This window comes from Myxocyprinus asiaticus, chromosome 35, assembly GCF_019703515.2.
Source record: "Myxocyprinus asiaticus isolate MX2 ecotype Aquarium Trade chromosome 35, UBuf_Myxa_2, whole genome shotgun sequence".
NCBI lineage: Eukaryota > Metazoa > Chordata > Actinopteri > Cypriniformes > Catostomidae > Myxocyprinus > Myxocyprinus asiaticus.
Genome location: NC_059378.1, coordinates 23,246,871 through 23,318,959, shown reverse-complemented (window position 1 = coordinate 23,318,959; position 72,089 = coordinate 23,246,871). Strand labels below are relative to the sequence as shown.

The 72,089-nt window shown below is 39.9% G+C and overlaps 3 protein-coding genes across 6 annotated transcripts in view; all 3 read right to left on the bottom strand.

The window, feature by feature from the left end:
* slc1a6 (solute carrier family 1 member 6) overlaps positions 1–5,635 on the bottom strand; it is an 11,399-nt gene extending 5,764 nt beyond the window's left edge. Inside the window, exons 1-6 of the mRNA XM_051672917.1 lie at positions 5,442–5,635; positions 2,479–2,736; positions 2,046–2,183; positions 1,331–1,538; positions 1,203–1,245; positions 791–1,104 (exon numbers count right to left, since the gene is read on the bottom strand). Of these exons, the coding sequence (XP_051528877.1) occupies positions 791–1,104; positions 1,203–1,245; positions 1,331–1,538; positions 2,046–2,183; positions 2,479–2,695 (920 nt within the window). The 5' untranslated portion in view covers positions 2,696–2,736; positions 5,442–5,635. The remainder of the gene's footprint in view (positions 1–790; positions 1,105–1,202; positions 1,246–1,330; positions 1,539–2,045; positions 2,184–2,478; positions 2,737–5,441) is intronic.
* A 19,927-nt stretch (positions 5,636–25,562) lies between these two features.
* Positions 25,563–29,701, bottom strand: LOC127426460 (tax1-binding protein 3-like). Of its 2 annotated transcripts, none has more exons than XM_051673293.1 (4): positions 29,536–29,701; positions 28,568–28,687; positions 28,314–28,391; positions 25,563–26,125 (listed from the first exon to the last, which is right to left on the bottom strand). In XM_051673293.1, exons 1-4 carry the CDS (start codon positions 29,572–29,574, stop codon positions 25,985–25,987), a joined length of 378 nt encoding a protein of 125 aa, XP_051529253.1. In that variant the 5' UTR covers positions 29,575–29,701; the 3' UTR covers positions 25,563–25,984. The 2 variants fall into 2 exon arrangements, with proteins under 2 accessions (XP_051529253.1, XP_051529252.1); XM_051673292.1 differs by lacking the exon at positions 25,563–26,125 and adding an exon at positions 26,137–27,903.
* Positions 29,702–33,483: 3,782 nt separating this feature from the next.
* On the bottom strand, positions 33,484–53,588 carry nr2f6b (nuclear receptor subfamily 2, group F, member 6b). 3 transcript variants are annotated; one of them, XM_051673240.1, is made up of 5 exons: positions 53,366–53,588; positions 51,505–51,855; positions 45,479–45,573; positions 42,910–43,485; positions 33,484–34,756 (listed from the first exon to the last, which is right to left on the bottom strand). In XM_051673240.1, exons 2-5 carry the CDS (start codon positions 51,771–51,773, stop codon positions 34,482–34,484), a joined length of 1,215 nt encoding a protein of 404 aa, XP_051529200.1. In that variant the 5' UTR covers positions 51,774–51,855; positions 53,366–53,588; the 3' UTR covers positions 33,484–34,481. The 3 variants fall into 3 exon arrangements, with proteins under 3 accessions (XP_051529200.1, XP_051529202.1, XP_051529201.1); XM_051673242.1 differs by having other exon boundaries at positions 42,910–43,482; XM_051673241.1 differs by lacking the exon at positions 53,366–53,588 and adding an exon at positions 52,124–52,735.
* Positions 53,589–72,089: the final 18,501 nt, after the last annotated feature.

The following is a 72,089-nucleotide window of genomic DNA, read 5'->3' as shown; positions in this document are numbered from 1 at the left end:
CCCAAAAATGAAAATTCTCTCATCATTTACTCACCCTCATGCCTTCCCATATGTGTATGACTTTCTTTCTTCTGCTGAACACAAACTAAGGTTTTTAGAAAAATATCTCAGCTCTGTAGGCCCATACAATGCAAATGAATGGTGACCAAAAGTTTGAAGCTCCAAAAGCACATAAAAGCAAAATAAAAGTAATCCATACAACTTCAGTAGTTAAATCCATATCTTCAGAAGTGATAATGATAGGTGTGTGTGAGAAAAAGATAAATACTGAAGTCCATTCTCACTATAAATCTCCACTTTTTTTTTGCCAATTTGCATTCTTTGTGCATATCGCCACTTATTGGGCAGGGAGGAGAATTTATAGTAAAAAAAGGACTTAAGTACTGATCTGTTTCTCACACACACCCATCATATCGCTTCTGAAGATACAGATTTAACTACTGGAGTCATATGGATTACTTTTATGCTGCTTTTTATGTGATAATTGAAGCTTCAAAATTTTGGTACCTATTGACTTGCATTGTATTGACCTTCAGTGCTGAAATATTCTTCTAAAAATATTTGTTCGTGTTCAGCAGAAGAAAGTCATACACATATGAGATGGCATGAGGGTGAGTAAATGATGAGTGAATTTTCATTTTTGGGTGAAGTATCCCTTTAAGTATGAATTTGTGTATCTAAGATAAACAGTATGGATAAATGCATAAATGGCTGCCTCACTGTTGTCAAGACAGTGACTAAACAACATCTCAGCAGGAGAGTTATCAGAACAACATAATCAGACACTAACCAGATGATGATGGCTACCAAGCGCATTATGGCCTCATTCAGAGAGTCAAAAAAGTCCCGCAGAGCCTGGCCCTGCTGTTTCATGTTCCCAATCACTAAACCAAAGCACATGGAGAAGACCACCAGTCCCAGGGCATTCACCCCATTAGATGAACCTGAAATGGGGACAACCTCTTCCATGGTCTCCTGGATGGTCTGCAAGATTGTGCTGAAGTTGGACACCTGGCCAATTTCTTTAGAGCTGATGCTGTCTGACGCATTGACCATGATGCTGACATTTTTAGTCAACACAGTCTTCTTATATAGTGTTTTATACTGAAACAAAAGATGGATGATTGGTTATTTCTGTTACTTGATGAGAGATTGTGGTGCATTGTTTGGAAAGATCTAGCAGTAGAACAGGATTTACAAACCTGTTTAAAGCAGGCCTCAACTAAATTAGGTGGAAACATATTTCTGTAAAAACAATGAGAAAAGTCAGACCCTGTAACATCTAAAAAATAAACACTGATTGCACCAGCCAATCTAAACTTTCCCTTACCTTATCAGGTCCAAAAAGGCATCAGCAGCCTGCACTGGCTCAATGCTGCCACTTGAGGCCATGGGTCTGTCCCTGCTCCCTTTACCTGGCCTGATTATAATCACAATAACAATACCGATGAAAACAGCTATAAACGTGGTCACCATATAGTAGATGATGGCCCGGATTCCCATCTTTCCAGATGCCTTGCTGTCTAAGGATGAGATTCCTGCAAAGACAAGTGGCAAAGTCTTGCACCTACAGACCAAATGTCTACGATTAGTTAAAGCAATAGTTCACCCAGAAATTAAAATTCTGTCATAATTTACATAAAGAGACATTTTGAAGAATGCCTGAGTCGCTCTTTTCCATACAATGAAAGCAAGTCCCAGTGACCAAAAAGGACAAAAAAGAAACAAACAAAAAAAAGAAGAAAAAAAAACACACAATAAAATGAGTCCATACAACTAATTTGCTAAATTCCAATACTTTTCTACACCTTTACAGTGCATTTTTGCCTTGACAGCCCCTAGTCACCACATGCTTTCACTGTACTGAAAAAAGCAATGTGAACATTCTTCAAAACATCTTTTTTGTTCCATGGAAGAAAGACAATCATACGTGCATGGAACAACATGAGTAAATCATGTAATTATATAAATGGTGTCTGAATTTTAATTTGTGGGTGAATTATTCCTTCTGAAGGAGCTATATAGAATAATGTTTGCTGGTGTACCTGTGACAAGACTGGAGATGATGAGAGGTAGAACGAGCATCTGAAGCATCCTCATGAGCAGCTCTCCAGGGAAGGAAAAATACTTTACCTCTCTAATGGACAGGTTATAAGGCCTGAGAGTGAAACCCAGCAGCACCCCTGAAGAATGCAGTCAAACACAGTTACAGAGACTATTGTGATAAAATTACCTAACCTTGTCTGTGCTAGTTATATCCAAAAAGTTATATTCAAGATTTAGTCAACTTTAAAGCTCAAATAACACATTTTTGCTTATAATATATAGATTATAAATCAAATAAGTTAAATGTGAAAGTTTAGTTTGCCAATTTGTTGGTTTGTCAGATCTATAAACTTCCCTCACTCTGCCATAATCATAAAAACAACTTTCCAATTAGAACTGTGTGTATTGCTCCCGGCTGATGATCTGCTTTACCTACAACCACTGCAGCCACAGTGAAGATCACAAACATGTTCCTTCGCAGGAAGGTCTTGATGCTGTCTCGCGTGATGCCACCCATCTTTTGCCTGCCTCCAGATATCCGCTTCTGTATAGCTCTGCAGAGATGCTGGAGCCCCTCCTCGGCACGCTGTGGCTTCTCAGAGTCTTCACTCAAAAAAAGACTGGTGCTGTTAGGAGTCTTCTCATTCATAATCAGCTCTAATACATGATCCAGCAGGGTTTCATGGGAAACTGTGGCAGAAAATTGAAAATATTATCAGAACCACTGGCCATTGTGGGGTTTGAACCCACAACATTTCAGTTACCAGCAATTCTTATTAACTGCTACATCCCACCACACCCCAGTTGTAAACTATAAGTGTGGGTGATTGCATTCAACCATACCCATGCTATTTCTGCAGTATATTGTGCATAATAAAGTTATGTACATTTTCTGTATGCATGGAATACCCAGATGGCTTACTACATTTGCCAAAATGTGCATTATACCAGTTATTTCCAGCCATGGGTATGTGTACCTTAGGGAATACTTAGGGAGGTACATAGAGATTTTTTTATTTGGATTTTTAAGTCAATTCTTCCAAGAGATTAAAATAACAACATTAATGTGTGTAAATGGTGTCAATTTGTGTGGATAACATTTATTTAGCTGAACATACAGTAAAAGATGGGCTGGTTTGAGTATTTCTGTAACTGCTGATTTCTTGGGATTTTCACACACAACAGTCTTTAGAATTTACTCCGAATGGTGCCAAAGACAAAAAACATCCAGTGAGTGGCGGTTCTGCAAATGGAAACACCTTGTTAATGAGGGAGGTCAATCAAGGTGGTTTTAATGTTGTGGCTGATCGGTGTATATAGGAACACATTTCTGGTTTGATGTTGCTGAACAGGTACTTAAAGGGATAATTCAACCAAAAATGAAAATTCTCTCATCAGTACTCACCCTCATGCCATCCCAGATGTGTATGACTTGCTTTCTTCAGATAAACACAAATGATTAGATGAATATCTTAGCTCTGTAGGTCCATACAGTGCAAGTGAATGGTGACCAGAACTTTGAAGCTCAAAAAGCACATAAAGGCAACATACTGTAAAAGTAATCCATAAGACTCCAGTGGTTACACCATGTCTTCAGAAGCAATATGATAGGTATAAGTGAGAAACAGATCAACACATAATTCCTTTTTTACTATAAATTCTCCTCCCTGCCCAGTAGATGGTGATATGCACAAAGACTGTGAATCGCCAAAAACAAAAGAATAATGTGAAAGTGAACATTACTAGTAAAAATAAAAAATAAAAAAAGGACTTAAATGTTGATCGGTTACTCACCCACACCTATCATATTGCTTCAGAAGATATGGACTTAACTACTGGAATCATATTGATTACTATTATGCTGTCTTTATATGCTTTTTGGAGCTTCAACATTTTTGGTCACCATTCACTTGCATCGTATGGACCTACAGAGCTGAGATATTCTTCTAAAAATCTTCATTTGTGTTCAGCAGAAGAAAGAATGTCATACATATCTGGGATGGCATGAGGTTGGGTAAATGATGAGAGAATTTTTATTTTTGGGTGAACTATCCCTTTAAGAGAATACAGTACTGCTCCTGTAGGGGACATATATTGCATGTTAGTACACTTCTGTTTGGACATCATTATTGGGCCACAACACCTTTAATTACATTCTGACTCCACAAGTAGAAAAAGCTGCAGTTATGACATCCTCTTATTTATTAAAACTGTAAATGCAAAGTAAATATCATAATGAGGTGCTAATCCTCAAGACAAAAAACACAGATGTTTCAGATGCACAACTGCATGGCATTACAAGTGTGTAAGCTCATGGCTGTTCTGGAGAAAGTTGTGAGTGTGGTGAACCTGCTGAGAGAACAGGTTTACAGCAGACTGGAGCACATAAGGAGAGGTCTAATGTTATTTTATTTTTTTTCTAAACTATCATTTAGAAACATCAATTTTGCCTAGCTTCCAACCACACAGAACACCCTAGCAACCGTATAGCAACACCCTGTCAACTAACCACAACACCCTAGCAAGCACCACTCACTTCTTTAGAAAATATAAACATTTCGTTTTGGATAATAGGCTATTGCATTTTTTAATTCATACATTGCCTAAATGCTTTAATGCATAAAATGCATTACCAAGATTCCATGAACAATATCCAGAAAATCATGAACTGGGCAGTAAAAGTTACTAATTAGTCAGAACACTGAAAATTCTTTTAACATTCCACATTTTAGGATAAATAAACTCCCTGTTATCACAGAGCTATTCCACATCTCTATGCACTTTACTTTAGACTGTTTAAATAAAGCCTTTACATGGGTCACTCACCACTCATGCTTACACAGCGCTGAGGTAGGTCTCTTATAGGAGGAATGTGGGACTGTTCTCTTTACTCCAGCACTGAAAGATTATCTGGTCGCAGGTGAAGCTCTACTCGTGTGCCAAACACACATGAAAAGGTTTGTCATCTGGCCTGACCTTCAAACCTTCTCTCGCCTTACCAGTGACCACATACTGGGCAACACCACAGCCCTTGCAGTCTGATCTAGGGCCAGTCTCCCCTTCATTGATCCCTACTTGATGAACCCATCACTGATCCCAAAGCAGTGTAAATACTCTAACATCTACAAACACCCCAGGTGAAAACTACAAAGCTAACTCAGACCATAATCTTGTCCACTCTCCCAATAGTCAACAAATCCCTAAAAGAGCAGCACCTGATCTCACCTGAACTAGAACATCACACAGGTTGAGCAGGTTGTTTTCTATCTGTAGCTTTATAGATACTGGTTGGATCAGTGCTGCCTGTTAGAGAAAGAATAAACCCATATTCCTGCCTATATAATATTGTATAGACAATATGCATGTTTTAAAACATCAATATAAGATTGACTCACTCGTAACAGTTCTTCTTGTAGTAAATTCCTCCTGTGTTCTGGTAACTGTGCGCGCAGCTGAGGGGCGACTGAAGCGTTATAACTGGAGATTCCGCGATATTACGCACTGACAAACGAAAGAAAGAAAGAAATTAAAATCACCGAGAAACGACTTGAAAATGATTTTTTCGTGTGATGTAAATGTTAAGGGGAGCTTCCTGTGTGAAGAAAAAGCGACCTGACATACTAGTGCAAAGAATCATCAAATAAAGTATAATTGGGGGAGGCGTTTAAAACTGAGTGGACGCAGCGACAACACCCGTTCACACTGATGACTTGATTTCTGACTGTTCAATAAGGAAATCTAAAGGTTATTATATGTTATATATGTGGATATGATATATATGTGTAAATATGTAACAGTGTGCGTATTTTTGGTCTTTATTAGATGATAAATAAAATTGCATTTATGGTTAAAATGCTTTATTGTTTCAAGATATAGGAAAGAGTCAAACATCCTGCGTATCTCATTACCATGACAACGTGCCTGCTTGAACTTGTTGGGGTCCAGCTTTCTGCGGGTTGTTAATGACCTACGCCGATCTACCCACTCACCCACCTACACAGCCAGTTGTGCTGTATAAACTCCTCTTAATCTTTCACTGCAACTTTCCCCAAGGAACCTCAAAAGGTTAAAGGTTTAACTTTGGGCATGTATTTTGTTCATGTATTTTCATGATGATGTGAAAAAAAATAAAAAATGAGGAATATCAAAAATCATCAGAATCCGAATCAGCTTTATTGCCAAGTATGCTAACACATACAAGGAATTTGCCTTGCTGACAGGAGCTTCCAGTGCACAACAATACAATACAGCAACAAGACAGAGATAATAAGAAAAAATAATTAATAAATAAATAAATATTGAATACAAATAAAAATTGAATAGAAAATAAAGTATATATAGAATACACAATAAGACTATATATATATATATATATATATATATATATATATATATATATATAAAATATAGGGTTTCCCCTTTTCTCCCTAATTTGGAATGCCCAATTCCCAATGTGCTTTTAAGTCCTTGTGGTCGCGTAGTGATTCGCCTTAATCCGGGTGGCGGAGGATGAATCACAGTTGCCTGGCTTGTTGAGCGTGTTACCACAGAGACATAGTGTGTGTGGAGGCTTCACACCATCCACTGCGGCATCCACACTCAACTCACCACATGCCCCACTGAGAACGAACCACATTATAGCGACTACGAGGAGGTTACCCAATGTGACTCTACCCTCCCTAGCAACTGGGCCAATTTGATTGCTTAGGAAGCCTGGCTGGAGTCATTCAGCATGCCCTGGGATTTGAACTAGCGAACTAGCAAACTCCAGGGGTGGTAGCCAGTGTCTTTTACCACTGAGCTACCAAGGCCCCCTCAATGGGGCATTTTTAACTGTTCATGAGATGGATAGACTGATGGAAAAAACTGCTCCTGTGCCTGACGGTTCATGTGCTCAGAGCTCTGTAGCGTAGGCCAGAAGGCAACAATTCAAAAATGTAGTGGGCATGGTGAGTGGGGTCCAGAGTGTTTTTTCCAGCCTTTTTCCTCACTCTGGAAGTGTACAGTTCTTGAAGGGAGGGCAGGGGGCAACCAATAATCCTCTCAGCAGACTGAACTGTCCTTTGTAGTCTTCTGATATCCGATTTCATAGCTGCACCAAACCAGACAGATACTGAAGTGCAGAGGACAGACTCAATGACTGCTGAGTAGAACTGTTCCTCAACTGGCGAAGGAAGTACAACCTCTGCTGGGCCTTTTTCACAGTGGAGTCAATGTAGGTCTCCCACTTCAGGTCCTGTGAGATGGTAGTGCCCAGGAACCTGAATGACTCCACTGCTGCCACAGTGCTGTTTAGAATGGTGAGGGGAGTCAATGTTGGGGTGTTCCTCCTATCATCATCACCGTTTTGAGCGTGTTCAGCTCCAGGTTGTTTTGACTGCACCAGACGGCCAGCTGTTCAACTTCTTCACTTATGCAGACTCATCATCATCTCGGATGAGGCCAATGACTGTAGTGTCGTCTGCAAACTTCAGGAGCTTGACAGAGGGGTCCTTGGCAGTGCAGTCGTTTGTATACAGGGAGAAGAGTAGTGAGGAGAGCACACATCCCTGGGGGGCACCTGTGCTGGTTGCACATGTGCTGGAAGTGAATTTCTCATCTCACTAGCTGCTGCCTGTCCGTCAGAAAGCTGGTAATCCACTGACAGATAGACGTGGGAACAGAGAGTAGTGTAGTTTAGTCTGGAGAATAGCTGGGATGATGGTGTTGAAAGTCTGTAGTCATTAAGTCCTGTGATTTTGGGGTTCTTTGGGACAGGAATGATGATTGAGCATTTGAAGCAGCATGGGACTTCACACTGCTCCAGTGATCTATTGAAGATCAGTGTGAAGATGGGGGCCAGCGGGTTAGCACAGGATTTTAGACAAGCGGGTGAAACACTGTCTGGGCCCTGTGCTTTCCTTGTCTTTTGTTTTCTGAATATACGGCACACCTCTTCTTCACAGATCTTAAGTGCAGGTTGAGTAGCTGGAGGGGGAGGAGGGGGATTGCAGGAGGTGTTGGTCTTTGTGTGAAGTGAAGGTCAGAGTGGGTGTGGGGTGTGAAATTGGGACTTTCAAATCTACAGTAGAACACATTCAATTCGTCAGCCAGTTGTTGGTTCCCTACAGTGTTGGGGGCAGGAGTCCTGTAGTTAGTAAATTGTTTCAGGCCACTCCACACTGATGCAGGGTCGTTAGCTGAAAACTTGTTTTCATCAAACATCTTTGATTGTTTTGATGCATTTCTGGCAATGTGTGTGTAAACAAACTAGGAAACTGTGAGATGTGAAGACCAGCATCTCTGCTTTGGCCTGTTAAAGCCAGTTAAAGCACCCAACATCGCCGTGGATTGTATTACGTTTGTGTATTCAGAAGATTTCAGTGTAAATTGCTTGTGAAACAGTCACAATATGATTCTAGCTTTGCAAAGGAACTATTATTAAAATTTAAGTAACCAATTAAATTCATGAATATTTAATATGTTATGACTGTTCGATAGTTTATGCTGCGCTTGAATGAACAGTACGAAATGTGTTTGGTGTAAATTATGTGTTAACCCTGAAATGTAGTTTTAATGTTGTGTTGTGTTGAGTCAGTTCATTTTCTTCAGATTGCATTTCAAATATGCCTGTATTGGAAGGGCTGCATGATGTTAGCCAATCACAACAGTGGCCGTTTACGTTGTAGTCTTAAAGGGCCAGACATCTTAAAACTGAGCGTTTCAGACAGAGGGCCAGAGACAGGGTGGGAAATGATTATATATGACTAAATTATAACTGTTTGGTGCAAAACAACTTTACTAACATTTAAGTGGACCTCAGGGAAGATAATGCAATTATATAAAAAGAGTATGTCGTGACCCCATTAATCTCCACTATGTAGTGCTTCCAACCAGCATTTATTTAGCATGCTAACATTCACTTTCACTAGTAGATACACAAACGCATAAATGTTGGTTTTTTGGCTGTCTGGTTTGTTCCTGGGTCTTTTTGTTTGTGTGTTTTTTTTTGGTTTGTTTACCTCACATGGGTTGTTTTGATTTTGCCTGGACATTTGTATTTTTAGTTTTTCTTAATAAAGCCCCTTTTGTGTTTATAAGGTCTGCATTTGAGTTCTTCTGTTCCAAAACCTGACACATGTTCATTGAAAAACTGTGTATTAAATCAACCATTTTGATGCCTCGATCCTGTTCCCCTAGTGGAAAATTAAATCTCAATTACTATTTTATCATACACCCAACAAATAAATAATTATAAAATCTGTCACGGTTCCCATCACTTTGTCAGTCTGGGTTTTGGTCTGATGGGACCATGGCATTATCCGCCCATGTCTGTCTTTTCTTTGTGCTGCGCCAGGGTCGCGAGCTGTCTTCATGTTGTGCTGATTGGGTGCGTGTGTGGCCGAACTATCACACAAGTGTCCTGTCTCGCGTTGTCACCTGTTGTGTGCATCGCGTGGCGTTTGCCTCGCGATGTACGCTCAGGTTTTGTTTTGTGTGAGAATGCGTGGCATCGCTTTGTTTAGTGTTGCTACGCATTCTCTCGTCTTGTTTGTCGATTGGCATGAGAGTATATCGCCTCACTGTCTTGGCGATATGCGCTCATGTCACTCGTGTGTTTGCTGTCTTGTGAGAACATGGGGCTTGTTATTGTGGAGTGGAGTGGCATAGTGGGCTAAAGGACATAACTTGTAATCAGAAGGTTGCTGGTTCAATCCCCACAGCCATCACCATTGTGTCATTGAGCAAGGCACTTAACTCCAGGTTGCTCCAGGGGGATTGTCCCTGTAATAAGTGCACTGTAAGTCGCTTTGGATAAAAGCGTCTGCCAAATGCATAAATGTAAATGTGTTGTTTCTGTATCTCCGCGTGTTTCTCTGTCTGACGCCATACCCCTCCCTCCTTGTTTGCTCATTATTGTTTCATTAGTCACACTTGTCCTGTCTGTTAACCCACTTGATTTCTCTCCTTATATTAGGCTCCTGGGTAGGGTTGCACCAGCTGTGCGCAAGTTCACACGTAAGTTAGGATGTAAAGTTCACACTAAGGGCTTAGTAACTACTAGTTAGTTTGTAATGATGTGTCTTGTTTGGAAGGCTACATGCTAGGACGCATCCTTTGAAGGCTGCAGTATACCGAGCGTCCTCCTTTAAACAAGTCTCGTTTAAATGAGTGAGGGCCTTCGTAGGACGAATGGAAACGGAATGTAACATGATTGCTATGACATCACGCCACAACAAGATGTCTGTCTTTGTGACTGTCTCTCGTGGCCGCTGAGCATGCTTTGCGCTGCTCGCCCGGGTCGTGAGCGGTCTTCATGTTGTGCTGAGGTTTTGGTCTCTTTGGTATCGGGTGTGTGTGTGGCCGAACTCTCACAAGTGTCCTGTCTTGTTTTGTCACCTGATGCGTGCATCGTGTGGCGTTTGCCTCGCGGTGTACTCCAGTTTTGTGTGAGAATGCGTGGCATCGCTTTTAGTGTTGCTACGCATTCTCTCGTTTTGTTTGTCGATCTGGCTTGAGAGTATATTGCCTCATTGTCTTGGCGATGTGCGCTCATGTCATTCGGGTGTTTGCTGTCTTGTGCGAACACGCGGCTTTGTTATCGTTTCTGTATCGCCGTGCGTTTCTCTGTCTGACGCCATACCCCGCCTCCTTGTTTGCTCATTTCATTAGTCACACCTGCCCTGTCTGTTAACCTGCTTGATTTCTCTCCCTATATTAGGCTCTTGTTTGCTGTCCAGTGTCAGTCCGACTTGTTATCAGTCGTGTTTCATGCATCCTGTCGGTCCTGTCAGCTTTGGTCCTGTTCTTCCCTGCCTGGTCCGGTCGGTCCTGTTCCCAGCCCAGAGTTCCCTTTGTCCCCCTCGTGGGAGTTTGTTGGCCTTGCCTTTTGTTTTTTAAATTTAATAAATTACTTTTGTTTTTGACTCTGCGTTTGGAGTCGTACCTCTGCCCCCACCCCGTGACAAAATCACATAAATAAAAAAACACACAAGTTGGATCCGATCACAATGGAGATTAATTTGTTTATAGAATACTTGAGATGTTATGAAATGCCAAATATGATTGAAATTAACATAAAATGGTTAACCCTTTTCTAAAGTGGTTATTTTGAATAAGTATTATCCTAATTTGTTACTCAAAGCATGTTGCTGTCTCAAAATTAAGTTGTCAAATTTTGCCATATAACTTTTGTCCCTATATTTATGCAATATCACTTTGATGCCCCTTCCCCACCTTTTCTAAAAAAAAATCATTTTAATCAAAACAACCTTCCGTTAATATTTATTTAACCATATTGGTTTTCAAGTGTTTATTAGAACATGGCTTTAACATAAAAGAGTGCATTTCTCGTTTTTGAAATGTGACAGGAACAGATTGCATCACTATGGAAACACAATGGGCCTGCCAGTGTGTGGGTGGTATGTTGCATACATGTTCTACATTCAGCTACTGTCAATGCACATTCAGCTGCTAAAAAACAGGCATGAAATGCAATTAACTACTAATACTAAGTGAATTAGATGCAACTAATGCAATCATTAAATGTTTACTTACTGTTTCATACAGTGAAAGTGTTCTCTTCATAAATTACCTGCTAAGCAGTGACAAATGTCATGTCATGTATGTATCATGCAGTGTATTTATTCTATTCAAATAGGTTCCCTTACCACTCAGTCCACTTGACATTGTGTATTTACGCATATGGGGAATGCTTTCATACACGACCTATTTGAAACCTCTCTACAATAACGCCAATATTCTAATATTGGCTATGGTGTTTGAGTCCCGTCTGTTTTGGCGCGAAACTGACCGCTATAAAAACAGGTACACAGACACCATTTCCACAGAATTTCTTCCTTCAAGACAGCGATTCATCTCTAGTCTAGAAGTCCTCTACCCTTCGCCGACGATACTCATGTGTCAGCGGACGGAATCTTCAGAGCAGCGAGAAGACTCTCCGCTCCCCTGCAGTGCTCCGGCAAACACCTCTTCGCCTCGCCACTTGACGCTTCGCTGGTGAACACGCCTCAGCATCCTGATTCTCCGCAGCGCGTTGGCAGGTGTAGAGTATCCTTTTAAAGCAATTATAAATTATGTGATATAAATATAAATTATATATATATATATATATATATATATATATATATATATATATATATATATATATATATATATATACACTTATATATATTTATATATATATCTAAAAGAGCCACTTACGTGTTTGCGTCTTTTTCAAGATGTCGTTCCGTAAGTGTATATTATATGAGAGACACATCCCACCGTCAGACAAGCACAAGAGCTGCATTTTCTGTCTGGGCAGCACCCACGCAGAATCAGCTCTCATGGAGACAGACTGTCCTCACTGTGATGACATGAGTCTCAAGACGCTTCGCTCACGAATCGCCCTCGTTCTGAGGAACAATTCAGCCTCTCGTGCCCTCCCACCCGCCTCTTCTGTGATACCCGAGGATTCACATGAGGAGGCACGGCGGGGCCGCGAGGTCGAGCAGGATGAATTTGAGGTGGATTTCCTGCCGGCACACGCCCCACAAGCCCCTCAATCTCCACGAAGCGCAGGTTTCCCAATACGCTATATGCAAGACGAGCTCCGGCCCTCTAAAGGAGCGTGCACCCTTGTCTTGTTTGGCAGTTCTGATGCTGGGGATGATAATGACGATGTCATGTCTCTCGCTTCATCAGGCGAGTGGTCAGTGGATGATGCTACCGCCCCTCCCCCCAGCGAGGGCGTGGACCGTGTACGCACAACTGACAGGGAGATGCTTCACGTCCTTGCGAGGGCGGTGGAAGAACTCAACCTCGAGTGGTCTCCCCCAGAAGAACTTGGGCAGTCTTGACTTGATGAGTGGTTCTTGCAGTCCGGACACTGTCAAACGGCCGCGTCCCGCAGATCTGCCCTGTTTTTCCCCGTAGTTCAAAGCGAACTATCTAAATCCTGGCACACGCCCCTCTCGGCACGCACAGTGACGCCGTTCTCATGAACATGGGCCACGGGGAAAAGAATGGCTATGCACAACTACCCCCTGTGGAGGAGGCGGTAGCGGCACATCTCTGCCCTACGAGTAACAGGGCGTGGAAATCACACCCCATACATCCTTCTAAGCTGTGTAGACAGACATCCACATTGGCGGGAAAAGCCTACTCGGTGGCAGGACAAGCTGGATCAGCACTCCATGCAATGGCAGTGCTCCAGGTATTCCAAGCAAAGCTCCTCAGACAAATGGACGAGCAAGGCTTTGATCCGGAGACCTTCAAAGAGCTACGGACCACTACAGACTTAGTGCTGCGCGCAACAAAAGTCACGGCGCAGGCCATCGGCATGTCAATGAGCAACCTGGTCGTTCTGGACCGGCATATATGGCTGACCCTCATGGAGATGAGTGACAGGGAGAAAACATCTCTGTTGGATGCTCCAGTGTCCCCAGCCGGCCTCTTTGGCGGCGCAGTAAGTTTGCTGAGTGTTACGTCGTGAATCAGCAGCAACCACAAGCTATAAGACACTTTATGCCCAAACGGAGCATAGCGCAGACGGCTCGCTCTGTCTCAAGCCAGCGCCCGGCTAAAAGACCCATGCCCGCTAACTCAGCGCCAGCACCTCCCCCCGTTGAGCCACTGGTGAAGATACGCAAGCCGTGGCCCAGACAGAAGCAGCCGTACCAGCGCCCACCTCGCGCCAACGGGAGGAACTCCCCCGCGCAGCAGAATCGCTCCTGACGGGCGCAACGCTTTGAAGTGGAAAACGGAGCCCGTGGTTCCCTCCGGTGCTCAGAAGAAGGCTCGATTGGAGACACAGAACACTGTTCCCCATCTCCCCACTGCTGTTCATCGGGAGAGGAATATTGTTGTTCACAATGTTTTGCAAAATGTTGTTTCTGTGTCCTATGCAATAAAAAATGCAAAAAAGAATACAGCACTTGTTGCAAATGCACAAGATGCTCATACATTCTCAATAAAGAGCCCTTTTCCTCTTCAAAGCACACACATTATGCGCAACTGCTTCCCTATGGTAAGCTACGCATTATATCATATGGTGAGCAAACCAAATTGCCCTCTGTCCCATTACGCGGACGTGTGGCGAGCCCTAACGGGCATTTCAGAATGGGTGCAAAAAACAATCGAACATGGTTATACAATCCAGTTTGCACGCTGGCCACCCCGTTTCAACGGCGTTCTGTCTTTCACGGTTTCGTCTGAAGACATGCCAGTGTTACGAGCCGAAATACACAGTCTCATTGTGAAAAACGCGATAGAGATTGTACCAAATTGTCAAGCACAAAAGGGGCTTTACAGCCGTTATTTTCTTGTTCCAAAGAAAGATGGCGGACTTCGGCCAATCCTGGATCTGAGACATTTAAATCGCGCACTTATAAAGCAACCGTTCAAAATGATTACTCAGAAACGGATCTTATCGCATGTACGCCAAGACAATTGGTTTGCGTTGATAGATCTGAAGGATGCGTACTTTCATATCCAAATTGTACGACATCACAGATTTTTTTGAGATTCGCGTTCGAGGGAACAGCGTACCAATTCAAAGTCCTGCCCTTTAGACTGTCTATGGCTCCTCGCACATTCACAAAATGCATCGATGCGGTTCTCACCCCTCTGAGACTGAGCGGCGTAAGCATCTTGAACTACCTCGACGATTGGCTGTTACTGGCGCAATCAGAGGTCCTGTTATGCCAGCACAGAGACTTACTGCTTCAGCATCTAAACAGCTTGGGCCTCAATGTAAACTGGGCGAAGAGTGCACTCTCCCCCAGCCAAAAAAATCTCCTTTTTGGAAGTCCGGCTCGACTCCACGAGCGGGCGCGCGCACCTCACGAGCGTGCGCATTCAGGCCATTCTACAGTGTCTGTCTCAGTTCAAACTGGGGAGAACACTTCCTCTGAAGCTGTTTCAGAAAGCATTAGGACTTATGGCGGCGGCATCAGCCGTCATCCCATTAGGTCTCTTACACATGAGGCCTCTTCAGTGCTGGCTGAAGCGCCGTGTACCACAACATGCTTGGCGCCAAGGGCACATTCGTATCACTATATCCCGCCACTGTATAGTTGCTTTAGTACCATGGACAGCTCCTGCGTTTTACCAGCGAGGTGTCACGCTGGAGCAAGTTGTCAGGCGGAAAGTGGTGACTACGGATGCTTCCAACACAGGTTGGGGGGCAGTGTGTGATGGACACCCCACTTTCGGCACCTGGACAGGTGCGAGAAGGGAGTGGCATATCAACCGCCTAGAGCTGTCGGCTGTAATTCTAGCCTTAAAGGCTTTTCAGTCAGAAAAGGCGGACTGTCATGTCCTGGTTCGCACAGACAACATGACAGTTGTGGCATATATAAACCGCCAAGGTGGAATTCATTCACCGCCACTATTGAGACTGACGCGTCGCCTCATCCTTTGGAGCGAGCATCATCTCCTCTCCCTGAGAGCAACATATATGCCAGGCCGCCTAAATTACAGCGCAGACCTACTGTCACGCCACGGGGTGATACCGGGCGAATGGATACTTCATCCTCAAACTGTGTTGAGGATTTGGGAAATATTCGGCAAAGCAGAAATCGATCTATTTGCCTCAGTGGAGAGTAACCACTGTCCCCTCTGGTATTCGAAGTCCCGAGCCCCGCTGGGAATGGATGCAATGGCACACAAATGGCCGGCGAAACGCAAATTTGTGTTTCCCCTGGTATGCCTTATTCACTCTGTCATATGCAAAGTCCGAGAGGACAAGGAATTGGTTCTATTAGTTGCGCCGAAATGGCCCAACCAGCCATGGTTTCCGGAAATAATGGAGATGCTGTACAGCTCACCATGGAAAATACCGCTGTGGAGGGATCTCCTCTCTCAGGCGCAAGGCACAATCTGGCATCCCCAGCCCCAACTATGGAACCTGCATGTGTGGCCCCTGAATGGGGCGCACTACACGTCCCAGAACTGACACGTTCAGTCATGAACACCATTTTACAGGCCAGAGCACCGTCCACGAGACGCCTCTATGCACTAAAATGGAAGGTGTTCACTGATTGGTGTCTCTCACATAGCAAGGATCCAGTAAACTGCCCCATACATGAAATTCTAATATTTCTTCAAGAGCGATTAGACGCAGGACTCACTCCATCAACGCTCAAAGTGTATGTGGCAACTATATCTGCGTATCACGCACATGAAGCCGGTGACTCTATAGGCAAGCATGATTTAATCATATAGTTCCTTAAAGGAGCAAGACGATTAAACCCACCTCGGCCGGTACAGTCCCAACTTGGGACTTAACTTTTCGCAGGGCCCCCCTTCGAGCCTTTGGACTCTGTCGATTTGCGCATGCTCTCTGTTAAGACGCACTACTGCTGGCTCTGGCCTCAGTAAAGCGGGTCGGTGACCTGCAAACACTATCAGTCGACAATTCATGTCTGGAGTTTGGCCCCGGTCTTTCAAGAGCCACTGTCAAACCCAGGAAAGGCTATGTGCCCAAGGTCCTGACCACACCTTTCAAAGCGCAAGTGGTTCACCTTCAGGCCTTCTTCCCTCCTCCATTTAATTCGGATGAGGAACAATCATTGCACTTTTTATGCCCTGTGAGGGCGCTACAAGCATACGTTGAGCGTATCCGCCAGTTCAGACTGTCTGATCAGCACTTTATATGCTATGGAGGATGCACAAAAGGAATGTCCGTCTCCAAGCAAAGACTTTCTCACTGGATTGTCGATGCAGTTACCCTGGCTTATGAGTCGCAGGGTCAGACTTGCCCAGTTGGTGTTAAAGCACACTCAACAAGAGGCATGGCCTCCTCATGGGCATGGACGAATGGTGGTCCTCTCAAAACACATTCGCAAGGTTTTACAACCTAGACGTAACGTCTCTTTCTTCACAAGTCCTCTCTGTTTAGAGCACTTGCCATTCATTGGCCATATATATACACTATATTGCCAAAAGTATTCGCTCACCCATCCAAATAATTGAATTCAGGTGTTCCAATCACTTTCATGGCCACAGGTGTATAAAATGAAGCACCTAGGCATGCAGACTGCTTCTACAAATATTTGTGAAAGAATGGGCCGCTCTCAGGAGCTCAGTGAATTCCAGCGTGGTACTGTGATAGGTTGCCACCTGTGCAACAAGTCCAGTCGTGAAATTTCCTTGCTACTAAATATTCCACAGTCAACTGTCAGTGGTATTATAACAAAGTGGAAGTGATTGGGAATGACAGCAAATCAGCCATGAAGTGGTAGGCCACGTAAAATGACAGAGCAGGGTCAGCGGATGCTGAGGCGCATAGTGCGCAGAGGTCGCCAACTTTCTGCAGAGTCAATCGCTACAGACCTCCAAAGTTCATGTGGCCTTCAGATTAGCTCAAGAACAGTGCGTAGAGAGCTTCATGGAATGGGTTTCCATGGCCGATCAGCTGCATCCAAGCCATACATCACCAAGTGCAATGCAAAGCGTCAGATGCAGTGGTGTAAAGCACACTGCCACTGGACTCTAGAGCAGTGGAGACGCGTTCTCTGGAGTGACGAATCACGCTTCTCCATCTGGCAATCTGATGGACGAGTCTGGGTTTGGCGGTTGCCAGGAGAACGGTACTTGTCTGACTGCATTGTGCCAACTGTGAAGTTTGGTGGAGGGGGGATTATGGTGTGGGTTTGTTTTTCAGGAGCTGGGCTTGGCCCCTTAGTTCCAGTAAAAGGAACTCTGAATGCTTCAGCATACCAAGAGATTTTGGACAGTTCCATGCTCCCAACTTTGTGGGAACAGTTTGGGGATGGCCCCTTCCTGTTCCAACATGACTGTGCACCAGTGCACAAAGCAAGGTCCATAAAGACATGGATGAGCGAGTTTGGTGTGGAAGAACTTGACTGGCCTGCACAGAGTCCTGACCTCAACCCGATAGAGCACCTTTGGGATGAATTAGAGCGAAGACTGCGAGCCAGGCCTTCTCATCCAACATCAGTGTCTGACCTCACAAATGCGCTTCTGGAAGAATGGTCAAAAATTCCCATAAACACACTCCTAAACCTTGTGGAAAGCCTTCCCAGAAGAGTTGAAGCTGTTATAGCTGCAAAGGGTGGGCCGACGTCATATTAAACCCTATGGATTAAGAATGGGATGTCACTTAAGTTCATATGCGTCTAAAGGCAGATGAGCGAATACTTTTGGCAATATAGTGTATATGTATATATGTATATATATATATATATATATATATATATATATATATATATATATATATATATATATATATACTGTATGTATATATATTATATATATATATATATACTTATGCCCTTCCCTTTAAGTACGGGCTCCCATCATTTACACAACCGCCTGCATTCAGGCTGTTATAATTTACCATAGGTCACAAGCACTTTCATTATAAATAAACTCCCTTCCCGGCTGGGTTCATAAGGAGTTAATTCATACTATATGACTATAGTTTGTATATTTGTTATGAGTGCTCTCCTCCTGACCATCACGAGGATCACTCACTGCAGCATGCTCATGTCGGTTGCCGTCCCACAAGACTGCGGCGCCATGTTTGCTCTCTGGGAGGTTATGTCGTGTAGTGCGGCGTGATGGGATTCTGTTCCCCATATGCGTAACTACGCAATGTCAAGTGTACTGAGTCATAAGGAAACATCTTGGTTATGTTCGTAACCTCGGTTCCCTGAGATGAAGGGAACGAGACATTTCGAACGCTAGCCGCACTACAGGACTCAGAGTTCTTGAGGCACGAGTGATGCGCTCCTTGTTCTCAGTCAGAAATTCGGAGTAAATGGTGTCTGTGCACCTGTTTTTATAGCGGTCAGTTTCGCGCCAAAACAGGCAGGGCTCAAACACCATAGCCAATATTGCCGTTATTGTAGAGGTTTCAAATAGGTCATATATGAAGGCATTCCCCATATGCGTAACTACGCAATGTCAAGTGGACTGAGTCTCAGGGAACCGAGGTTACGTACGTTACCAAGACGATCTTGGGCCTTTTAGGATCTTTTTGGTCAATTCATCTATTAATGTACATTTTGGATATGTGATGGATATTTTATCTTCTGTTTGATGCTGATGCAAAACAACCTAGGAAATGAGGATCAAAGCTCAGACTTGCGGCAATTTCTCATCTCGTATTTTACAATGATAAGCACACACAGAGATAAATTATTATAAATTGTACAATGTTAAACTCAAAGAAAGTAACAAAGTTACAATATAAAAAGGTTATACTCCTTCAGATTGCTTGCATAGACATTTTGCCTTCCGCTGCATTTGAACCCTTAAATGCATGGGTGTTTCACCAAACATTATTACATACTTGGGTCTTTAGTGACCTGGCATGTATATCTATCCCAAATGAATCTACAAAATGCCTAGATATAGAGTCAAATTTTCAAAACAATTAGAAAATAATAGAATAGAATACATTTTGATGCTTTATTTTTCATATATCAAAGAGATGATGCAACAAACATAGAACAGGGTTCATTACTTCCACATTGAAATTTCATGAGATGCTATTGGCTGTCAAAAACATATTGAGCTACACATAGCACATAATCTACACATAAGCTATACATACAGTATATATTTTCTTAGGCACTTTTTGAGTCTAAAAAGACACACAACTTTAATAATTTCAGTAGTAGACCCAAATGACAATCATCATATCATGCTCTTCATGTGTTACACTTGCTATAGTTTACTTTGTTTTTCATCAAATAGCAATGTAAAATGAAAATCAAGATAATCACTGACACATCAGTGCCACATTGAGTAAAAAATAGCATGTATAATATGGATGTGCTCACACATATGGAATATTGATAATTCACCATTTTTGCACAGAAAATCAATGTGATACAGGAGTCATTTATATGAATACAGTACTCATTTGTCTTGTCATAAACAAATAAATATACACTGGTGGCCAAAAGTTTGGAATAATGTACAGATTTTGCTCTTAAATTGTAACTTTTATTCACCAAAGTGGCATTCAACTGATCACAATGTATAGTCAGGACATTAATAATGTGAAAAATTACTATTACAATTTGAAAAAAATGTTCAGAACTTCTTAAACTTCAAGGAGTTCTCATCAAAAAATCCTTCATGTGCAGCAATGACAGCTTTGCAGATCCTTGGATTCTAGCTGTCAGTTTGTCCAGATACTCAGGTGACATTTCACCCCACACTTCCTGTAGCACTTGCCATAGATGTGGATGTCTTGTCGGGCACTTCTCACGCACCTTACAGTCTAGCTGATCCCACAAAAGCTCAATGGGGTTAAGATCCATAACACTCTTTTCCAATTATCTGTTGTCCTTTGCCCACTCTAACCTTTTCTTTTTGTTTTTCTGTTTCAAAAGTGGCTTTTTCTTTGCAATTCTTCCCATAAGGCCTGCACCCCTGAGTCTTCTCTTTACTGTTGTACATGAAAGTGGTGTTGAGCGGGTAGAATTCAATGAAGCGGTCAGCTGAGTACATGTGAGGTGTCTATTTCTCAAACTAGAGACTGATATACTTATCCTCTTGTTTAGCTGTACATCTGGCCTTCTACATCTCTTTCTGTCCTTGTCAGAGCCAGTTGTCCTTAGTCTTCAAAGACAGTACTGTACACATTTGTAGGAAACCATTTTTGACCTAATATTGACCTTAAGACATGCCAGTCTATTGCATACTGTGGCAACTCAAAAACCAACACAAAGACAATGTTAAGCTTCATTTAATGAACCAAATATCTTTGAACTGTGTTTGATATAATGGCAAGTGATAAGTTGAATGCCACTTTGGTGAATTAAAGTACCAATTTCCTTCCGAAACAATGTACAGCTTTTACTATTCCAAACTTTTGGCCGCCAGTGTATATCCTGTGATAAACTTTAGATAATCATAAAAATATGATTTATAGAAGTGCAAAAAAAAAAAAAAATTTTTTTTTTACATTTCTAAGGTCTTCAATGACCACTGCACAATGTTTTTAATTAAGAAAAAAAAATAATTTTTTTTTTTGCAATTTTGCCACTTTTTGTTACACTATTCAGAAGTAAAAGGTTGAATACTAAAAAGGGTGTGGGCATAACTCCAAAAAATTATGAAGAAAAACAGACTGTGGACTAATGAAGGCCCAATTCATTACAAATCTTTTTCTAGCCCTTCCCATTTCAAAAACTCTTCTTCTGATGTCCTCTGATATGTTATTGCTCCAGCCCATTTTGAACTGGAGTAGACTTCTGTTGTAGTTCAAGTTTTCATATGGCAGTACAAAAACTCAAAACTGAACTGGGCAGCGTTTCCCAAAACCATCGCACGCTTAAGTTGATCGTAGAGACCAATGGCGCAAATGGTTTCTACGATCTACTTAGGCTTACAATGCTTTTGGGAAATGCAGCCCTGATTGGAACACCTGTTTCCTTTTACATTCTTTTTAACAGCTATTTTCCCTTACAGATTTACATTGCAACAATCTTTGTTCAAACCATGTTTGTATTGAATATGTTGGTGGTTCAGTAAAACTATTTATTTTGTTATTGTGACTTAAAGGTGCACTCAGTTTTTTTTTAAATGCATGTCGTTTTGAACTTACACCGACACCGGGGCGTAGATCCAGCATCAGTCAAATGTAATAGTTTTCAGCTACCGATGCCATTGTAAAAAATTAATTATTCACAGTTAGCCCTGATTAATTTAATTTATCAGTTAAAGTGTCCAGTCATGATCATACGGGATGTTGGCATGTTGTCGGAGACTTCCAATACCCTAGGATCGGCCACATTATGCCAACACACTGACAAGCACCATCTCCTATCAGACATTACTGCACCAGCTCCAGCCTGTTTACCTTACCTTGTTGCTTGACAAGAAGCATGTTGCATCAGCAGCATGGGGGTTTAAATTCTGCATTGAAACCAGGAAGTAATCGTGTTCGCATAATCAGTGACTAGCAATGCATTTTTCCCCGCTAACATTACATTTTTACTCCTCTGATGGTTAGGGTTAGGTTTGGGAGTTGGAGTGGGGGGTTCAGTTTATAGAATATACATTCCTCTTCACTGTATTGCAGCCTGAAAACAACTCGACATAATTCTCCCTCCATGGACATTATAACCACACCCAACAACACTTACCGCTTTGGCCACTGGGGGCAGGGTTTCGAATTTCGGTAAGCTCAGACCGATTTTAGCAAAAGTTAACCTACTGTTTCTGATTTCACTGCAAGTAAAATTCGGCTAATCATGTGATCACAACATGTGGTGGACCAAGGTACATGAGGGGACCCTCTCCATTTAGAATAAAACAGCTTTTAACAAATTACTGATAAGACTGGAGTCTTCATCTCATGTGACTGGTCATGATTTTATACATGTTTCACAAGTACTGTACATTTCTTTAGGAGTGAACCATTTTTTTAATGAGGAACAAAATACTGAGTGCACATTTAAATGAAGATCAAAGGGTATTTTAGAAGCCATTTTCACAACACTTTTATATGTTACACAGCATTATTACATTTCCAGAAATGTCCTAATCACAGAAATGTACTAGTGCAGTGGTTCCCGACTGTGTTCCTGGAGGTCCCACCCCCCAACATTGCATAATTTGTATATCTCCCTTTTCTGACACACCCAATACAGGCCTTGGAGTCTCCACTAACGAGCTGATGAGTTGAGTCTGGTATGTTTGATTTAGGAGATATCAAAAATGTGTAGTGTTGGGAACCATTGTACTAAAAAAAATGCTATTAGTTTGCTGTAAACATGCATATTAAAATGTCATAAATAATCCTGTTCAGTTATTTGGATGCTGAATCCCATCTGATATGTTCTCACTCTGTTAGAAATGCTCTTGCAAGTGACATGGAGTATACTTCCCTTACATAGTGTCTGAAGCTTTGGATGCGTAGAGCATTGTGAGGACCAAAGTAAGTATACAGAGTGATGCTCAGTAGAGGTCAGTAAGCTATGACCCAAAAATCCCAGGAAAATTTTCTACAGTTGAGAATTGTTACTGCACAGCTAGTGCTGCTCTACTAAGAGAAACAGTAGCAACACATTTAGAGCACTTTTCACAAAAGCTACCTGCTTATATGCTCACCTTTGACTGCTAGCTTTAGAGATGAAAGCATCTTGAAGTACAAAACTGCCTGACCAAACGGCAAAAGGTCAGGAAATAGATTTATTGCTTTGAAATGTCACATCACTATTTAAGATTAATTAGACATCAGATTTGAGACCATAAGCCGCTTTAACTCTGCTATTGCCATCTACTATTAAAATTACTACAACTGCTAGAAAATTCTTTATTCATTTAACTGAAAATATATAGTCATACAAACATGTCATTTTGTATCAAAAAAAAAAAAAAAGTATTTCTGAATACAAAATCGCAGTGTTATTATAGGGGCCCAATCCAGATGAGACAATTTATCTTTCAAATGCTGATGAATAATGATCATGCAATGTTTTGCTAGCATCATTAGGCTTTTTAAATATATATATATATATATAACACACACACACACACCACACAAAAGAAATTATAAAAAGTAGTTATATAAAAAATAAAAAAAATCCCACAAAACAATAACAAAATTAGTGGTCACAGAAGTACAGCTGTGTATTCTTACAGTCATAAGGTTTCCTGCATTGTTTAATATTGCTCATCATTAACATGCTTACAAAAGGCATACATGTATGTTTAGGTGTTAATAAACCAACACAGAATTAAACATAAGGTGAACACAGATCTCACTGTAGCCCTTTACATATAGAAATGAAATGGAATTTAGAGTCCACAATACATTCAGGAGTAGGTTATATAAAGTACAGATCAAATGTATTCTTATTTGGCATATTGTGTCACTAAATTCAACCGCAGAAATATAAAGCAATGCTTAAACACCATAGATCAGTGGTCGGGAACCTATGGCTCGCCAGCCACAAGTGGCTCTTAGTTAATCAAGTGGCACGTGCGGTGTCTCGCCATTCACCAACACATGATCGTTTAAAACTTTCTACAGATAATTTTACATCAGAAAGTGTGGGTGCGATTGCAAAGCTTGAAGTCAAATGACACTGTTTTGATTTCTTTTTTTTTTTCTCTCCATACAGGTCGTACAGCCTAATCCTGGTGAACAAGGTTTGAAATTAACACCCGCCAAATGCAGATTTTTCATGCGGAGTATTTTGCTGATGTACTAGCCACTGTTGAAGGCGACCTGTAAGACATCTGAGTGATATATTACAAGAAATTAGACAAAAAGATGCGCGTTTGATGAAACGTGATTCTATTTTGAAGAACAGATGAAAGAAAAGCCGCCAATGGGCATCTGATTTTATATATGTGCGCAGTGAGCTCCGCTGTTCACGAGTGCAAAAAAGCATTTCTCCTAGACACGCATATTCATAGAGTTCTGGGCCTCGTTTCCCAATAACTATTGATCTTAGCTGTTAATACCATTTTCTACGAGCGATTTTATGAATGTTCGTTATTTTTATGTGCACCCAGGGTGTGAAATAACACCCATCACCCGCAAAATGCGACGAGGCTCAATCCAGTTCGCGAGCTCCTCATCCAAATGTATTTCATGCGCGAGTAATCTTGCTCATCTACCCACGTCTCGGAATTACACATGACAAGAAATGCTGTTAGTCAAAAAAAAAAAAAAAAAAGTGTGTTTCTTCAAGCGTGTTATCATATTTTTAAGAACAGACAAAAGAAAAACAGTCAGTGCTCGTGTCGGATTCGCTGTTTGTTCAGAGGCGTGCAACGGGACCCTGTCTCGTGGAACAAGCACATTTAAAGAGTTATCACTCCTTTTTCTTGGGTTTCATTCAACTGAAAACTGTTTGGAAGAATAATGTAATATATGAGAATGCTGCAAATGATCACCGATCATCTCGTGAGGTGCTGTGAGTTTCGCTTTATTTCCACGGAGCAGTTCGCTCGTACACATTATGAACGCAACTCTGCAGGTTCAGTAATATATACAGGTATCCGAGACGAAAGTGATTAAATCAAATTAATACAAGACGCGCTCACCTTGAACCTAAACTTTAATTCTATTTTATAAAAAAATTATTATAACTCTTTACATTTATAATTGACTTTAGTTCTTAATTTGCACCTGCTGCCGCATACTGATGGTAAATGTTTGGATTCGGGGAGGCGGTTATATAAGATTTATTAAAATCACATCGTTATTTTAATTGCTTGTTTCGTTAAAGTGCAATTTGAATTTAGAAATGTCTTAAGTTTGTGTTTCAATAAATTACATTTTTAAAGCAAAATCAACAAAGCAAAAATATTCACCGACCTTGGGGGTTGACCACATAATCGGATAGTGATATTTTATGCAATCATTAAATATTTTTTACATATTGCCCAGCCCAAAAGGGAAGTTACATTTTTCATGAACAATTGTAAAATGAAGTCATTTTATGGAGACCCGCACAAACACGTGTACTCAATTCCATATTGCAACATGTTACCTATTATTTTTTGCATATTTGTTTGTTTTTGAGTAGTCTATGGGCAATATAAACAATTTATTGAAAAACTTTGTTTTTGAAAATAGTTAATTATTCATTTGTGGTATGGCTCTTTCGAAAAAATGCATCAACCAAAAATTTAAAAATGGTCTCCTTAGTAAAAAAAAAAAAAGGTTCCCGACCCCTGCCATAGATGAAAATTAGCAATGCAAATTATGGAATGCAACACTTTACATTGTCTTATTAAAGAGCAGTAATTTCTTGTTTCTCATTCAATACATTACAATAATCTTTAGCAGAGATGATCTATGAAAAAGTCCTTGTTGATCCACAATGAGAGTCAAGTCATTACCCCTTGGTTGCCAGAGGCTGTTTGTTTTTAATCTTTTTAAAAACATGCTTTGAACATGTGATTAACCAATAATGACATTCAATGAGCTCCAGTTAGTGTGTTTTAGATCGCATTAGTGTTGCATCGTGGACTGTCTAACTGCTTCCTCCAGAGATTTTCTAGTGACGAGAAGTCTGACCACGTCTTCATTCTTCTTGGTGAGTCTTTTTCGTGCCTGATCATGTGTCACCATGGTCATGTCCCAGCCATTCACCTGTTATCAACATTGAGATCACCCGACAGGTATTATGAAGTTATCTACATAATATGTACGCAAGACATCTTGTGTCAGTGAGTAATGAAACAATGTAATCTTTGACAGAGTCGTGATATGTTAAAGGAATAATTCACCCAAAAATTTTAATTCTCTCATCATTTACTCAACCTTATGCAATCTCAAACTCTTATGATTCCATCAAAAATATCTTTGTGTCATGCAAGTTTAAAATGGCATAATGGTGAGTAAATGAGAATTATTTTTCTGATCAGGTGTCGTTGTTTAATGAAACCGAATCTGGTCTCTGAAGTACTAAAGTAACGTTCTGGGTTCGAAACAAGCTAACCCTTTAAGCTCTGAGGGTGTTTTTAAAGAATTCCTGTTTAAGTGGCATACCCAAAATTAGTAACTCGACATTATAACTCGAGGGTCAAGGAGGGTTTATAAGGAGGGTCAAGTTATTGGTATCACATTCAGTGATATAGATTATGATCAATTCTGAAACTCTCAGCCTAAGAAACTGCTGGGGGGGGGGACTTGTGCCAAAAATAACTTCTTAATTTTCTGATTTGACATTATATATCTCAGGGTGTAAATTTGGTAGCTCAGAAAAACATTTTTGTTCCCAATCATGTCACCTGTAACGGAGTAAAATTTTGTTGATACAACAAAGCAATCAGAAGTTATAGCATTACAAAAAAATTTATCCTTGTGTCCAAAAGCCTCTCCAAACAAATAACACAAAAGAACTACTTATACATGCAAATACATCAATGACTCTCTCTCCAAAGCATGCAGGCATGAGTAACAAGATCTTATTCAGTTCAATTTTGAGCCATTGAGTCAGTCATGTAGTTGACACCATCTCCTGGTGGCCATATGTAATTAGAGTGAACGATCCTCTCTGCCCATATTTGGATGGCTTCCACGTCTGGTTGCAGCCATCAAAATCCTAATACGATTGGTTTAGTGTTCCATGGTGCTGGACAATGTACAACATTTCCAATGAACCCATCTGATCCAGGAAAGCTAATGCGTTTTTAGCCAGGATTATCTAATGATCTATGCATCTGATTACATTGTGTGTGGGCCCGTTTTAAAGATAATCGTCTCCTCTAAATAAAAGGTATGTGATTTTATGTTCCGTTTATTTTTTGTGACGTTATAAGCTAAAATAAGCATATAAGTAACACCTGTTTACATATAACATGCATGTCAAAAAATGTGCATTGCAAAATTATTATTAATTACCAAAACAGAATGCCTACATGCATTGTGAAGTACAGCTTCTAAGCTTTAAAATGATAACCATTGTGTTGGTCAAGACTGTGGTTATTAATATTTAGATAATCTTTTTTCTCTCGGCTGGCCCATCCAAGCATAAAGGGTTATGCTCATATATATAAGAAAAAAAAAAAAAAAAAAAATTCACATGCCACAGAAATGAATTTTTACTCAATCCAATTTGTAAAAACAAATAAAACTCTTCAAATAATGCACTTTTAATGGAAAACTGCGGGACAATGCATTCTAGAGGGTTCAAAAGCAGAAATGTGCAGCTCGCCTTGTATTTTTATGCTTCCGTATTATTTTATCATCCTACTTGTATTGATTCCTTTTAGCTGTGGGACAACTGTTCTTGGCAGATGAATAAGTCTGTGTTGCCAATTTAATTCCTGTGGGTGGAGTTTGGTCCATGTAAACGGTACTTGAGTTGCATCCCTTTCCGGTATCCTTGTAATGTAACATGCTAAAGTTACCAGGTTTAACAGCAGCTGTAGGACAAGAGTTGACAGACTGGATAGGACTCTAGGTTGGCAAGCGATTTGATCACACTTTTCTCATGTTAACATGTATAAATTCTTGTGACTACACTTTCAAAACTGGTGTATTTTAACATTCATTCTGGATCAATATCTTGCCTCACAGACTTCCATTGTAATTCTGTAACACATTTTTGTTTGTTTTTACAAACTGAAAGATGAGCGGACAAACACAGATGCTGTTCGTATAGAATTCAGAGCATCCTTGTAAGCAAGAACACTGAATGAATAAAACCAATAATGCAATACCACTCTCTAGTGGACGGTCATTTTTTAAAATATAAATCAAGTTGCTTTGTCTGACAACATCACTGTGAGAAATCACGTTTTATGGCATGCACCAATGCATGTATCTCTCTCACCTGCATGATTTTGTCTCCCATTCTGAGACCAGCCACCTCTGCAGGTCCACCTTTAGACACACGAGTGACGTAGATTCCCTGAGAAATAAAGTTAGAAGGGTCATCTCTCTGAACCACACTGACCTTGGCAGCAGGTTATCACAACAACAAGGGCATAATCTACAGCAAAATGTCTGGCTCTTAATTTAAATTAAGTTTACGAAACAAGATCTTTCATGCTTTTGCAGGAAGAGGTAAAATCTTTTGTGCTTCACCTTGTCTGACTTGTCTTCGGAGAATGGATTCTGGCTTGAATCTTGGTCAATTCCCCCTCCAATGCTGAATCCTAATATTAAGTTAGCACCATCCCGTAGTTTCTGAATTTCAATTCGTTGCTAAAATACAGGGAAATACAGAGCAAAAACCTCTTATGTCAGTCATGAAGTAGGCACACGATCTCAAAACTTCATAATCTCCCTACCTAAAGAGCATTTTGGGAATCATGCCCAAAAATGTTGTCTAGGTAGGCAGCTTACTAGCCAATGGCACGGCTATTTATGACCATATATGGCAGCACTACCTGCAGAACCAACATGAACCACACCTGCTTATATCAAACACTTATAGGTAGGTGTGTTATAAGCATGATATACTGAATTGAGGTACGAGTCCATAGTACACTGTATTTAAACTATGGACTCGTACCTCAATTCAATTCATCAAATGGCATTATTTAGCTCCCAAAATAACATTATTTGACAAACGAATAATCTCAGAGCTGATAAACTTTGATAGTCCCTACATCTGCTCCTCTAGTGTTTATAAAACGTATGTTTGCTCCATATCAATTACATACAATTGTAAAAACGAACTGAATTTATATTATATATATATATATATATATATATATATATATATATATATATATATATATATATATATATATATATATATAAAAAATTCATGATATATTTCACACTTGTTCGCCCCCAGGCTAACGTTAGCCTAGCGTGCTAAATCTTTCCATTACATCAATTGTTAGCTTCAACTCAAACTTAATTAAACAGTCCTGTCATCTTATGAATTAGTGTTGACAATCGTATTTAACTTAAAATACACTGACAATCTCTAAATCAAACGAGATAAATATGATCCAATGTCCGTGTAAAAAGTGATACGCTGAACACAAAGTTGCTAGTAGAGCTTCGCATGCTAATAAACTTTGTGACAGACACAAACTCACCACAACAGCTGTGACAGGCTGACCGGGAATGTAAGACATTTTCCGGACGAAAAAACTAGTGTTTTATTCCTTGTTCAGGTTCTTATGCGTTAATTTAAGAGATGAATGATGATATGATTTAATAGGTTCCTCCCCTTTGTAAGGGTGTCATGTTTGGGATGGGCTGCGCTACACACCCTGCCCTCAGTCTTTGTTAGACTGAATTATATGAATGAAATGTATTTGTTCATTTATTTAATCAATTATTTCAGCAAAGTATGTTTCAATTGTGAGATTACATATTTAGGGACATAAATGCGATTTCAATTGAGGATTACTGCGATTTCGCTGCCCAGAACCAGCATTTTCTCACCAGTAGAGGACGCTGTGTGACCATTATTCATGGAGGGGAGGGGGGAAGCAGTGGATGCACAAAACTCAACACTACTGGGTCAATGACGTGTATTAACTCTTAAATGCATGCGTGTTTTGCCAAACATTACTACATAATCGTGTCTGTAGAGACCCGGCATGAATATCTACCACAAATGGATCTACAAAATGCCCAGATATTGTCAAAATGTTCAAAACATTTTCAAGACAATTAGAAAACAATAGAAGAATACTTGCCTCATTAACACGTGGCTTTCTTGTGATCACACAGCTGTTTCGTCCCAATCCTTTAAGTTCTCGTCGCATTGTGCGTGTGGAAATGCTTTTACTTTCACTATTAAACATAGACGTGAGTTCTTCTGTTGATTTTTTACGATGTGACTTCACCAAGCGTTTTAGTGATCTCCGATCACGATCATTCAAGATTTTTTTCCAACCACATTTCTTCCGCGAAGCTGACGGTTCACCACTGTCCTTCCAGGTTTTAATAATGCGTTGGACAGTTCTTAACCCAATTCCAGTGATTTCAGCAATCTCCTTAGTTGTTTTCTTTCCTTGATGCAGGCCAATAATTTGCCCCCTATGAAATACAGTAACATCTTTTCCACGACCACGGGATATGTCTTCCGACATGGTTGTTTAAGAAATGAGAAGCTACACACTGCATCAGTTAGGGTTAAAAGAATTGTTGCCAGCTGAAACATATTAATCACTGCAATAATGATCCACTCATAGGCCCATAAATATACTTTTTTTTGGGGGGGGCAGGCAGTGTATATTCTGATATATATAGATGTTTTATTTTTCATATCTAGAACAGGAATGATTACTTCCACACTGAAATTTCTTAAGATGTAACTGTCTGTCAAACACATTTTGAGCTACACATACACACTCACCTGCCACTTTATTAGGAACACCTGTACATCTACTTATTCATGCGATTATCTAAACAGCCAATCGTGTGGCAGCAGTGTAATGTATAAAATCATGCAGATACGGATCAGGAGCTTCAGTTAATGTTCACATAAACCATCAGAATGGGGAAAAAATGTGATCTCAATGATTTAGACCGTGGCATGATTGTTGGTGCCAGACGGGCTGGTTTGAGTATTTCTGTAACTGCTGATCTCCAGGGATTTTCACACACAACAGTCTCTAGAGTTTACTCAGAATTGTGCAAAAAACAAAAAACAACTGGTGAGCGGCATTTCTGCAGACAGAAACGCCTTCCCTGATAGCACACGTACATCACCCAGATATCTATTTGATATATGCGTTTACATCTGGAAGACGTCTCTTTTAGGTTGTTCGCTCATCTGCAATATGTCTATAAGACGTTTCTTCTCAGTTGTCAATCGGACATTCAGCAGATGTCTTTGAGATGTTTTTGGTTTAGAATGTTTATAAATCTGATCTTTGTAAGATGTTTAGTCTATGTTTATTAAAATGAGATGCTTTCCAGATGAAAAGATCTAAAACAAACATCTCGGAGATGAATGTGTGCTATCTGGGTTGTTGATGAGAGAGGTCAACGGAGAATGGCCAGTCTGGTTTGAACTGACAAAGTCTACAGTAACTTGGATAACCACTCTGTACAATTGTAGTGAGCAGAATAGCATCTCAGAATGCACAATATGTCGAAAACTTGAGGCGGATGGGTTACAACAGCAGAAGACCACATTGGGTTCCACTTCTGTCAGCCAAGAACAGAAAACTGAGGATGCAGTGCAGTACCATTTGTGTACCTCAACAGAAATCCAGATTTGTCAGACCAGGCAATGTTTATCCAATCATCTACTGTCCAGTTTTGGTGAGCCTGTGCCCACTGCAGCCTCTGTTTCCTGTTCTAAGCTGATAGTAGTGGTACATGGAGGGGTCTTCTGCTGCTGGAGCCCATCTGCCTCAATGTTCAACATGTTGTGTGTTCAGAAATGTTTTTCTACGTAGCACTGTAGTAGTGCGTGTTTATTTGGGTTACTGTCACCTTCCTGTCAGCTTGGACTAGTCTGGCCATTCTCCTCTGACCTCTGTCATTAACAAGCCGTTTTTGCACACAGGACTGATGCTTGCTGGATGTTTTTTGTTTTTCCACACCATTCTTTTTACACTCTAGAGACTGTTGTGCATGAAAATCACAGGAGATCAGCAGTTACAGAAACACTCAAACCAGCCCGTCTGGCACCAACATTCATGCCACGGTCAAAATCACTGAGATCACAATTTTTTCCCCCATACCGATGGATGATGTGAACATTAACTGAAGCTCCAGACCCATATCTGCATGATTTTATACATTACACTGATGCCACGCGATTGGCTGATTTGATAATCGCACGAATAAGTAGATGTACAGGTGTACCTAATAAAGTGGCCGGTGAGTGTATATTTTCTCAGGCACTTATTGAGTCTAAATAGTTGCAAAACTTTCATAGTTTCAGTAGTACACCCAAAGGACAATAGCCAAATCATACTGTTCATGTGTTACACTTGTAGTTTACTTCCACATTGCTTCTTCATCAAATAGCATTGTCAGATGTAAATCAAGTCAATCACTGACACATCAGTGCCACTTTGAGTAAGAAATAACATGTATAATATGTATGTGTAAATGCATATGGAATACTGATAGTCTCTAGAGACTGCTGTCAAGATGTACAGTGAAAAAGGAGTTTTGTTTTGGTCTGTACTCACCCAAAACTAACTGGATCGCTCCAGAATACATTGATTAAACCACTGGAGTCTCGTGGATTATGTTTATGCTGTCTTTATCTGCTTTCTGGAGCTTCAAAGCCTTGATCACCATTCACTTGCATTATATAGATCTACAAAGCTGAGATATTCTTCTAAAAATCTTAATTTGTGTTCTGCAGAAGAAAGAAAGTCATACACATGTGGGATGGCATGAGGGTGAGTAAATGATGAGCGAATATTCCGTTTTGGGTGAACTAACCCTTTGATGGTTAAAAAATATGAGAATTTGTATGATTTTTTGTGTGTTTTACTTGCTGCAGGCATTTGGCTGTTTCTGAGTGAAATAAAAAAGGCACTTAAAAATGTTCTTACTCAGGCAATTTTGGCATTACAAATGCCATCCATATGTGGTAACAGATCTGACCAGTTATTTGTGAATCAAAATCAAACCCCCCCTCCCCCCCACCACCAAAAGTCTCAAAAGTTGTGACTAAAGCAAAAGCGCTTTCAAATACATTTTTGAAGCCGAGTACAAAAGCAGTTTGTGAAACTAAAACTAACTTTACTGCACTAATACAATCAGTTCAACATTTATGTGTGAATTACAGCTTTATATTTAGTATAATTATAGCGACCTGGCTGATGGCTTGCATCAGGTTTGTGTATGAAATTCCACAACCCTCCCCCTTACGAAAACATTGAAAGATTTACCGAACTTAAATCAGCTGTTTAAAAAAGAATAATTATAGAGATCAATAAATTATGAACAATTTATTTTTGTTCATAATATCTTGATTTTTGTAATCTAATTACGTAATCCACTCATTTTTTTCAATAGACTAACAAAAAAGTTTTTCTACACAGTCTTACACAAAAGCCTTTTTTATTTATCATTCATTTTTATTTTTAATATGCAAAAATATTTGATACTTTGAAAATGTTCTACTATTTGTTTGCCCCATTAAAAAAGTGAATAGAACTGTTTAAACAAGACAATCCAAAACAAGGGCTTCTTTTACTATGTTCAAAATAGTAAGCTACCATATCACGTACTATATCTGCAATATATATAATGTATACTGTGCATAGTTTTGCCAATTTTACCTGGATTACCTTCTATGTTTATATCTACACAATCCAATGCACTTGACTTGACCTTCCATATCCAGTGTATTTAACCAGAATAGCATCCACAATATAACTGTATAATAAATGTATTTATTTCTAAGTTTATAACTGGACTCCACTTGCAAAATTAAACATGTATTTATGTCATGTTACAATACTAAGTCATATTCACATACTATGAAAAACAATAGGCAGTATGCAGTATATTCTGTGTAGTACACAATAAGCAATATGCTAGTATTCCATTCCAAGCATAGTCATATACAGCCCACCACTGATCTTTTAAGTATACAGTATATATCTCAACTTCTTGGACTCAAAATTACATTCCTTAATAAAGATTCTTAATGTACATCTACACTACTTTTAAAATAGTTCACTTTGCTCTCTCAATAAGAAGGTACCATTAACTCTTCTTAAAAGCTTTGGATGAGTGTCTTGTATTTGCACACTGAGATATCGATAACTTCCTGCTGACACCTTAATCAGTCTTAAGTATATCATTCCTCTTGTCAAACGTGTGACGTATGCCATAGAACCTCTGCATGAGTCCTTCAGTAATTATTAAAACTTGAGGTATCCTGTATCTAGGTGTCTCAATTAAACTGCATAGGAACATGCATCATCTTTTTAATTATGCGGTATATACAGAAGTACCGAAACACAAGACCATCATCTTTCCACACAGGTACTGTGGAATCATAGGAAAAGGCCTGAGATGGGACATGGGATCAGCTCCTCTGATTGTTCATCTACTGTCCGGGCACGTATGGCCAGCTGATGGAGCTTCCCGAGAGCTGCATGTCCCGGATAAGCGTCTCGATGGGCGTCTTACCAACTAGCCGCATGAAGAAGAGCTGAGAGATGAGGTTAGCGGGCACAGCCCTCAGGGCGGGTAGTCGGAGCAGGAGTCGGCCGAAGCGCTGGGGCTGACCCGGATACTGCATGCGCTCGTACTCGGTGAGGGCCACCTGAGCTTTCTCCTGCAGGCTTTCAATGTGTGCCGGGTCTGACAGCCCACACGCATCTGTAGGGAACAAAATTGAGTTTTCAACACAGCTGGAAGAGAGAATCATTACAGCAAATACAAAAGACATTTGATATAGGTGTTTCCTCTTTTAAAAAAGACAAGCTTTAAAAAGAACAACCCTATGTTCAAAATGGAATAATAGTTTACTACTTACTGAATACTGCACAGTATATACTGCATACCACCTACTTCTTTTTAAAAATGTAGACATTATTCCCCAATAAACGTTTCACACGAATACGCTGATAACTACCAAAAGTTAACATCAGCTTATTTACTAATCCGACAACGCAACAAAACCCAGTTTACGTGAGACTTTTGACATCAAAACATAACCAGACATGCGCACATTGGATAAACTGTTCAAAGAGTCGGTTAACGTGTTTACATGTAACCAGGGTTGGGGAGTAATGGAATACATGTAACGGGATTACGTATTTAAAATACAAAATATAAGCAACTGTATTCCACTACAGTTACAATTTAAATAACTGGTAATTAGAATACAGTTACATTTAAAAGTATTTTGATTACTGAAGAGATTACATTGCATTTTATTGTCATTTGTTTCATTTAATATTTAGTCCTTTCAGATGGAAAAGATTTATACATATAAATGATGCGATCCAAAATGCATTTGAACAGCGGTGAAACACTTTCTTATGATGTGTTACATTCATACGAGCAGACAGAGAAGTAAATTTGAAGTAAGTTTGGAGCAGAAGAAATAGAAATACTATTTCTAGCCATTTTACATTTTACATGCACATGTTACCTGGCATGATCATATTTTTTATCAAGAAAATTCACGTTGGATCATAATTTCTTTTTGTCTAGTAAGACCTTTGATATTAGGGAGTGGCGAGGACTCCACGACAGCACATCCCTCCTCCTTCCCGGGTTTCGGGACCAATGTAACAGGGTTCAAATGGGAAATGAGGCGGGAACCGGCTGAATATTCAAAGTAATATTTAATGTAAAATTAAAACATAAATACAAAACATAAACACACACATGTCAGCTGCGTGTGGCTCTCTCTCTCCTGAACTGTCGTATCCGGCTGCCTTTATCCCTCTCCTCAGCTGATTGGGGGCGGGCATGCATATTCACGGCCCGGCCCTGCCCTCCTCTTAGTCACAGTCCTGTATTTCCCCTCTCCTAAAATTTCTCTATAGCCTATGCGGCTTTCTCAGTCACGTGAGTATTCTAATCAAAGGTAGCCAAGGATACGGCTTGTAAAACCAATAAAATCACACTATGTTATTTGAAGTACATGATTGGATTAAACTATCCAGTCACAATCACCTATCAATAGACGTCCAGTTAGTGAACTGATTTATGAGTCAGTTTCAAAGAGCACACAGATGAAATTGCAGCTGGAAAAATATCAAGGAAGCGTACACGTACATTTAATGAGGATCTTCAAAAAGAATTAAAATTTCTAAAAATGGAGTCACAAACAGAGCCTAGTAAAGTGAGGTGTGAGATTTGTGGAGCTCGCTTTTCCATCATCAATGGAGGCCGCTCCGACATCACGCAGCATGTTCATACAAAAAAGCATGTGGATGCTGCTAAAAGTAAGTGTGACACACCAAGTGTTAGCAATTTTTTTGTGAAGCAAAGTTCCGAATCTGACAAGGTGCACACAAGTGAAGGACTTTTCGCTTATCATTCTGTTATGAATGGCCATAGCTTTGCACAATCATGACCAGAGTCTTGCAGGCCAGGCTGGAGGAATCATTCATACCCTCTGACATTAAAAAGCAGTTGGATGCCCTGGTTGAAGCTGGTGACATGGGAGCGAATGATTTCTTTTGTGCAGTGAGAAACTTTTATTCAGCATCAGTGGATTACCACCAAAATTGGAGCCGCTCATTGGATAACACAGAAAAACTTGAGTGGGCCCTACTGAGAGACATCCCAGAGTGGAAAAACATTCAGAGCAGCCTCAAACACTTCTATTCCAGAATCCCCGTTCTCAGTTTGATTGACGAAACCACGCTCTTTGATGAGTGGGCTTGCGCAAAAAACATTGTCACTCATCGCATCACTGAGTGGAACATGAACAAGACGGCCATGTCTGAGAGATGGACAGACGTTTTTTTGTGAGCTGGAGAGCAAGACCATTAACTTCGGAGTCTTAGCCAAGGTCGTGGAGTTTGTTTTGTAACTGCCTGGGACATCTGCATCTGTGGAGCATGTGTTCTCATTAATGAATGCAGCATGGACACCGGATAAATCTCGACTCAGTGTAACAGTCATGAAGGCAGTGCTTTTAGTACGTCTTAATTTTGGACTGGACTGCTCTGGATTGTACGATAATCTCTTGAAAGACAAGTGCACACTGAAAAAAATTGCTGCCAGCGAAAAGTACAAGGTTATAACAGTTACAGGTGCGGATGCATCCTCTACTTCGCATTGATCTGCGCCTAGGTAAGGATATGTCAATTTTATTTTTGCTGGGAGGCAGCTGTCCTGTTTTCCACAAGCAGGAACCTGGTCACCCTATATAACGTGCGACAACCGGTGGAGTTGCTGGTGCCCCTCTCGGGTAAGATGGTGCCCCCCTAGGTAGTTGGTGCCCAACGCAGCCTGTTTAATATGCATATAGGAAGCGGCGGTACTGGTAGCTACCTTCAGCCTCCTCCATCACACTGTTTGATTGAGGACCCTGAAACATTGAAAATGGACATTGAAATGCATCAATTATTTCACTACAAACTCTTCAGACATGTTTGCAAGTTCTGTTCTCTGGTTTGTGTGCAGCTATGTTGTGTTTTCTGTTGTTCATATCGCTGGTGGTCAAAACGAGTTTTCGCTTGAATCTCGCACATGCTGCGTAACGCCGGGTTCACACATTCCATATTAACAGATGACACCATTTACACTGCAAGCGTGAGTCACGAGGTGACGCATCCCAGAAGCGTCCCAGATGCGGCAGTGAGTGGATAATTTCGGCGTTGAGCCTATTTTTGCCGCGCGGATCACACTAAGCTTAGTGGCTCTGGGTGCAGTACAACACTAAAATAATCAAGAGATTATAGAAAAGACACAAAAGCAAACCAAAATGATTCAAACCGAACCTATAGTACACTACAATTTATATGATAGGATAGGACAGTTTCAGCATTGAGCCTATTATCGCCATGTGGCTCACGCTGAGCTCAGCGGCTCTGGGTGCAGTACAACACTAAAATAATCAGGAAATTATAGAATTAAAAATAAAATTTATTCAAATCAAACCTATAGTACACTACAATTTGTATATTTGTATGCAAGTAAATGCAAAAAAATAACGCAATAAAGGAATAAAGGAATGAATTAATAAACTGCCGGACCTTTTGCCATTCTGTGTATATAGGTGTACAATCTTAAAGGCTGACTGTGTTTATAGCCTGCTTAGCATTGCTTATTCTTATTCTCTTTTTATCCTTTGTCATTTTACCACGTGTTTCGGGTTTTTCCACTTTTCTACTGTTTCATCTGTGTGTATTTTACCTGTTGCAGGTGTGTTTGTATCCTGCTAGCTTTTTTAGCATTGCTTATCTATCTGTTTTCAGCCTTTAATCCTTAACATCTTAACGCATCGGGCTTTCCACCGCATTATTCTCTTATCGCGATTCAACTGCGTGCATTTTCCACGTGCATTCACTTTCTATTTTTATCGCTATTAAACTGTGCTCATTTTACAGCGCGCACCCATTTTTCTCCTCTGTGTTACACGGATTATTGCATAGATCTCAAAGCACCGCTTATCAAGAACAACCAAAACAACAAATAATTGCATGAGGGATTCACATCGATCTCAAACCCTCACCACTCAGGAGCAACCAACCAACAACAACAACAACAAACATCTGCGATAAGTCATGGCATCCACTCATGTTATTTCTTCCTGCATTGCATGTCACATGTTTACTATAGCCTCTTCTGTCAGCAGTGAGGGATTCACATGTGATAAATGTAAGGAATTAGTCAGGCTGACGGAGAAGGTTTATGAGTTAGAGGCACGCATCCAAACGCTAGTGGAGGTCAGTGAGAAAGAAAAGCCGGTAGATACTGTTTCAGGTGCGGGCAGTACAGAGAGCAACACACACACTTTGGTTCTGGCTGTAGAGCCCCCACAGCAGGGCGTTTGGGTGATGTCTCGGCGGCATACTCGCTCAGCAAAGCGACACCACTCTCCCATTTCTGTTAGGGTTTCCAGTCGATTCTCCCAACTCAGTGATGCACCCACTGAGAATCATGTTGAAAGAGCCCTTGTTATTTGTGATTCTATTTTAAGGAACGTGGAAATAGAGACTCCAGCCACTATTGTTAAATGCATTTTGGGTGCCAGAGCATCTGACATCAAATCAAATTTACAAGTGCTGGCTAATGCTAAACGTAGATTTTCTCAAATTGTTATTCATGTCGGCACTAATGATGTCCGGCTTTGCCAGTCGGAAATCACTAGAGATAATGTTAAAGAGGTGTGTCAATTTGCAAAAATGATGTCAGACACTGTAATATGCTCTGGCCCCCTCCCTGCTCGTTGTGGTGATGAGGTTTATAGTAGATTAGTGTCACTGAATGGCTGGATGTCTGAGTGGTGTCCGCAGAATAGCATAGGATTTATAGATAATTGGAAGAGTTTTTGGGGTAGACATGACCTGCTAAAAAGAGACGGACTCCATCCCTCCAGGGAAGGTGCCGCTCTCCTCTCTAGTAATTTGGCTCATAGTCTTAATAATGATAGTATTTGACTCACTGGGGCCCAGGTCAGGAAGCAGACAAACTGGTTAATACGAACATCTGCTAGCTGCCTTGAGATGTCACACAGGTCATATAAACTACAACACATAGAGACTGTATCACCTAGATATCACATAGAGACTGTGTCTGTTCCCCAAACTACCAACTAACAGAAAACCCTCACTAAATCATTTAGAAAAAATTTGATTAAGGTCAAACTTGAACAAAACAAACAAAAGATAAACACCATATAAAGATAGGGCTACTAAACATTAGATCTCTTTCTACCAAAGCACTAATTGTAAATTAAATTATTACAGATCATTGTTTGGATGTGCTCTGTTTGATTGAAACCTGGCTAAAACCAAATGAATATCTTAGTTTAAATGAATCTTCTCCCCCAGGTTATTGTTATAAACATGAGCCTCATCTGAAGGGTCGAGGAGGAGGTGTTGCTACAATTTACAGTGAAGTTTTTGGCGTTACTCAGAGGACAGGATATAAATTTAAGTCTTTTGAACTAATAATGCTTAATGTGACACCGTCAGATATAGATATAAATAATAAAAAAAACTCTGTCATCTTTTACCCTTGCTACAGTATATAGATCACCTGGGCCTTATTCTGATTTCCTTGGTGAATTTGCAAATTTTTTATCAGATCTTGTAATTACTGTAGAAAGAGCTTTAATTGTTGGTGACTTCAGCATTCACATAGATAATGAAAATGCACATTTATCATTATCATTTTAGCATTAAAAATTAATTATATATTTTAGATTAGCATTTATCGATATTCTCAACTCTCTTGGAGTCAGACAAAATGTGACCGGACCAACTCATTGCCATAATCATACGCTAGATTTAATTCTGTCATATGGAACTGATGTAGAACGATGACATCTCGGATCATTACCTCATCTCTTGTATGCTGCGATCAGCTAATGTTACTCAATCTACACCACGCTATCGTTCAGGTAGAACTATTCTTTCGACCACTAAAGATATCTTCACTAATAATCTTCCAGATCTATCTCATACACTCCATAAACCTCAAAGCCTAGAAGAACTTGATGAAATAACAGAAAATATAAATACAGTCATCTCTAGCACTCTTGATAGTGTCGCCCCCCCCTCGATTATAAAAAATTAAAGAAAAAAGCCCTGCACCATGGTACAATAATCACACTCATGAAAGAAAGTCATATGGGGTGAGTAAACAATGACTGAATTTTTATTTTTGGGTAAACTATCCCTTTAAAGTGTTTTCATTCATTTAAGCATTGTCGGCTTATTAAAGGAATATTTCAGGTTCAATACAAATTATGCTCAATCGACAGCATTTGTGGCATGATGTTGATTACCACAAAAAAATAATTGAGGTTACAGTGAGGCACTTACAACAGAAGTGAATGGGGCCGATTTTTGGAGGGTTTAAATGCACAAATGTGAAGCTTGTAATTTAATAAAAAACACTTACTTTAATTCATCTGTTAAAACGTATGTATTTTTTGAGCTGTAAAATTTGTACAGTTGTTTTAGGGTTAACGGCATTACATCGTCATGGCAATGAACTTGTACAATTGGCTATAACTTTACACAGAAAAGGTTAGTAAGAGATTTTATCACAGTATAATCATGTTAACATGCATATTGTTTATGTCTTCTGACTATACTTTTGAAACAGTCAGTATTTTAATGTTTACAGTTTGGCCCCATTTTCTTTCATTGTAAGTGCCTCACTGTAACCCTGATTTTTGCTTAGGGTTAGGGTTGGAAATTTGGAGGGACAAAAAGTTGAAATAAAGTTTTGTGGTTATCAACATTATGCCAAAAATGCTGTCATTTGAGCGTAACTTGTACTGAGCATGGAATATTTCTTTAAGTAAAATCGATGAAAGATTGTTAATTGTTGTCACATGACCATGTTGCATTTTGCATGTTCAATTCAGTAAGTGGCATCTAGTTATCATCTTTGGAATAAAAATGGTTACTTTGCATTTTAATGTAAAAAATGTCTAAGGATTTGGCAGTCCAGTCGCTTTTTACAAATCTGGTAACAACTTGCCAGAGAACTGTTATTTCTATGTATAGTGTTGAAATTATGCTGCAGTTTTGCATTGTCTGAAGAAAATGTGAGTAGTGCATCACCAAAGTGTTATTGGTGGTTGCTAGAGTGTTGGTATGCAGTTTCCATGGTGTTTTGAGTGTTTTTTAGTCTATTGCTACATAGTTGCAAGGGTTAGGGTAAGGTTTAATATCTGTATCACAAATGGTGTGGTATGATTTTAATACTTAAGGCATCAATACACTTCAAGTGAAATCAAAGAAAGAATGGGTGTGACGTCATTTCGGACAAAATCTGGTCAAAACGGTGTTTTTGAGTTTATTGTGGTGGTTTGAAACTTTCAGGTAAACTTTGTACTGGCCGTTAAACACCTTCTTACTGCCACTGTTCAGTGCAGTCAGTGGGTGTGTCTTGGTGCTTCACCAATTTTGGCACCGATATTATTTCCCAGTTAATTTTTTTTCAATTAGTCAAGATCAGTCAATGTGAACACACTGGAGTGCAGAGTTTCAGGAGGTGGTGCAAACATACCTACATCTGTATGATCGTTTAGCATAGTCATTTTCCAAGACCATGCCATGTGATTTTTTTTTTTAGATTAGTCTACAAAAGGAACCACATCTGCTCAAATACTTTTAAGTGCCAATTCGCCCTGTCGCTTGATATGCTGCTTTATTCATGTCTTTGTCTGCAGCCAGTAAGCCATTTACACTTCTGCCGAATTTCTGACACCGTAGTATCGATGCCTTTCTTTAAAAATCATGTCTAAAAACCTTTTATATGATCTTACGTGGATTCATCAAAGTCATCATAAAATACAATAACAGATGGTAATCAGTGCATATTATGACCACACATAGCATACTAGCATTAGCATTAGCACCATGAATGCAGAATGCTGAACATGACAAATTACATATTATCTACCGCATATTACTTTCAATCATCATCAAGTGGTTCAAACAGCTCTATTTACTGATCTCATGTGGATTTTATTTATAGAACGGGGCATGTAGTAATTGATAAAACATTTTAATGTCACATTGGTTAATGTTTTGCATGTAGCCTGTTGACTGGACCGTGTGATTCTTATATTTAAATGCTCCTCCTCTAAACTCCTCCTTTTTAGCTCTGAGCATAAATCGAAGAAGAACTTAACTGTGAGTGTATCGGAGCCTTTACAGCTAGGGGTTTGTGTAAATCCTTAACCTTAAGTATGAGAAATAATAATAGTGATGCTTGCCTTAGCAAACGCCAATAATAATATTGACAAAATAATGATTTGGAGAAAATTCAACAGGATGGGACTTTGGGATATAATTTCAATGTACAAGGGGTTCATCACTCACCTGGTGAGAATAGGGCAAGGGCTTTAAGACAGCTGTATTCGGCAGAATCAACCTGTAGTCGCGTCAGTTTGTCCACCTGGTCCTGGAACACCCGCACCTGGTCCATGAAGGACACGACGCGGTCAGCAGCCATGGGGGAGGAGTGAAAGCCAGCAGCTGCTAACAGAGGGGCAGTGTGGAGGGGCAGAGCAGACTGAGCTGCATTTAGAATGAACAGTTCGCTCCAGCTGAGCCTCAAAAGGGCCACCTGCTCCGACACAGGCAGGTCAGGGAAAAACGGAATGTTCCGGGCCCACTCTATGGTACTAAATAGCAGCCGGGCTGCCAACTCACAGATGTTGTCTATGCCCATAATGGAACTGTTGGCCCCGGAGAGCTGCTGGCCACACTGGGCCCCGTAGCGGCTGTTGGGGTAGGGCTCTGCTCTCAGGAGCTGAGAGATCAGTTCAGAAACAGGCTGACCGTTGAAGTAATCAGCACCCATGCCTGGAGCTCCTCCACCCTCCCCACCCACTCCAACCATGGAGGCAGGACTGATGCCTGCATGGGAAGGAGGGATACGTCCACGTTGGACTGCTGGAGCCAACAGAGAAAGAGGAAACATCAATATACAGACACAAATGTTATATAACATATATATATATATATATTAGTGTCCGACCGATATATCGGTGAGCCGATATTAGCCTTTCACCGATATATCGGTATCGGCGTATATTTTACTGATATGCGCCGATATGAAAACTTTTTTTCAGAAAATATAATGCAGAAAACAATGCTTTAGAATTGGTGTCATAGCATAGTTTGTCCATCAGAGCGTGATCCGACTCCATGGTTTAGAGAGCTGACTCTGAGCTAATGGTGGCTCTGCAGACAGGGCGGAGTTAAACGGTGCGGATTTGCGTGGTCTCTTCTCGTTAAATTGCTAACTAGTTTGTGAAATATATACTGGAATGTTAATAAAAAATGACCCCATCATTTTATATAACTAATATAATATTAACCCTGACCCTGACAACCATGTCACTCATGTTTATCATATCTGTTTGCTGTTAGCCAGCTATAGTTTGTCAGTGAGGTAAGTAATTTAGCAGATTGAAAGGTAAACATCAGAGCATCTTTTTGCTGCTCAACAGACAACGGTGCGGTGGTGGATTGCGTCTGTTCAGTGTTGAATTCACACATCGCTGTTACCTAGTTGGTGAGACAATGCTGGAAAGTAAATAAAGTCCATCTTTTACTCTCCATAGCAATGAGCTTACAGCTAACTAGCTAACCACGTAGCTACTTTCATTGCTTGTCAGTGTGTAAACATGTATTCACTAAACTGTTTTGTTCAGTATTCACAGTTTGGTACCCCCTTAAACTGAACAATTCCAGTCATTGCATTTATAAAATGTAATATCTAAAAGTCTGGTTTTTCAGACATTAAAATAGGATATGTAATAAAAGAAGATTTAATAAATAGTATATTTGCCCTGTGTAAATAATAATATATATGAACTGTATCTAATAAAAAAATACACATTTATTCATTTTAATATCCTATATATATATATTTTTTGAATGTGTTGAAACTTGACACCATGCGACACACCCTAAAAACGGCACTGTTAGATCGGTTTCATGCTGAAGAGCCGTTTAAAAGTAATTTTTCTTTCTCACTCTCATAAATGTAAATGAGTGTAAATGCCAACGCCATCATGTATGTCGAAACATACAGTACTGATTTTTTTAATTTATTTTATTTATTCTTTATTTAAATGGTCAGCAATTGACTTATACTAACAGTGCTGATGTTTATTAAGCTATTTATTGTATTTTTATTTATTCTTTATTTTCTCAGTGTTCATTTCTAGAATTTGTTGACAATGTATAATAATAATGTCAAATGTTCTTTGATAAAAAATATTTGTTTAAGAAAGCATCGGTGAACAATCCAAATTGAAAAAGTCTGTTTTCATTCCAGCTCAAAAATGAACTATATCGGTCACCATATCGGTAATCTGTGAATTTTCCCCCTCAAAAATCGGTATCGGTATCGGTCTAAATAAATCCCATATCGGTCGGGCTCTAATATATATATATATACACACACATTACGATGTAAAATCCATGTTTTTTAAGATTCTGCTCTATTTCTAGATCACTAATCAGATAAGGAAGTTTATGTCATTGGCCATGTTAATATCTTTACATCGAACCAAAGGTCAGATTTTACTTTGCTTCTATTGAACAACATACCCAAATCATACTGGGATAACATCACATGACAATGCTGTGTAGTGCATGACAGCTAGAGTACATGCCGTCATTAAAACAAAAGGGGAACATACCAAATTGTTATGTTGATAATATAATTTGTAATAGAAAAAAAAAACTGTATGAAATTAGAAAAATGCAAAATATCATCTTTTTTACAAGTGGATTTTTCATTGTATATGTATTGTATAATATATATAATATGTATAATATACTTGTTATAGGTCTATATAATTTTATTGTTCTATTAAATCTATTGATCTGTTGACAGTGGCATTTTTAAAATGAGTCCTGTTGTTGCACTGACCTTCTTTCCTCATACCGACCCGGAAGCACTTCTTCAGACGACAGTACTGACACTGGTTACGATGGTGCTGATCGATCTGGCACTCACGGTTTGATCTGTGAAGAGAGTTTATTTATCTGTGACTGAAGAACATAAAGATGACAAGCAATATTTAAGATATCTCATGTAGTATAAAGATTGATAATATGCATTCAAACCAACAGCTTGGCATTGAAACAAGTTGTGAATGTTACTCTGTCTTGCTTTTTTAAGGTGTTATGATACATGCTGCATTAATGCAAACTATAAGAATTACACATTAATCAGCACTGAATTTTATTTAAATTAAAGCATAAGACAACTGTTTAAGGGTGGCATGGAAATGAAGGCAGTTCAATGATAGAGGATATACAGTATGTGATACTGATGCAGCTGATCTAGCTTTTGACCAATAGGGAAGAGTAGGGTAAAATGAGCCTGGTTATAGGCTCAACATGAGATTATAAATAATAAATAAATAGATTATAGATAAGAAATTATAGATAAAAATTAATTTGTGGAATGTTATTCATTGTATCACTGCAAAAATTAAATTGGTCAACTTACCCCCTGATGGCTTATCTTACCCACTGACCAGGAGCATCTTACCCTTAACCTGGGGCAAGTTGACCCAATGGAACAGATTGTTTTTTTTTTTAAAAGGCCAGCTGTTTGTGGCTTTCTGTCACAGACTCATTTTTATAATATCAAGTTACAGCAGACACTTTGAAAAGGTAGCTCTATTCAATGTACCTCTGTCTAAAAACAAGTCTAAAAATCTTTTTTTATAATCTTACATGGATACATAAAATTCATCATAAAATACAATTACAGATGGTAATCGGTGCATATTATGGCCCCGTATAGCATTTTAAAATTAGCATTAGCACCATAAATGCAGAATGTTAAACATGAAAAATTACTTAGGCTATTTTACATATTATCATATTACATTTCAATCATCATTAATTGGTTCAAACATTTTTTTTAAAGGCCAGTTTTTTGTGGGGGCCTGGGTAGCTCAACGAGTATTGACGCTGACTACCACCCCTGGAGTCGCAAGTTCAAATCCAGGGTGTGCTGAGTGGCTCCAGCCAGGTCTCCTAAGCAACCAAATTGGCCCGGTTGTTAGGGAGGGTAGAGGAGGTAACCTCCTCGTTGTCACTATTAGTGGTTCTCGCTCTCAATGCGGTGTGTGGTAAGTTGTGCGTGGATCGCGGAGAGTAGCACGAGCCTCCACATGCAGAGTTTCCGCGGTGTCATGCAAAAAGAGCCTCCTGATAAGATGCATGGATTGACTGTCTCAGAAGCGGAGGCAACTGAGACTTGTCATCTGCCACCCGGATTGAGGTGAGTAACCACGCCACCATGAGGACCTACTAAGTAGTGGGAACTGGGCATTCCAAATTGGGAGAAAAGGGGATAAAAAAATAAATAAATAAATAAAAAGGCCAGTTGTTTGTGGCTTTCTGTCACAGACTCATTTTTATTATATCAAGTTATAGTAAACACCTTGAAATACATTTGACCTCTGTCTAATTTTTCCTTGTATAGGAGACAACATATGTAAAAATTGGCTCATCTTACCCCATTCATCCCTACAGTTTCTCACTTTGTGCTTTAAACAGAAAGTCCATGCAAATAAGAAAGAAACTGCACAGAATGCTTGTATTTACAAATGAACTTCCCAGTATGTCTAAAGCCAGAATAGATTTGCCTCAATACATTGGTTGTTGAGAGAATGATTAAAATTAATTGTATTTTCTGACTAAAATTAGACTCAACTGTGTAAACAAAAAGTTATAAGTGGTTAAGTTGACATTCAGTAACTGTGGAGAAGCAGTGAGCAGTTTCTCCAACAAAAACTGAACAAACACACTAACAGAAACATCCCTGTTGTTTAAACATAAACCTGAACAAATAATCCATAATGAATAAATTTGTATGTGGGGACTGTCCTTCATGAGCTGCCACGCATGAAGAGCTCTCCAACGTTTCTCAGGCACATGATCAGTCACATAACCTTGGCACAAACACAAAGGACACAATTCTGTTCATTCATTCCTAAAGTTCCCATGGCAGCAGGGCTAATGTTAGATCTGCTGTAAAAGGCCAATTACTGACAGCCTTGTACATTTGTACATTCAGCTGTAATAGCTGGGATATTTTTGTGGAAGAGGAAATTATAATGGTGCACATTGCTATCACTGTGGATATTGTTTATATTTCTATCAGAGCACAGCATATTTGTTAAGTTATTAAAATAATCATCAAGCTGTTGTGGCCTGACTTGATCATATATGACTGTGATCAACAACCAACTGTGTTCAACTGTCATGCAACAGTTTAAAGGGAATCTTGCTAAGCAAGTTGGTTAAAATGATGACATGTTTATAGCAAGCTACCTGAATAATAACAGTGGCATCTCTCGATTACTGAGGTTTGTTACCTCCACAGTAACGCAAAAATGCACATTAAGTATTTACAATAGGATCATGTGCTTGCCAAGTATTCGTATCTATACTTGTGTGCTTATGTAGTGAATGTGTCTGTGTGGGTGCCTCGTGCCGCACCCGCCCCGCAAGATGCCGCTCTGGGCAACTGCCCATGTCACCCATGCCTAAATCTGTCACTGGTGGAGTGGGATTTTGTACTAATAATATTTGACTGTGGGTGGGGCTACCCAGCAAAACACCACAGAAATAGATACCAAGCGACTGACAAAATGTCCTGTCACTTGTTGTAACTGGTCAAGAAGACAAACACACAGACTTACACAGAGGAGATCCTCAGTGGTGACATGCTGCATTCCATTCAACTCGGAAAGTCTGATTTTCCAACTTCCTACTAGGAAAAGTGCAATGGAACGCCACTTGAAGTCGGAATTCCAACTTGGAAAGTTGTGCAGAAATTTTAAACTCCGATTTCGCCAAGATGCAGGTGCGTGATGTCACACAAATATGTCGGCTCCCAGGAAGATATAAAAAATTATTGATAAACATTCACTTTTATTAAATAGTATCGATAAATGAGTCAACATTGTTCATACCTTACATTATATTAAAGCTAACAAACGTTAGCAGAGACAGGTGTTCACATGGTAAATTATACTATCTTTTAGTAATCGTACACCTGTATCACAAATGCTATCGTTGCAGAATTGTTTATCAATTGGGTTGCTAGGAGACATCTCTGGTGACAGTCAAACACCTGCTAAGCTAACGGGAGTGTTACAGTTTTGTTTCCTTAAACGTCATCTTCCGAGCATCTGGCAATGGAATGCATTTATGGTCGGAGATCAGAGATATCAAGTAGGAATATCCCACATCCGACTTGAATGGAATTCAGCATTATTGCAGGTCACTTTGTTGTGCCACGCCTTGTTAGGAAAGAGTGCTATAAAGCTTTAAAGGTTCACTCAGAAATAATAATAATAATAATTATTATTATTATTATTATTATTATTTATTTATTTATATATATTTTTTTGAATGTCGTCTTGGACTTACACTGACACCTAGGGGCATGGATGCAGCATCATTCAAATGCAATAGTTTTCAGTTACTGATGCCATTTTAGAAATTCACTGTTCACAGTCAGTCATGATTAATTTTATCCACGAGTGACAGTGTCCATGTCTTCTCAATCGATATTATAGGTGTGGGTGAGAGATCAATATTTAAGTCCGTTTTGACTATTAATTCCCCTCCTTGCCCAGTAGGTGTGATGTCCATGAAGAATGTCGCCAAAAACAAACAAATAAAGGACTTAAAAATCGACCGGTTTCTCACCCACACCTATCACATTGCTTCAGAAGACATGGATTAAACCACTGGGGTCATATGGATTACTTTTATGCTGCCTTTATGTGCTTTTTGGACCTTCAAAGTTCTCACCACCATTCACTTGCATTGCATTGACCTACAGAGCTGAAATATTCTTCTAAAAACCTTAATTTGTGTTCAGCAGAAGAAAGAAATTCATACACATCTGGGATGGCATGAGGGTGAGTAAATTATGAGAGAATATTCATTTTTGGGTTAACTATCCCTTTAAGAGGAATTTCATGTATTTGTAAAATGTACTGCATGGTTCATTAAATCTAATTACACTGCCTGGCCAAAAAAAAAAAAAAAAAAAAAGTCACCGTTTGGATTTAAATAAGCAGATACTTAAGAGCCTATGATTGGATTTTTATTGCAGTGATTAATTTGTTTCAGCTGGCAACAATTCTTTTAACCCTAACTGATGCAGTGTGTAGCTTCTCATTTCTTAAACAACCATGTCGGAAGACATATCCCCGAAGTCACATCATAAAAAATCTACAGTAGACCCATGGCTATGCTTTATAGTGAAAGTATGAACACAATGCGACGAGAACTTATAGGATTGGAACTAAACAGCTGTGTGGCCACAAGAAAGCCACTTGTTAGTGAGGCTAATTGGAAAAAACGACTTCAATTTGCTAGGGAGCATAAAGATTAGACTGTGGAGCAATGGAAAAAGGTCATGTGGTCTGATGAGTCCAGATTTACACTATACCAAAGCGATGGGCACGTCAGGGTAAGAGGGGAAGTGCATGAAGTGATGCACCCGTCATACATAGTGCCCACTGTACAAGCCACTGGAGGCGGTGTTATGATCTGGGGTTGCTTCAGTTGGACAGGTCTAGGCTCAGCAATGTCATGTGGCAATAAAATGAAGTCAGCTGACTACCTGAATGTACTAAATGACCATCAATGGATTTTTTAATTCTCTGACGCAACGGGCATATTCCAGGACGACAATGCCAAGATTCATTGGGCTCAAATTGCGAAAGAGTGGTTCAGGGAGCATGAGGAATCATTTTCACGCATAAATTGGCCACCATAGAGTCCTGACCGTAATCCTATTGAAAGTCTTTTGGATGTGCTGGAGAAGAATTTAAGGAGTGATTCGACTCTCCCATCATCAATACAAGATCTCTGCCAAAACTTAATGCAACTTTGGACGAAAATAAATGTTGTGACGTTGCATAAGCGCGAAACAATGCCACGACGAATGCGCACCATAATCTAAGCTAAAGGCGGTCCAACAAATGTAAGAGTATGCAACTTTTTTTTGGCCAGGCAGTGTATTAAATGTGTGTAATTGTTTATGTTTAAAAAATCCCAGTTTAATGTGCATACTAGACAACTGTAAGTCAGCTATTTAAAGGCTTGGTAAAATGTACCCTTGCAAAGCGAAATTCCGTGAGTGAAATACAGTCAACTCAATGGGAACCCGCGCAATCAGGAATTTCACCTGAATTTCCACACAAGGAATTTTGGTGGTTAAGAAGTTTCCCTACGCAAATTTTGCATGGGGTTCAAATTTGGTGACACGTGAATTTGCAATGTTGACTAATAGGAAGTTGATTGGTTGGCAGTGACCTCTTTGGGGGAGATGCTTCGTACATAGATACACTGAATATTTACAAGGGACAAGGAAAACTTTTGAGTGGTACATCTGCCAATGCCTTCTTTACCTAGAGAATTTTGTTGTGTAAAGCTAAATGCGTTAACTTCCTAAAGAGTGTAAACACTGTTGCACCACAAGGTTGCGCCACTTTTGCGTGTGGTATTTCAGCGCAAAAACCTGCATCTTTTTCACTAACCATCAGCAATCTATAATTGCATAAATGCATAATTGTGCTGCATCTTGAGTATTAAGTGGTCTGCTGCATCCTTTGCTAAATAGCACTCAGAATTGCACAGATTTTGTAGGTGTGTTTGCACCATTGCCTGATCTACATGATTCCTTTAGTGAATCGGGCGCTAAACCAGCGCAAATAACCGGAGCTTTTATTGGCAGCAATTCATTCTTAGAGAATTCTCCCTGTGGCAATCAAAACTTGCTTTGTTTGTTTGAGTGGTCTGACATATCACCTTCTTGCTCAACCAATGACGTGATTTTGGGGCAGGACTACCTGTTTTCTGAACAATTGCTGACGGTGTGATGATATATTTGTAAAATGTGTATTTTCTCACCTGCAGGTGTAGTTGAGATTACGCCTGATGCTCCTTTTAAAGAAACTCTTACACCCCTCGCAGGTGAAAACACCATAGTGTTTCCCGCTAGATTTGTCCCCACACACCACACAGTCCACCACACAGGCCTTGTCCTCCTCGCCACCTTCCACGTCGCTGTTCCCTGCCCGGGGCGAGCTGCCGTCCTCCTCCCCCCGCAGGTAACCCTTCTCACTGAGTCCATTAGTGTTGCCGTTGGGGTTGGCCCATCCCCCGCTCACCATGGCCATCTCTGTGTACACCGGCAGGAGCTGTGTGAGAAACCTTCCCACAAAGACAATTCAGAGTCGCCCCAGAGTGAATCTGTTTAAGCTGCAGAGAGTAAGCAGAACAAGGACAAACAAGTTTAACAACACTCTGAAGGTCTGGAAGGCTTACAACGTTGACATGGTTTTGCCGCCAAATTTCAGTTCAAAAACCCTTCAGGAAGTGCTCATCCCTGTTATTTTTCTTCCCCTGTTGATTGTCCTCCTTCCAAAAATCTCAAGGTCTCTTTGATTCAATGAGAAGTTCAGAGTTCAGCCAAGAGGAGCCCATCTTGCACATTTAACAGGAAACAATAAATTACACATAAACGCACCCAGACTTCGGAAAAAGAAGACATGCACCTCCATGTGCTACACAGCTTGGAGAAACAGATAAAGACTCCCTCTCAACTAGCAGGCACTGGAAACTGTGACAGCAGGAAAGCCTACATTACATGCCCCCTAGTAGCCAACAAGTCAAACCAGTTCTTTCTGTGTGGAGAAACACAATGTTTTGTTACAGTGCAAACTGGATCTGTTTAGAAAAGTTGGGGTTATTACAGGTCAATCAAACAGATATGACTCAACCTGCCACTGTATTTCTTGTTATCTTGTTTTCATTTAGTTTAATCCTAAATTGGATCACTTTAATATCTCAGTTGTTTCTAGACAGTGATGAGCTTTAATAGAGTGCAATTGGAGACTTTTACTGCAGTCCTTGAATTTTCTCCAGGAAAAAAGATCCCTTGTGGTAATTTCTCATTTGTTGCCTCTTGAGTTTCAGACAATATCCCTACAATGTATGAGAGCTATGCCACCTACATTGATTTTATAGCTGTATGTTAACAATTGTCTTTCTAGGGCACAAATATAGACGTTTGTTTGCATCTCCTGCTTCTCATGAATTTTCTCCTTAATAAAAGAACCCATTATTTTGTGTCTCCTTTAGGCTTTTGAAAAGAGATCTCAACAATGTAAAATATTGTGCCAGGTTTACCAAGATACCAAGATATACACAATAATGCCTGGATTTGCCAATATCAAAGTCAACAATCCAAAGTCAAATATCTCAAACATGTTTATTTACAGCTCTGTACTCTTGCTCATACTCTTACTTTCGTATGTCAATAATTGTCTCATTTGTTTATATCTTTATTTCCCCTAAGGGATTTTAAGAGAAACATCTGAGACAAAGTTAATATTTAAATGAAACAACTGAGCAACCTATGAGCAATAAAATGTTAATGTGGGACATCTCAACTTTGTATGATGAAGTAGGTTAATTGAAGTCCAAAGAAACTGCATTTAAACTGCTAGTAAAGCTTTGCTTTCCGATCAGAAGACATCGGCAAAGCCAAATACAAAGAAAGCAACCTGGGTAATGATAAACAGAGCTCAGCCCCTACACTGCTACTCAAGGATCAAAGTTCAAAGGAAGTTCTTTAGTTTCTCTTCCTCAATGTTGTTGTGAACCAGAACATTTTGAACACTCTTTCCACTTAGGTAAGTAAAGTAAAAGTAACGCAGTAAGCACCAATAGTGCATGTTTATGGACATTACAGTGAGTCCTTCTGTACCTTGATTCTTCAGTGCTGGTTCGTCCAGCCGTATGGTCTCCGGGGCTTCAGCATTCCCAGGAACGGACCTGAAGGTCTTTAGATGTCCACGACTTCACATCCCCTGCCTTTCTCCATTCATCAGTAAATAATGAGAACGACGGTCAGGAGATACATCTGACCTGAGAGTGTCTGTGACTGGCCAACAAGCCTTGCTCTGTTCTCTTGTCTCTCTCTCTCTCTCTCTCTCTCTCTCTCTGATTGGTGGAGGATGAGCAAGCGTGTGTTTGTGTGTTCAGGGATTTGACACTGCTATTCAAGCCCTCCGGTTGCCATGGTGCTACCTGCCATATAAGGGTAATAGAGTCAAAGAGCAGTGAGTGGGCTGTAGCCGCTCAACACAAACAACCATGAATGCGTTACCACACACACGGTTAACCCTTCAAGGGATGACCATAGGTACACTTATCATGTATCTAAGGAAGGTCTGGATTAGTTTACACAAAAATGAAAAACCTGTCTTTATTTACTAACCTTTATATATTTTCAAATTTGTATGACTTTCTTTCTTCCATGGAACACAAAAGGAGATATTTTGAAGAATGTACTGGTTGCACTTTTCCATGAAATTATAATGGAGAATGGGACTGAAGCTTTCAAGCTTCAAAAAGGATGTAAAAGCACCATAAAAGTACTATAGAAGTGGTCCAAATAACATATGCACTATATTTAAAATCTTCAAAAGCCATACAATAGCTTTCTGAGAGGGACAGACCAACATTTAAGTGATCCACCCTAGCTCTCCTTGGCACATTCATGAGAGTTCATGAGAGAAGTAGCAATGTCAGATTTGTGATCAAATCCCTCTTTTGACTTGGATCTTTTCAATGATTTGGTTGATCTGGTTCACAAAACCAGTATGTGTCCAAGTTCTTGGGTTGAATTGTTGGTCTTTAAACAGGAATGCAGCCCCTTCTGGAGTCAGTTAGTAACTTTGTAGCCTTTCATTGGTCTCCGCTCTTGGTTCAGATGTGGAAGAACATGGCAAGTGGGTTTAAACTTTAAACTTTAACCATTTCACAGGTTGTAAAACCATTTGCCTGAGCAACATGTACCAAACTCAGATCTGGTTCAGTCGTTCACGGATCAGACAAATCTGGTTCTCACTGACTCAATGCTTCGATCACAGCATTTGCCTTATTTCCTAGGTGAAGATCTCAATCTCAGAAGGCCTCAATGTTATCATTGGATGGGATAGGATGATATGATACTACTTTATTTATTCCCTGGGGGGAATTCAGGAAATTTCATGTCACTGAATATAGCCAAAGATTTTGTTTTCATGGTACCTCCCATGTTTAGCATGTGTCGTGAAACTTACAGCTTCACTGAAGTTCCTCACCAAACCTAAGACACAACCAGTCACAGTATCCAGTATTTTGCCAATATATCTCTAATATCACCCAATGCTATTAAAAGAGATCTTTATTGACTAAATCTGGGATATAGAGGTATTTGTTGTCGAGTTCTTTGTGTTAAGTTGGAGTACATTGTACAAAAAAATAGTTTCTCAAAATAAGTTGGTGCTGTTCTGATTTGCATCCTGCAAAATTCAGATGGCACCATTTTCAAACTACTTGTCCTCTGATCTCTTTGCTTAGTGTGTTTGTTTTCACTCTGTGTGTGTATGTGTCCAAGTTCTTAGGGTTGAACTGTTGGTCTTTGAACAGGAATGCAGCCCCTCCTGAAGTCAGTTAGTATATTTGTAGCCTATTATTTCTGCTGTTAACTAAGTGATTGTCGCTAAGACCTTACATTAATATACATGTTTCACCTAGTACATTTACACTTAAGAACTGTTTTAGTCCTTTTAGTATTTCATTTTTAATTTAGATTTCTACCTCCTAATTGTAATTTTTTTTCTTTATACTAATTGACTCCATATTTAAGAATTTCAAATATTAGAAATGTAATTTTTTCATGTTTTTTTCAGTAGTAATTTTTTTTTTCATGTATACTGTGGCTTTAGGAATATGGTCTCCGCTCTTGGTTCAGATGTGGAACGTGGCAAGTGGGTTTAAACTTTAACCATTTCAAAGGTGTAAAACCATTTGCCTGAGCAACATGCATCAAACTCGGCTTCCATTAGTGTTTTTGTGCTCTCTGACCCATACGAGAGGTCTGTCTCCTGAAGTTTCAGGACCTTTGACCTTCACAGAGAGATTGAGCATCAGACACTGACCAGCTCAACACAGCGGGCTGTACACGAACATCTGCTGGGGCCACAGTGGACCACGACAGGGACAGAAATAAACATCCTCCAGCCTGAGAAAAAAACAGCAAACTGCCCTCATTTGGTGGGAAAGTCACACTTGAGCAATTGTTATTCAAATTAGTTGACCTCTGTATTGATTACAAGTTTTTTTTTTTTTTGAAGATGTCGCACACCATCTAAATATTTAGTCAAGTGTACTTGTTAACAAAGGTGGAGTAATAAAAACAGTTCTTGAATATGTTCTTATAAATTGCAAATATCAGCTAAAAATATTCTTCCACAAGCTTCCACAAGAACTTAACTTATCCAAGCTACTTCCTCTTACCATTTAAAATAAAAAATAAAATAAAGTAAAATAAAAGTTCTCTACTTTTCCACAGCTTTTGAATTCTAGTATACTCTTGCAATTTGGTATTATGCGGCACTGCTAATATTGTTGGTTCATAAATTGTATTAGATAAAATTTCACTTTACATGAGAGCATCTGCTAAATAAATAAATGTAATGTAAATGTAAAGATATTTTATTTTACAGAAAATGACTCTTCTGACGAATAAACCTGAAAAATAACCCTTTTTTTTTTAAAAACAACATAAATATTTTTGTATAATATTTAAATGAATGTATAAGGGAAAGTGTGTATTTAGCGTAACCGGTCACCATGTCTTTGAAGTTTGTCATTATTTTAACAAACTTTTTGCGTCACTAGTTCATTTTAAATTCCTGTTTAGGTGTGACAAAGATTGAATGTACAAATATTCCATGCAGTCTTGAAATTAATAGGAGGTCATAAAAGCTGAATGCAAAATAACTATTAAAAAATTGCTAAATGCTGATTAAAATTGTTTTAGATGTCACAATGCAGAACATGCCTAAAAGCATTTCATGTCAACTATCAAAAAACCTCTGACTTAAAATACAACACATCTATTTTGCAAGAGAGGAAAAACAAGGGACAGAGAAAGAGAGAGAGAGAGAGGCAAACATGAGGTCATCTGAGGTTATGCCAATGGGCTCTAATAGCTCAATGAAGACATCTTATTGGGTAAAGGGATTACAAACCCGCTCCCTTCACACAAGCCCCATGCTGCCTGCTTTCACCTTTAAGATTCTTACTCCATTAATCCATCACTCATTGGAAAAGAGGAGAGTTGAAGTTTTATATAAGGTCATTGTCTGTGTGGCACGTTGTTTTTTGGGTCAGTTGAGGCCGTGCGCAGAGACTCCAGTGCATCTAATCTTTTCTATTGATGTGTTATTTAAAGTAATAGTGAATGAATAATAAAAAATTAAACATTCTGTCATCATTTACTCACTTTTATGTTGTTCCACACCTGTTCCAAACAAAAGTGTAAGGTGATTTTACTATCAAAATCCAATAATGCATTATCAAAACAGCTATAAAAAAGCAGCACAATAAAAGTACCATAGTCTTTATGACTCGCACAACATTCTGAGTCTTCTGAAGCCATACAATAGCTTTGTATAAGAAACAGAGCAAAATTTAAGATGTTCAGTGACCTTGAAACCCTATACCATTACGGCAATTTTATTGGCTACTGGCGCTTAGCGCTCAGTCCCAATGCATGCGCCATTGCTGGTAAGTACATTCCCTTTCAAGTCTGTAAATCTTCATTGCGTCAGTAGCTGATGCTGTGGTAGCTGTATACCATAACGCCATGCTACTGATAGGGCAGTGCCCACTAGCCAACAGGAAAGTAAAAGGACATTGCTATAACCACACCTTCATAGTAAAAAATAGGAAGAAAATTGGAGGAACAATAAACCATATGGCTCGATTCCACACTAGCCATACCGGGAAGAGATCCAATGTCCCAACACACCTTCCCACTTAGTGGGAAAGAGGGGAGTCACCTGGCCAAGGGTTTTGGTACAATGACACTAGCCAACAGGGTAGTGAAATTTTGTTCTCATCAGAAGGAAACGAAAGAACAGTTTTTGATCTAACACCCTATACAAAGGCACAAGACAACTGGTCAGTGATCACTGGATAATCAACTCTCTTCTTCTGTGAAAATCTGGGAAGAGAGGGAAGATACATGCAGTTTATAAAACCTGACAAATTTGTTAGGGGAAGCCCAACCTGCAGCCAGAAATACTGTATGTGTTCTAATGACATGCCCTTTGCCCATGCCCAGGAGGTGGCCATACTCCTGGTGGAATGAGCCTTAAACCCCATGGGACACTGCATGCCTTGCGAATCATAAGCGAGTGCAATGGCATCTACGACCTAGTGGGAAATTCCTTGTTTGGAGTGTAAGAGAAGCCGCTACAAGGTCTGTCAGTCATGCTGGGGCATGGCAGACTTCTAGCACACTGTCAACAGCAAAGACTGGAATAATGTTATTGTTCCCGGCATACAACTGCTGGTAAAGCGAGAGCGCTGTCCTGGAAATGCGAAAGAAACCGCTCCAGAGGGTTTATCCAGCATGCATGCCTTGTGCATAAGCAACAAGGTCTTAAGTTCATGTTGTGACATGGCAGACTTCGGGCATGTCACCAAACACAGTAAAAACAGGCATCGAAATGACCTGTCACACCACCAACTCATTCCCGGCTCACAACAGGAGGCAAACCAAGAGGGCTGGAGTTACCTTAAAGGAACAGTTCACCCAAAAATTTTAATTTGTTGATAATTTACTCACCCTCAGGCCATCCAAGATGTATCCGAGTTTTAAGACTTTTAGGACTTTTAGACTTTTACTAAACAATGCAAGTGAATGTCCTCCATTTTTTGACAGTCCAAAATGCATATTTATGGTGCATCAAAATAATCCACATGAAATAAAGTTCTTCTGAATGCAAACGATTGATTATTTTTAGAAACAAAACAATACTTATATACTTTTTAACTACAAATGTTCGCTTCTGTACATCTCTGTGACGTGCGCTCATGAGAGGGACAGACCAACATTTAAGTGATCCGCCCTGGAGGATTGTGTCACGTGGAGGTGTCAGGAAGTGCGTCATTGTTTACAAGAGAAACTTGTGCCGTTCACAAACCAAAACAGTCCAAAACAATTTCAAAACAATATAAAATAAAATAAAAAAGAATTTCCAAATAATAATAAATTAAAAAAACAATGTAATCAATGACGCACTTCCTGACTCCTCCTCCACGTGACGCGTGACCTTACCAACGAGCTTACATCATCCCTCTCATGAACGCACGTCACAGAGATGTACGGAAGCGAACATTTGTAGTATTTTGTGTGACAGGACTGACCGTGGCGTGACAGGACTGACAGTGTTGTGACAGGACTGACTTGCAGGAAAAGATATGTTTGTGTTCTTTTATTAAGTATTGGTAAACATTCCTATTTAAATTCCTTATTATGATTTTAATGTTAATATAATATTAGACTAAACGTTCAGCCAATGACATGTAATAAGGACCTAATTCATTAGAATATGACTGACAACTGATAGAGACCAAACATCTTTTTAATTCAATAGATTTATTTAATAATATTTCAATATAAAAACATACTTTATTCAACAATTCATTAACAATTCTTTAAAAATGCATTTTACAACAACATGGGCAGATACAATAATAATAACAATAATGGCACTAACACAGACAGGAGTAATGCAGGTGTAATAACCAGAACAAACATACATTTCAAGATAATTATTTTCTAATCCTTATACTTCACAAGCTTTGCCCAAATGTCTTTTTGTATCTCATGGTGACGTGTGGTTACAGGCTGAGGAGGTGGAATGAAACAAATGACATCCTCAAATACATACCAGATCATGTCTTCTCTGGTGGGCCAGAAGAATCAGTTCTCTCCCACATGGTGCATGCATCTCACTTACACCTGAACCTCATCAATGCGGGTGATGATGCCTGGGTAGAGGTCTCCATCATGTTGTATGACACACCACTTTTGAATGACTTCTGGACCCCATTTAATCTCTTCTGATATTGGTGTGCTTGGTGAGTTGAAGCTGAATGCCTTTGTGTTATAGCATGTGCACTGTAGAATCTTGTGTACAGTGCACATGCAGCTCACATCCCAGTACAACATCTGCCCAGGAGAGGTAGTGACAACCTGGTGTATTCTCATTGTTGATGGGACTTGGGGGATGCTGTCTGGCATGCCCTTCATTGCCCTGTCAGTGGATGCTTCACTTATGTAGAACAGTTTAAGAGTGGTGCCTGTGTGCAACAAGGCCTCAAACAGATCCATTGCATTGTGAATGTCGTGGCCGTGGCTCACCAACCAATCCGCACTCCTCTTCAGAACACCTCCAACCCCATCTGGTGCCCTTTTCCCATGGCTGGCCTCAAAGAAATTCCACGTTCCAGCTTGGAATCTCTTTTTGTAGAGGAGGGAGGTGAAGAGGTAGAAGTATTCCACCCTTTCTCAAGCAAGCAGCGGTCCAACCCCTTATCAAAAAACCAAACCTTGACCCCACAATTTTAAATAACTTTTGCCCAATTTCCAAATGACAGTTTTTATCTAAAGTTTTAGAGAAGGTTGTTTTATCTAAAATGTATCCTTTTTTATTAGAGAACAACATACTGTACAAATTCCAGCGGGATTCAGAGCCCATCACAGCACAGAGTCTGCTCTGTTAGAAGTTGTAAATTATTTACTACTAGCTGTTAACTCTGGGCATTTTAATTATGCTAGACCTTAGCGCCGCATTCGACACAGTAGATCACACTATTCTTTTAGGCTGTTTGGAGTGTGATGTTGGCATTCGAGGGACCGCACTAAAATCGTTTGGCTCTTATTTAAAATATTGAACATTTTGCGTGGAAATTGGAAACTCCTCCACAGTCACCTTAAAATATGGTCTCCCCCAAGGCTCTATCTTGGGTCTGATCTTATTTCCACTGTATGAGCCCTTTAGGGTCCATTTGCTGCCATCACTCTATTCCGTACCACATGTTTGCAAATGGCACACAGTTGTGTCTCCTATTGACTGTCAGGTACAATCAGCCCCATACAGTCCCTCATGGCTTGTTTGAAAGATGTTAAGTGTTGGTTGTGCAATAACTTCCTTCAGTTTAATGAAGGGAAATCTGAGATTATCATACTTGGCCCACCTAAATATAAGGATGCAATAGCTAGTACTCTTGCTCCACTACCACAAATAATGCAAAAAACTTGAATTTGCATTCATTCTTGGTTTAAATCAAAACATAGTAGCCGCAAACAGTCACAAGATACGCAAGCACCAAAGATGTGAAATTGACAACACACAAGTTGTATGGACTACTTTTATGCTACTTTTATGGTGTTTTTTTTGTTTGTTTTTTTGGAGCTTGACAGAATAAATCTATGTCCACTTTATGGGAAACAAACAAACAAAACCAGATGAGGGTGAGTAAATCTTGACAGAATTTTTATTTTAGGTGAACTATGCCATTAAATATATTTTTGATGTGTGCGACAGAGACGGTCATGTTGGGTCGTTCGATTAGGGTCAAACCTCTTTTTATATCTGAATAGCAGCATGTTTTTCCACTAAGTACTATGTGTGAGAGGTTAAGAGTGAGGGAGGGGGTAAGAGGAAACAAAACAGGAAGACAGAAATGGCATATGAGAGAAGAAAAAAATAAAGAGAAAAAAAAGACCATCGGCCAGCCACTATCCGCTCATGCTTTACGGGGGGAAGCGTATTTAAATGTGACATGATGTTTGGGGTAAATGAGGTGACCTTCACCCCATGGGTGTGTGCTTTAGAAGGCCCCTAATAACCCATCCCCCATAATGTGATTGACAGCTCCTCTTTTTGTAAGTTTTTTCCCAGGCATCTGATCAACTTACACAACACACATGCAGCAGGATTTGTGTGAGATCCTCTTCTTTTATAATTTACTTTACTTTCCACTTCTTACATTATCAAATTTGAATTTCCTGCTTTGGCTTCCTTGTATGACATCTGTATATCTATGAATTAGTTAGCAATGCACAGATGTTAGTTACTTATAAATAAATGGTCATGGCTCAAATTCTTGTGAATAATTGCATAAAAATGTCAACATTTCAAGTCAAAAATAGTCTTTACATTAATGTTTTCTGACAGAATACTACAAATCAACTAGATTTTTAGTTTCTGAAGAAAATGTGAGTGGTTCTTGCCTTTAAAAAAACAATTGCCACCACAATGCTTGTGTGCTGTGGATGGTTCCCAGAGCTTTGTTATGCAGATGCTGCGGTGTTCTGAGTGTTTTGTGTGTGTGTGTGTGTGTGTTTTAGCCTATTTATGTGATTGTGATTTTGTTCTGGGAGTTTGCTATGGTGTTGCTAAAGTGTTCTGGGTGTTTGCTTTCTAGCCCAAGCCAAAAGAGCCCATCTCCACATCTATAGGCCCTTTCCCACCTACAGTCCTGTATATTTCCTTCAGTAACTTTCTAGATGAGAACTCATACAAGGAACAGAACACCCGAGGAGACTTTTCTTCTGTTGCATTCGCATTGCCAAAAGTGGTACCACCATAGTGATGTAATCTAGTATTGACCATTTTTCTTCTGACAAGTTTGGAATGAGATTCAGTTTAAGTTTTCAACAACAAAATCAACAACACTGAAATCAGCAACACCGACAGATGATGCCTGGGTCAGAGTTACACTTTTGTTAGGGCTGTGAAACAGGGTAAAATGAAAAGAACCAGACGAAGCATCAAAGTAATATTTAATTAAACAAAAACACACAAACATAAACATATACAGGGCAGCTGCCTGTAACTCTCTCTCTCTCTCTCTCTCTCTCGACCTGCTGCCTCCAGTTGCCTTTATCCCTCTCGTCGGCTTGATTAACCTGATTAGATTTAAGCCCTCCACCTTGCCACAGGCTATTTTACATGAGCTTTGGCTGCATCCGAAAATGTAGACAGCTGCCTAATCAGTTAATGATTTAAATGTCAGCATTTTTGGATGAATGGAACTCTAAAGGAAACTGGTCTCTGAACAGTCTAAAAAGCACCTTAATTCATCCTACTTCAGCCCCCGAAGACAGCATTTTCCCATTTTTAGATGCAGTCTTTGTCTTCATGTTACAGTTTAAACTGGGCACAAGAGCTTCATCGGGAAACACGCTTGAAGTTTTCATCGCATCTATTTGTACTGTGCAACTATTACTACATTGAATCTTTCTTGAGATGACGATATAATTAATCAGATGTTTATCGAGAGGGGGTAACTGAACTCTGTTGTACACTAAATCATCATGAAATCTTGTTTACATGAGAGAAGTATTGCGTGCCTGTTACTGTGTGATAACTTTCATCAAGATGTATTTTTTAAGTCAATGAGTGAGCATTTCAGTACAGTAATTTATGTTGAGTCATAAAAGCCTTTTTCTACAGTGCTTTCAACATGTTGTCCACTAAATTCAGCGCATACTGCGTGGTAGTCTGACAGCTCGTCTCATCTCTCACTCCGGCTGCAGCACGCACAGCTCTCGCGCCCAGATTAAACTGTAACATGAAGACACAGACTGCATCCGAAAATGGGAAAATGCTGTCTTTGGGGGCTGGTCTTGTCTCAAATGGATCCCTCTTTCGTCAACTTCTCGCACATCCGCAGTCTGTTATGTATAGTCTAAGCATGTGTAACTACGTTCATCAGTTAACTATGTTTATCAAAAGAACGACACATAAAGTTAAAGAACAGTTTAAGAGGGGGGCCTGGGTAGCTCAGCAAGTATTGTCGCGGACTACCAGCCCTGGAGTCGTGAGTTGGAATCCAGGGCATGCTGAGCGACTCCAGCCAGGTCTCCTAAGCAACCAAATTGGCCTGGTTGCTAGGGAGGGTAGAGTCACATGGGGTAACCTCCTCGTGGTCGCTATAATGTGTGGTTCTCGCTCTCGTTGGGGCCCGTGGTGAGTTGTGCTTGGATGCCGCGGAGAATAGCGTGGGCCTCCACACGAGCTACATCTCCGCGGTAACATGCTCAACAAGCCACGTGATAAGATGCACAGATTGATGGTCTCAGACACGGAGGCAACTGAAATTCGTCCTCCGCTACCTGGATTGTGGCGAGTCACTATGCCACCACGAGGACTTAGAGCGCATTGGGAATTGGGCATTCCAAATTGGGGAAAAAATTAGTTACCACTAGACCTCCCAGTCAGACTCTTCCTACCGGTGCTGATTGATGTACTCCTCCACTGATTTACAATATCTCATGACTGACAGTAGCACACATAGAGATGAAGTTATCAAATTTATTATGTGAAATATTTATTTTAGAGCTTGAATTGATCAGCAAGAATGACTATTTATCAAAACAGACAATTTAAAATAACCTTTTAATAGTGCTCATCTTTGCTGTGCGATTTCAAACCCGTATAATCTGTAAATTATAGAATCTCGCAAGATTGACGAAAGAGGGATCCCTTCTAGACACGACCTCGAGGGCTGAGGTGTGAAATAAGGTGCTTTTTAAACTGTTCAAAGACCAGTTTCCTTTAGAGTTCCATTCTTCCAAAAATGATGTCGTTTAAACCATTTATTGATTAGGCAGCTGCCTACGTTTTCGGATGCAGCCAAAGCTCATGTAAAACAACCCTAACAAAAGTGTAACTCCAATACCAGCGTCCTCCGTCGGTGTTGTTGATTTCAGTGTTGTTGATTTTGTTGTTGTTGTTTATACTGAATCGCGCATTCCAACCATGTCAGAAGAAAAATTGCCGATACTAGATTACGTCACTACGGTGGTAACTTTTGTCAATGCGAATGCAACAGGGGAAAAGTCTCCTCGGGTGCTCCATTCCTCATAAGAGTTCTCATCTAGAAAGTTACTAAAGAAAAAGTACAGGACTGTAGGTGGGAAAGGGCCTAAAGACATTCTGGTCCCTAAATATGGTTTGGTCCCTCTGTGGGATTTTTCGACCATTTTATTGTTTGCCAGGCAAAAGTTTTTAAGGCAGATCACTTAGAAAATTACTGTTATAGCACACCTTTAAGCAAGTAAGTATAGCTAATGATAATAGTGATGCTTAGCAATTATTTGTCATTTCTTTTTGCTTGGGGAGAGACAAGAATATTTCTCTCAGAGAAAAAGTCTCAAACTTTTCAGAAAGATTTGTCAAAATAAACAAGGACTAAATGCCAAGTTTATTCAGCACAGAGCTATAGATGATTCGAGACGTAATCATTATCTTTATCCACACTGATCACTAAAACTCGGATCTTCCCCAGTAGGCGTGTTCAGGACAGAGTCTGTGTTTAATGTGACCCTCTGAACCCTTTTATTCACCCGCTCCTGAAACAGAGAGCAAATCCTTTAACCTCGGGGGTGTGACACTTAACCTTTGCCACAGCTGTAGTCAGCTGGCCCGGGCAGCACTGAAAGACGTGGATCAGTGAAAAGAGAAGACAAACGTGCGAGTCAGGCTCCTCTGACCTCTTACTCTATTGTGTGTTCCTCCCTGCCCCCTGTTTCTACTGTGAGAGCGATGGAGGGGCCAGATCTTCACAGGAATAGTGATCTGCGCTGGGAAATACGCATCACCTCTGGCACACACTTTCCCATTTTCTGTGATCACAGTTTTTCTGCCACTCTCAAGGAAAATGCTTTTAAATTAAAATGATTATGCAGCTGCTTTGATCATAAAAGGAGAGTGGTTTTGGGTGGGTGGGGGGCATTCTGTTAGCTGGACAAGACTGACAAGGTGTTGTTAGCTTGTGCAGCCACCTACTGTTGGTGTTGTAGCCTACTTTTATACAACAAACTACCATTTCACAGTAGCTTCTAATTGACATCAATAAAACTTTGAACTTTGATTTTTTTATCTCTTTATTTAGAATAAAGCATATAACTTTAAAATTATATATAAAAAAAAGCATTTAATTAAAACAGCACCAAGTAATTGTTTCACTTAAACAAACTTTTACACCTAAAGAGAGGACTAGTGCCTAGAAAAATATCTTTAAAATCTAGCACATTCACATGAGATGAAAACTACTGTCATATTAGAGGCCTTGAAAAAACTGTTTAATTCTAGATAATGTGAGTCGCCCCCTTACATGTTGAGATCACATGACCAGCTTAATAATATACTGCCTACTATAAAGCTAAGGCATGAATGGACCTCGTAAGTAAACTGGTCTCAGAACAGTTTGAAAGGACCCTTATTTTCATCCTACCAGCTTTTCCAGCTTTCAGATGCAGCCGTTGTGTCTGAATTACCACAAAACTGCCAACAAAGCAAGTATTTTTTCAGAGTGACTATATGCACTCAGGTGTAAATAGCACCTGCCACACAGCATGGCTATTTGCACCCCAGTTGTCTATTAGAAATATAGAAATTTACTCCAAACTTATTTGTAAGTGTTGCTGCAATGGAGCATAACGCGAATGTGCCTTTTCGACCTGGATTCGATTATGCATATGACACACTATTTTCCCCATTCTGTTTCCTGTCTCTACTCTTAATATTTTCTTTAATACTACTTATAATAGAGTCCCGTGAGGCCATGTGAGGTTCAGATGTGTGAACGGCGAGCTCTGCGCTCTTTGCTAGTTTTAACACTATTAAAGTCATAAACTGGTGAGATTTGATACACTCTGTTCCATAACTGTTCTAGGAGGACAATATGTCAAAGAATTCAAAATCCTCTGACTTTGGAGACATTAAAAGACACTTACGTGCTCAAGCTGACACCCCCGAGCAGCAGGCCCCGAGCCCTGGAGTCGATTTGGTCAGAGAAATGAGGGAAATTCTGCGAGAAATGTTGAACATGTCAGCAATGCTGATGAAAGTCGTTGCTTAGAAGATCTTGCTGTAATACATCGATTGATCACTGCCATGGAGATGAAATTCATTGAGGTGGTTACAAGAGTAGGGGATGTCAAGAAACGGATCGATTATCTGGAGTCATCAGAGAGAGAATTATCTGCTAATCTGCTAGTGACCAAGGTGAATTTGGAGCATGTCTGGGAGAAGTTGGAAGACATGGAGAACCGTAGCCGGCGGAATAACGTCTGTATTGTTGGAATTTCTGAGGCCGAAGGGGGTCAGGATATGGTGAAATTCCTGGATGGGCTCTTTCCGAGTCTGCTCGACATAACAGGCCATAAGCAGGAAATTGAGCAAGCTCACAGGGTTCCGGCTCGGTGATCCGCTGAGGGAGACAGGCCCCGTTCAATTCTGGCCAAATGTCTGAGATCATCCGATAAAGATCTCGTGTTACGCAGGGCGAGGAGTAAAGGAAGGCTTTCTTGGAAGAACCACAGCATTTTCTTGTTCCCAGACTTTGCGAATTCGACAAGAGAGAAACGTGATCGATCCAAGGAATGCAAGAAACTCTTACATCAACGGAAGGTCGCTTTTGCACTGATGTTCCCAGCCAAATTGAGAATAGATGCAAAGGATGGCCGTAAAACATTCACATGTCCCCAGCAAGCAATATCCTTCATAAAGTCAATGGACTGAGTAAGTTATTTTGTGGTACTCATGTTGCAGCCGAGTGAACCGACTCACTAAACATCCACTTAACTGTCCGAGGAAATGAGCACCTTTTTCGTTTCTTTTTGTGCTGGTTCTGCCTAGCAGCTGTTTTGTGGAGTAACACTCCTTCAGGACAGTTGTGTAGATGAATCTGCACATTCTTTGTGCTTATGCCCCCTAATGGCTGGATTTTGTTTTGTGGAGTATTTCTGGCAAGTCCTTGGAGTGAGTTAGGTCATTTGTTGCACTCATGTAGCAGCCGAATAGCCTTCCAGTGGCCCAAACAGGGCATTAAGTATTTGGATATTTTATTCCCAGCAAATTTATGTGATTTAGTTAGAGCTAATTTTGACCCTTTAATAAAAAGGTTTTCGAGCGATGTGGGCAGGTGGGCTTTATTACAGTGTAAGGGGGTTCAGTGGAAAGGAGGAGGCGAGAACCGGCTTGACAACTTAAATAATAATTTAATAAACAACTTAAACAAACACACAACCAAAACCACACAGTACAGCTGCCTGCAATTCTCTCTCTCGTCTAAGTGCTGTGTGGCTCTATTTATGCCGCTTTCCCTGTGCTCACTGAAATTAGAGACAGGTGTTAGACATAATTTAGCTCAGGTGTAAGCGCCCTTACCGCTTTCTCTCTCTCCGGAGAGATGCTTGACCATGCCCCCACTGCCACATACATTTATCTATGATTGGAAAGGTTAATGTTATTAAAATGAACTGTATTCCAAAATTCAACTTCCTGCTACAGTCTCTCCCTATAGATGTCCCCCTCTCTTATTTCAAGCAGTTTGATAGCGAAGTCCTTCATTTGGAATGGTAAACGTCCCAGATTACATTTCAGTAAATTGCATAGGCTGATTGACAAAGGTGGGCTAGGCCTACCAAAGATTTTGTTTTATTATTATGCATTCGGTCTCAGACATTTGGCTCATTGGTCACTTCCACCTGAGAAAGCCCCTCCCTGGTTTTGTATTGAACAGGAAGTTCTTGCCCCTATTTTGCCATTGCAAAGTCTTTCTATCAAACTAATCGGAGAAGTTAAGTTACACCCCGTTATCTCACATTTGCACTCAGTATGGACAAAAGTGTTCAGAGTGTATAATTCTGACATTTATTTAAATGTTGCCTCGAGCATATGGCTGAACCCAAAATAATGTATTAATAAGTCCCCTTTCTGCTGGTCAGAGTGGATTGTGAGGGAGGTTAATACACTTGGTGACCTATATGAGAGTGGAGTGTTGAGATCCTTTGAAAATTTGGTTCAACATTTTGGGATTCCCAGATCTCAGTTCTTTATGTATTTACAGCTGCGCCACCTGCTCTGTACTATTTTTGGGAGTAGCATACACCCCCCTAAAGCAGCAGATAATCTGGGAGTGGTGATTACCGCTTTTGGAAAAGGTCATGAGGCATCAGTGTATTACTCCCTGCTAATTCAGAGTCTAGGGGACGGAGCTTTATCTTCCATCAAGAGATTAAGGGAGAAAGATTTAAACTTGGTATTGGAGGAGGGAGTGTGGGCTAGGATTCTAAAAAACATCAAGTCTGCATCTAGAGATGCAAGGGTGTGCCTTATGCAATTCAAGATTGTATATCGATTCTGTTGGACCCCCTCTAGATTGTATAGGCTTGGTCTTAAAGACACACCCTGGCAATGCCAATCAGAAGATGGAGACACAACCCATGTTTTTTGGTGGTGTGTTAAGATCCAAGAATTTTGGTTGAAGGTTCATAGTTTTTTGTGTGACGTATTGGGCGCTCAAATTAAATTTTGCCCCAGACTCAGTATTTTAGGCGATGGGGCAGTCATCAATATAGGGAATAAACATATATAAAATTGGGTCCTAACCAGTGTCATGATCTCCAGACAAATTGTTTTAAGGAGATGGAAGTCAGCTGGAGCGCCGCAATTTCAGGAGTGGTGCTCGAAGATGGGGAGGGTGGAGGCTTCTAGAAGACTGGGGAATTTGGACTCATTTGTGGGGAAATGGGGCAAATATTTGGCATTCTTGGAGGGCTCTCGGGGAGGGGCAGTGGAGAGAGAGGTATAGTTATTAATGTTTGTGATTATTATTATATATATATATATATATATATATATATATATATATTTTTTTTTTTTTTTTGTGTGTGTGTGTGTGTGTGTGTGTGTGTGTGTGTGTGTGTGTGTATTTTCATATGTGACCACAGGAATGTTTGTTGAGGGTCAGGGTGGGGTTGGGGGTTGGGGATTGAGAGGGAGAGGGGTAATAGTGGGGGTTTAATGTTGATTCTGTTTATATATGCTTTGCTTTTCTTTCTTTAATGTATGAATCAATAAAAAAAATTTAATCACAAAAACAAATACTAATAATAATATATAAGAATTAATATAAAGGTAGTTTTATATTTTTGTAATATTGTAGTAACCATGTTTTTTGGCATAAGCCATCGTTTTGGTGCAATGCATGGTATTGCTACAGTAATATAGTGTTAATATAGTAACCGTTTCTAATTTTGTCATTACAATTATTTTACTACAAAATACTATGGTGATACTATGGTTAATGTAGTAAAACCATGGTTAATTTTTGTAAGGGAAGGTTAGGATTAGGTTTAGGGGTAGGGGTTGGTGCAGTCTGTGGGACTCCAAATTAACACAATAAACATTGCAGACACTGCGGTGATGCCCCTATACTGTATAATAGTATTTATTTAAGGGTGCAAATATTATCTGCCAGTACTTTCACTGGGTTGGAAATAGCGTCTACCTTTATTTGCACCAAGAAGCAAATAGCATTTGCCATATTTTTTACCATTAATTTTTCATAAGGATTTCATAAAGTACTTCAAAAAAGAGTTCTAAGCCATGAACCAAATCAGCCTGCTCTGAGGTGAATCACAACATTACAGACTTTGATATGAAGCAAAAAAGTATTTGAAAATCAGACAGAAAGACAAAGGTACAAGACTGTATGGATGCAAACTCATGAGAGGTGAAAAAGGTGAGAAAGTCATAGCAGGTGTTCTAGATATATATTTTTAGTTGATTTGTTTGTTGTATTTATAGCTTTCTTGTTGCATTTAAAGCTTTTAAAGTGTTTGAGTGTCACGCCTCCATCGGTCTACAACATTCCAGCCATCAACTGCTCTGGTTCACCTGCATTCTAATCAGTATCACCTGTCTTCCATCAAGTAATCAAGGACTATATACAGGTGCATCTCAATAAATTAGAATGTCGTGGAAAAGTTAATTTATTTCAGTAATTCAACTCAAATTGTGAAACTCGTGTATTAAATAAATTCAATGCACACAGACTGAAGTAGTTTAAGTCTTTGGTTCTTTTAATTGTGATGATTTTGGCTCACATTTCACAAAAACCCACCAATTCACTATCTCAAAAAATTAGAATATGGTGACATGCCAATCAGCTAATCAACTCAAAACACCTGCAAAGGTTTCCTGAGCCTTCAAAATGGTCTCTCAGTTTGGTTCACTAGGCTACACAATCATAGGGAAGACTGCTGATCTGACAGTTGTCCAGAAGACAATCATTGACACCCTTCACAAGGAGGGTAAGCCACAAACATTCATTGCCAAAGAAGCTGGCTGTTCACAGAGTGCTGTATCCAAGCATGTTAACAGAAAGTTGAGTGGAAGGAAAAAGTGTGGAAGAAAAAGATGCACAACCAACCGAGAGAACCGCAGCCTTATGATTGTCAAGCAAAATCGATTCAAGAATTTGGGTGAACTTCACAAGGAATGGACTGAGGCTGGGGTCAAGGCATCAAGAGCCACCACACACAGTTGTCGTATTCCTCTTGTTAAGCCACTCCTGAACCAAAGACAACGTCAGAGGCGTCTTACCTGGGCTAAGGAGAAGAACTGGACTGTTGCCCAGTGGTCCAAAGTCCTCTTTTCAGATGAGAGCAAGTTTTGTATTTCATTTGGAAACCAAGGTCCTAGAGTCTGGAGGAAGGGTGGAGAAGCTCATAGCCCAAGTTGCTTGAAGTCCAGTGTTAAGTTTCCACAGTCTGTGATGATTTGGGGTGCAATGTCATCTGCTGGTGTTGGTCCATTTGTGTTTTTTGAAAACCAAAGTCACTGCACCCATTTACCAAGAAATTTTGGAGCACTTCATGCTTCCTTCTACTGACCAGCTTTTTAAAGATGCTGATTTCATTTTCCAGCAGGATTTGTCACCTGCCCACACTGCCAAAAGCACCAAAAGTTGGTTAAATGACCATGGTGTTGGTGTGCTTGACTGGCCAGCAAACTCACCAGACCAGAACCCCATAGAGAATCTATGGGGTATTGTCAAGAGGAAAATGAGACAAGAGACCAAAAAATGCAGATGAGCTGAAGGCCACTGTCAAAGAAACCTGGGCTTCCATACCACCTCAGCAGTGCCACAAACTGATCACCTCCATGCCACGCCGAATTGAGGCAGTAATTAAAGCAAAATGAGCCCCTACCAAGTATTGAGTACATATACGGTAAATTAACATACTTTCCAGAAGTTTTTTTTATTGGTCTTATGATGTATTCTAATTTTTTGAGATGGTGAATTGGTGGGTTTTTGTTAAATGTGAGCCAAAATCATCACAATTAAAAGAACCAAAGACTTAAACTACTTCAGTCTGTGTGCACTGAATTTATTTAATACACGAGTTTCACAATTTGAGTTGAAATACTGAAATAAATGAACTTTTCCACGACATTCTAATTTATTGAGATGCACCTGTATATACTCACCTATTCCCCTCAGTTTTGTCAAGTCTTGTCTAGACCACACTGTTTCTCTCCTCTGTGTTTGAGCAGCTATATTAATCCTTGTATTTACTGTTGTTGTTAATCCTGGTTCTCTCCATTTGACAAGTGTTCCTGCTTGTATTATTCTATTTTGTTCAGTTAATAAACACTGTGCTTTGGTTCATCCTGATCTTCGAGTTCTGCTCTATGATTGTGACATTGCACTTAAAGTAACCCTTTCTTTAGAACAGTTTACCAAACAATTTGGGCAAATTAGCTTAAAGTGACTTTAGA

Bases quoted from the DNA above. Each gene is read 5' to 3' on its own strand.
- nr2f6b (XM_051673240.1), bottom strand. From the start codon at position 51,773: ATGGCCATGGTGAGCGGGGGATGGGCCAACCCCAACGGCAACACTAAT. The intron at 45,574-51,504 runs GTGAGAAAATAC...CTCTCTTCACAG, and splicing joins AATCTCAACTACACCTGCAG to ATCAAACCGTGAGTGCCAGA. The intron at 34,757-42,909 runs GTGAGTGATGAA...TGTTCCCTACAG, and splicing joins CCTTGCCCTATTCTCACCAG to ATGCGTGTGGGCTGTCAGAC.
- LOC127426460 (XM_051673292.1), bottom strand. From the start codon at position 29,574: ATGTCTTACATTCCCGGTCAGCCTGTCACAGCTGTTGTG. The intron at 28,688-29,535 runs GTGAGTTTGTGT...CCTGTATTTTAG, and splicing joins AGCCTGTCACAGCTGTTGTG to CAACGAATTGAAATTCAGAA. The intron at 28,392-28,567 runs GTGAAGCACAAA...TTTATTTCTCAG, and splicing joins CCGAAGACAAGTCAGACAAG to GGAATCTACGTCACTCGTGT.